The sequence below is a fragment of the Ptychodera flava genome, chromosome 9 (genome assembly GCF_041260155.1).
Source record: "Ptychodera flava strain L36383 chromosome 9, AS_Pfla_20210202, whole genome shotgun sequence".
Lineage (NCBI taxonomy): Eukaryota > Metazoa > Hemichordata > Enteropneusta > Ptychoderidae > Ptychodera > Ptychodera flava.
In genome coordinates this window covers 40,000,665-40,072,753 of record NC_091936.1, presented here as the reverse complement: position 1 = coordinate 40,072,753, position 72,089 = coordinate 40,000,665, and the positions used below count along the sequence as shown (strand labels likewise).

General features: G+C 38.5%; 3 protein-coding genes across 5 annotated transcripts; 1 reads left to right on the top strand and 2 right to left on the bottom strand.

Moving 5' to 3' along the window:
* Positions 1–16,464: 16,464 nt before the first annotated feature.
* LOC139140969 (RNA-binding protein 45-like) lies at positions 16,465–33,872 on the bottom strand. Its single transcript, XM_070710488.1, has 10 exons — positions 33,502–33,872; positions 26,792–26,918; positions 26,248–26,373; positions 24,815–24,994; positions 24,276–24,443; positions 23,440–23,632; positions 22,281–22,406; positions 21,857–21,999; positions 20,422–20,596; positions 16,465–18,475 (listed from the first exon to the last, which is right to left on the bottom strand). Exons 1-9 carry the CDS (start codon positions 33,793–33,795, stop codon positions 20,442–20,444), a joined length of 1,512 nt encoding a protein of 503 aa, XP_070566589.1. The 5' UTR covers positions 33,796–33,872; the 3' UTR covers positions 16,465–18,475; positions 20,422–20,441.
* A 1,677-nt stretch (positions 33,873–35,549) lies between these two features.
* On the top strand, positions 35,550–56,628 carry LOC139140967 (uncharacterized protein C10orf67, mitochondrial-like). Of its 3 annotated transcripts, XM_070710484.1 has the most exons (18): positions 35,550–35,708; positions 36,561–36,681; positions 37,730–37,948; positions 38,486–38,647; positions 41,385–41,523; positions 42,359–42,417; positions 43,254–43,319; positions 43,936–44,001; positions 45,084–45,191; positions 46,616–46,707; positions 46,888–46,953; positions 48,267–48,354; positions 49,483–49,584; positions 50,476–50,575; positions 51,601–51,673; positions 52,008–52,025; positions 53,817–53,834; positions 55,386–55,683. In XM_070710484.1, exons 1-18 carry the CDS (start codon positions 35,608–35,610, stop codon positions 55,450–55,452), a joined length of 1,665 nt encoding a protein of 554 aa, XP_070566585.1. In that variant the 5' UTR covers positions 35,550–35,607; the 3' UTR covers positions 55,453–55,683. The 3 variants fall into 3 exon arrangements, with proteins under 3 accessions (XP_070566585.1, XP_070566586.1, XP_070566587.1); XM_070710485.1 differs by lacking the exon at positions 52,008–52,025 and having other exon boundaries at positions 55,386–56,628; XM_070710486.1 differs by lacking the exons at positions 52,008–52,025; positions 53,817–53,834 and having other exon boundaries at positions 55,386–56,628.
* A 1,240-nt stretch (positions 56,629–57,868) lies between these two features.
* Positions 57,869–64,206, bottom strand: LOC139140968 (pancreas transcription factor 1 subunit alpha-like). Its single transcript, XM_070710487.1, has 2 exons — positions 63,219–64,206; positions 57,869–58,041 (listed from the first exon to the last, which is right to left on the bottom strand). The coding sequence occupies exons 1-2, from the start codon at positions 64,054–64,056 to the stop codon at positions 58,010–58,012; spliced, it is 870 nt and encodes a 289-aa protein (XP_070566588.1). The 5' UTR covers positions 64,057–64,206; the 3' UTR covers positions 57,869–58,009.
* Positions 64,207–72,089: the final 7,883 nt, after the last annotated feature.

The window sequence follows — 72,089 nt, the reverse complement described above, 5'->3', positions numbered from 1 at the left end:
GACCAATCAATTTCCGATAATTAATTGTCTGGCGTGCAGAAACGGACAATATCGAAGTGGGCAATGATTGATCATCTGGGGGTCGACGATTTTCTTTCCTTACAAAACGAAATCTGGAACTTTGTAAATCGCGTAATAAAAGCAGGCGATTAACTACTTCTCTCACCTTAGATTGTTCGCATAGATTCGTAACTCAACACTGCCGAGCTACCCAGTTCAATTTTAGTCTGTCGCGCGCGCGCACCCTCGTTCGAAGATCGGGTTACCATGGCAGTGCGAACAGCCGGGCAAGGGTTCCCTTCGTCACTCTGATGTATAAGTGAAGGGTTATTTTCTTGGCCACAACAGAACGAGCTGTCATGTACTCCGGGGACGGACAGCCCGGCGCTGCATGGTCACTATAACACCTGTTCGGGAAGTCACATCAAAGTTGGTGCGATGTGATGAAGACAGCACCGTAGCTTGAAAATACCAGAATGAACAACGCTAGCAAATGATAGATAATTATTTTGAACACAGAAAGTCTGATTGAAAATATTCACTTTATGTGCCGTGTTAGCTGCTTTTAAAATAATTTGACTGACATCATTTCCGTACTCATGACGTTAAAATAAAATTCTCTTTCGTTGAATTATTCATTATTTTAAAATTTCAACATCGTTACCACACCGAGGGTACAATTCCCACAAATATTCATCTAAAACAACACGGATTTCCTAAAATGCCGAGTGTTTAATCAAATGCGGTTCGGTAACAAAAGCGTCAATGGAGAACAGTAAAATAAATCTCTCCAGTAAGTGTGGCCAAGCATTCTGTTTTAGACTTGTACATTTTCCCCATAGACAATAGCGTTCATGCTCACACAGGAATCGAAGAAACGTGCCTGCTTATATAACAGCCAATACATCACCTCCGGACCAGAACTAACCCTAGGTTTGATTACCTCAAGCTGTATGTTAAAACTATAAATTGCTAATCGTATTCTTCAAGTCTGCGGCTTTAATCTGACCGAGGCACGCGCAAGCCACAGAGCGCCGTGCCCCCCTTGAAGAGACTGCGCTTGTCAGAGTCTTGACGAGGCGCTACGTGTTATACGTGTGTACGTACTTGGCCCATATCTGCCTGGCCACTTAATGCCTGACTGCGCAGATTATGCAAATTTCATGAGTCTACGACAGAATGTAAAAAGTCCGCCCTTCCACATGAGCTTATATTTTTTAGTTTTCTGGGATTTATGTGCAGAAAGGGCGTTGAAAAACAACATACGACAGTTTGAAATTTTGACCGAAACAATTAACCGAAAACAGTACTATAGCCACCAGGGCAAAATGAAAATGTTAGATGTATAATGGTAATTCTAATAGGAGACTTCGGCGCTTAAACACATCATTAGAAGACAGCGTTTACCGTAGAAGAAAATGTATCAGCGCAGCTCTAGGCAGATGAAGTTCACCTGAAATCAACCACTGGCATGGAAATTCTGCCAGTATCAACCATATGCCTTCGCTAGTATACTCAAAGTTCAGCAGTTGAGTTCTCTCTCTCTCTCTCTCTCTCTCTCTCTCTCTCTCTCTCTCTCTCTCTCTCTCTCTCTCTCTCTCTCCTCTCTCTCTCTCTCTCTCTCCCCTCCCTCCCTCCCTCCCTCCCTCTCTCTCTCTCTCTCTCTCTCTCTCTCTCTCTCTCTCTCTCTCTCTCTCTCTCTCTCTCTCTCTCTCTCTCTCTCTCTCTCTCTCTCTCTCTCTATTTGTATGGTGAAAGACAATTGTGTCACACGTGCCTGAGTATGGAAAACTGCCCGAGATGGGTTCTATAGTAAAACTCGGTGATCAAAGGAAGCATGGATGGGCATGTTCCCGGCCATAAAAATGGTAATTGATGCAATACGATATTTACCTTCCAGTTGTCGGTGTATCTTTAACCGTGTCATTTGAAGTTTGTTTCGCTTCTGTCGTTTGTCAATTACCCTTGAAATCGAGTACCTCGTAGCCATGGATATAGAAACATGAAAAGGAAAGCCAACCAGAAAAAAACACTCTGTCTTTTTATGAGTGGTTTATTTGACAAAGCCTAACACCTAAAATATTAATATTTCTACTCAAACAAAGCTTGCCCTGATGGATTTAGAGCGAACTTCGCTGTTTTATTGGCTTATTGAGCAAACAAACCGCGCTGGTGCCCGTTTTAACTGCTTCCCCCTCTTTCTCAACTCATACGCCGAGGAAAAAACCTATCAAACTGATAAAACCAAAATTCGTTCTTTTAAAAGGATGCGACTTGCCTTTATACATGTGTTTCAATTTTTAAAGATAACTCAAATTGTTGCTCAATATCCAAATCAGCTACGACGCGCTGTTGCTCGGGGAGTCGGAGGGCATCACGGCGCACGCGCGGCACTGCACTGGAACAAGTCATCGAGTTAAAATATTGATCGGCGTATTGTGAGTGTGGGAATTTTTGCCGACGGTTGTATTGTAATTCCATCTGTCAGTCTCTTTTTACAACCTCTCTCTCTAGCTCCAACTTCATCCCGTTAATTTACTGTACGAGGTCGATGTCGGTAGCAACGAAATCGTCGACAACAGTCAAGTGCTACTTGCCGTGCATGGATAACGACTCGCCTACTTAAATACAGAGAGCGAGGAGAGAGAGAGAGAGAGAGAGAGAGAGAGAGAGAGAGAGAGAGAGAGAGAGAGAGAGAGAGAGAGAGAGAGAGAGAGAGAGAGAGAGAGAGAGCGACGGGAGGGAGGCAAAGGGAAGACAGATGAGAGACAGAAAGAGACAGAGCGAGAGAAAGGATGGTGTCTTCATTTCCGTCCTTAAAAATCTCACAGGACATTGATTAAAATCATTCTCTGTATTCACTTGCGATATTAACCCCCACCCCACCCCAAACACAAATCATCAGCAGTGAAGTAATCAGTGTTTGACGTGTTTGACTTCAATTTGCTTTTTACCTCATTTTTATTTAAACGTAGATTTGTTTCGTAGACTTACAGAATTTATTTTCTTCGTTTGCTTTTCGGTGATCTACAAGATATTCACTCATGAACTAGCTAGCAGTCACATGAAAGAATGAAATGAGAGAGAGAGAGAGAGAGAGAGAGAGAGAGAGAGAGAGAGAGAGAGAGAGAGAGAGAGAGAGAGAGAGAGAGAGAGAGAGAGAGATTTACAGGATTGTGGGAGAATGTGGGTCTGCTCAAACAACACGTTTTGATAAAAATTACAAGTATCGGTTGATATCGATGAGTTGAAGTCTCTATCAACAAACGGATCGAAACGTCGGATGTTTGGCCGGAAAACGCTCTCTAAACAGACGGAAAGGTTAGCTTTAATTGAAAATGGCTCGGATCTAATCAATATTTACCAAATGGTTTGTAGAGTCATAGAGACGCTGAAAACATGCTGAGGTCTTTCCTGTTCCTGGAAATCAAGTCATTATTGTCTATCGAGAGTTATGTAGCGAAACTAACAACGCTGTCACTACCACTGTTTGGTTTGTTCATGACGTTTTAGGTAACACATCGGTCCAGTATTGTAGTATTATATTGTCGTTACTGTTAGGCATGTCTTGGTAGTCTAAAGTTATCTTGAACGGAATTGGCCAGTGGCAATGCAGTGCCTACTGCGATATGAATCTGCAAATGCGAAGGGTTCGATCAGTTTGCCAAACAGGTAGATAATATCGGCTTATTTCCTGAAACGTGACTTCTGTGAGGTGTGTCACAATAGAATATTTAAACCATAGACCCTGGGGTCTATGTTTAAACTGATTGGAAACCCACCGTCCCTAACTTTTCTTATTAACACGAAAATCTATCAATGGGCCTGGGAAATTTGAAAATAAGAAACAGCATCGGACTTGAAATCGTTAATATTTTCGGGAGGCGGTATAATTGTTCCTCGTTGTCGCATCTGAAAGGGAACGGGTCTGTAAAGAATGGGCACGCGCGCTCGAGTGGTACGGCTGCCTCTCGCCCTTTCGAAGCGCGGCATACTGCGAGATGATGTTTTACAAGCCGCAAAATAGAGAATTTTATTTTTATGTGCGTGTTCAGGCCGCGATTCGGGAGTAACACTATAACAGACATGCGAGTAAGACAGTTCATGGAAGACCCCGAGAAGATCGTATTTACAAATGGATATTGCGAAATCAACAGTAAGATTCGGAATATCTTTAAACTTTCTTGTGATACGGATCACGTTACCACCGCCACCATCAAAGTAATTTACTGCGTTGAGTATATTTTTTTTTGGATGGGAGACTGGTCAACATCTGAAAATGAAATCACAACTTATTTCTTGCGCCCATCTTCGACTACTTTCTTGTCATAAGTGTATAGATTTTAAAGTGCAGAAAACGGTATGCCATGCCTTGTGGTAGTATGCTGAACAATGAATTATTTTTTCATATTAAGACTGCATTCACAACACCGTGTTGGGGCGGGCGGGGGGGGGGGGGCTGGAGGAATCGCGATTAAAATTTTAATTCGTTTTGCATCCCCCTCAATAACCTCAAATTTCAAATCCTACCGATCTGTATGATAACAAATTTTCAACCCCTATTATATGGCAAACTAAAATTTTGAGAATTTTTCAATAATTTTTCTCTTTGTATGATCAACTCTAATCTCTTTACACCCTATCATTTTTTTTTATCAACAGGCCGCAACATAAATAAGAGGCTACCGGTGTTGCAGCTAGCAAAGGTTGCTGCGATGGATCACCATGGACTCTAATTCAATCATCAACTATATATATATATATATATATATATATATATATATATATATATATATATATATATATATATATATATCATTCACTGGACTCGAGATTTTCTTTCAAATAGACCCCTGAGAGTATGGATGAATGGTACATTTTCAAACAAGCTTATATTGAACACGGGCGCACCACAGGGCTGCGTTTTAGCACCAGTTTTGTTCTCAATTTATACTGATGAAATGAGAATTAATAATCCAGCTGCAAGTTTGTTTAAATATGCCGACGATATGGCACTCGTCGGCCTCCTGGTGATAGAAAAATGCTTGAATGAACGCATGTACTTTGATAATGTTGCAAACTTACAAGACTGGTGTAAACGCAGTTTTCTGGAAATGAATGTTGCCAAAACCAAGGAACTTGTGATAGATAGTTATAGATGTGCCGACACTGTTGAGCCTGTTACACTGAATAGTGAATCTGTTGAAATTGTCAAGTGTTTTAAATATCTAGGTTTGCAGTTAGATCAGAAGCTGAATTTTAATGAAAACACCAATTGTATTGTCAAAAAGGCCATGCAGCGCATGTTTTACTGAGACGGCTTCGAGGTTTTAACGTCAGTCAAGATGTTTTAGAGAAGGTATACAAGAGTCTCATAGAAAGTGTGATAACTTTTAATATTACAGTGTGGTATGGTAACTTGAGTGTTATCAACAGGAATAAGTTGGAAAGAGTAGTGAATATGGCCGGAAAAATAATTGGCAAGAAACAATGCCAGCTCTGTAATTTGTATAGACAATCTGTATATAGGAAAGCCAAGGCTATTGCAGTGACGCCTCACATCCATTGTATTCTCAGTTTGATCTGTTGCCTTCAGAGAGACGCTATCGATTGCCCATAACTCGCAAGAATATTTTAAAGAAATCTTTCATACCAAGTGCAATAGGCATACTAAATTCCAGTCTGTAATTTGTAAGCTTCCACCCTTTTTATATTACACATTACATGATGTCTATATTTTAATAAGCCTGTATCAATTTTTATCAACGTTTACGTTTGTAAGCTTTTATTGTGTTTTCTATGTGATTCTCTTTGTGAGTCTTATTGTATATATGTAGGTGAAGCGAAAGAAAAATTTCCGCTAAAGGACAATAAAGTATATTCTATTCTATTCTATTCTTTTTTATTCTATATATACATATATCTATGCTTTGTTAGCGAGATTAATATTGTTTCAGCATCATCAGTGTAGCGATCTTGTAGCGAGATAACAAGAAACTGTACCTGATGCATTGAGTAGAAATATTAAAAAAATATCAACAGTTGCAGTTTCTCTCCCCCGGTCTCCTTGTCGTTTTCTTGTAAAGATTAAATGGCATTCATACTATTGTAGACTTTTCAAAATAAAAAGCCATAAAATGCTATAAGATGGTTCAAGACCACGTTAAATTATTATTAAGATAGAGTCATTGGATGACAAAACACTGTTATTCATTACTTTACATTCAAATCCTGATAAAGGACCCTTGGAAAAGGGAGGAATGTTGAAACGCTTACGTGCATATACTGTTTAAGATAAACATCCTCGTTCGTCACTGGCAATAACGACAACCCTGCCGTGTCGTGAGCTCAGACACCTAAAAGTCGATATCGATTTGCTAATCTAACAGATCTGCCATTTAGCTGAAGATGGGGTTCTCATTGACCGGTAGGCTGACCCGATGGTAAAGTTTTGGTCTGTTTCAATTAGGGACACGGTGTTTGTCATTTATCCCACACAGGTCTACAGTTGGGATTTTCCTTGACTTTGACTATGAAGACAATGTTATAAGTAATCGATGCCATGCCTATTTTCTCCCATCGAATCCCATCCAGCAGCATGTACTGTACGGCAGGTCTTCCTTGTCGCCGATGACGTAACGAATGAACTATTTTTATCATGGCGAGCTAAATTTATCGCCAAGGGTTATTGGTGACGTCAGCAGTCGAGATGCGATACGCACCGAGTGCCACCGGAAAGATAAAGAAAGCGGACGCCTGTTTGTTTTCGAGTAAACAACACGGTTTTAACATTCACGAGACGCATTACCATAGTAACGTGACGTGTTTGTAAACAGTGCACATCAGAATAATCTCGGAGTCGTGTCCGATACACGAGTTGCACATTCATCAAGTGTATGAAATATCATGTTAACTACACAACATTTCAAAATTATTATGAATAGGAGGATTGATTTATAGCTTGGCCAAATCGGAGAGAAACGTCATGAGACGTACTTCAAGATAATATCTTTTTATGACTCATGAGCACTAACATGTATGATGACATCAATCTACATCTTCTCCCACCAAATCGTTCCTAGAATGACATGCAGGCAGACGGACAGACAAACAGACAGGGTCATAGAAACGAGTGGTGTCGAGTAACTGCCGCGAATAGAGAAGAATGGAATAGACAACATCTGTATGCCAACCGACTTTCTGTGACAACTGTAAAAAAATACGTATTTCAAGAATGATCGACTACTGGTCACAAGGCAAAAATGCAGATATCGCAGGAAACAGACCAATCTAGCTCAGTGTTTTGTGTCCAACCAACGAAATGGTTATATAAAGTGGCTTTTTCAGCGTCCTAATCTTTATCATACGAGGCTTAAACTCGTCTCTATAGTGCAGTTCGTAGAGAGTGTACAAAATAGGGGAAAAAAGAGAAATAACGTTGGAAAGGTGATATTTCTACTAAAAAGGCTGCTCAGCATGTGGACACTCTTTTGTTGCTGATGAGTGTACCAAAATGTATCCTGCATTTTGTCGGGATTATTTTCTAGTGCCGACATACTTTGTAACAGCGATACAAACGATGTGTACGTTATTGCATTAACCATGCACACCACACCAAGACCTCGAATACTTGGCATTGCAGCACGCCCTTGGAAACTGCCGGGGATAACACTCTTGTTTGATGCGCTAAACACAGAAAAATACCAATAATCGATATAGTAAAGATTATATCTACTTTCTCATCGCGGAATATGTTTCTGGTGAGTCTTATATCTGTCTGTGCATCATTTTATTCTCATGGGGATTGATCGGTTTCCTAGTCACGCGTCTTCAAAACTGTTTCAATTTTTCTTGTTCTTATTGACACCAAGGCTGTCTCTCTCTCTCTTTTGAACATTCTTGTATCCCTGATTAACCGTTTTGTAAGTTCCTTTGAAAGCGCAGTGTCATACTGTGTGTAAATGAGCGTTAGTATTTCAACAAACCAGGTACCTATCTTTGTGTCTGCCGGTGATGAGCAGACGCCTGGTCCTACAGGCCCGAGGAGTTAGAGGGACGGTGTTTCAATACACGACGGAGAGCCTATTCTAGGAATTTAAGGCTGCAAAATGGTGACTAGACATGTTGTCCCTTGGTCGCCGTCAAATTGGTCTACCCTAACGTCAATGTTGTGGCTGTGTCGACCGATTTCCTTAGAGTACGGCAGCCTACACGTCTGTTGTTTGCACGTTTACATTGTCCCCTTGTTATCATACGAGTAACAAACCGACCTTCCTTTAGAAAATCAGCTGACTCGGTCAAAGCAGAGAGACGGGGGAAGGGAGGGAGCAGAAAAGAACAATGGAAAGCAGTAATCTGCCCTGCGGGGTAACTGTTTTTGTTCACTTTCGGTATGCCGCGATACCCGTTGTCTTTTAGCGGTGCGTGTGTTTGTCAAATTCCTGAAATCATCGTGGATTAACTCCGTCATGGAAATTCCGTCATTTTTACCGGAATCCTGGGTCCTGGAGTGTTGCATATGTTAAAACCCCGTGAGCGTAAAGTACAGATAATAATAGTACGTAGACAATGACGAACACGACGCTTACAATTAAATTACTTCTTTGCAAAACGAAAACAAGCGAAACATGTGTTGTCGAATGTTGTGAATGCAAACAACACGAAAGCCACATTTTCGGGCAGGGCAATGGAACGTAAGTGACAAACGTATTGGAGTTAATCCCGGGTCATGGAAAGCTCGAAGTGTCTTTCAATTTCCTTTCAACTTCCCTTGAATTTCGAGTAAAAAGCTCGCTAGCTTCAAAACATCTTTGCTGATTCGCGTCGTGCGAATCAAGGTAGCGAGTATTGCTGAAAGATTGCACAAAAATGACTGAAATTCTGTTTGCAAGTCAACGTGATCATGAACATTGACTGAACAGAGAAAACAAGCAAATAAACAAACAAACAAACACACTTTCGATTAGGATTTTTAAGAATAAAAACGGCAATATAATGAATACGTGAGAGGTAAGAGTTCTATTTTCATATTTTATTCCTTATACTTTGTTCACTTGTTTGTTATGGTCTGGTGTGTATACAAATATTAAAAATCCTTTAGTCTTTCTTCCCGTATTGTGCTCGAAATCTTCCGACAGAAACCAGAAGGGAAGCCGAAAGAGCTTCCCAGAAGACACGCCTTGTCAGAAAGACAAAATATTCTCCTGTAAAAGTTGCATAGTTCTCTATAGTTTAAGTTGCTAGATTGATATTTCCACTTTAAACTGGAATGAATGAAAAATACGTATACACAGTCCCCGGTTAGCTCATCTCAATCATCATAGACAAATTAAAAGTCCCCGCACAGAAAAAAATTTCTCCTTGTCTGTGGTTCCCGCATGGGCGAGCATGATATCCTGAAGTGACCTAAAATTATCTTTGAATTGGCTACGAGCGAGCAAACACAGAACCACTTAGTAGTCGACATGTCCCAATCAACACTTGTCATTAGCCTGACGGGCGCGCTGCGAATAACCGAAACCCGTTGAATAGCCGGGAACATGACCTGTAAAGAAAACAGGGGTTCTGGATGTATTAGTGCATTTCATCGTGGCAAAACTGGGCAGATAAGTGTAGTAAACACTGGCATTGTTTTAATTTCTCCCCATCGCTACTTATCTGAAACTGACCACAACAGGTTGTTTATTTCCCAGCCAGTACTGGGCTCTAAATTTACATCGTCTGTTACCCAGTCTTCGTGAAGACAACTAATGCCCAGATGTTAATAAGATTATAACCGTGTCTCGCAGAATATTGTCTTTGTTTATCACTCCGGTGAACAGTTTTTTCTTTTATTTTTCTTCTGTTTTTGTTGAGGGGCAGTATCTCCGTGGGAGAGATCGATGGAACGGTGTATTGCTATGAACGACACTCATAAAAAATTCATCGCTGTGACAGATGGCTTGCCACGGATTACTCATTGCAATCCAACTTCCAACATCTGGGAACGGAGGCCACTTTTCAGAAATCATGGAAAATATTTCCAGTCAATCACTGTACGGGTCTTCAGTGGAATCGATATGGCATTTTCAGGTTAGCTGGAAATTAAAAGAGCGGGGCCTGAGAGGGGACTGGGTCGTCTTGCAACATCTCCCTGCAATCTTTAACGCGCACCTGGGGAAAAAAGCTTTATGTTTTGGAAAGATTACAAAGACAACTTTAAACAATGGTTATATGGCTGTATGATCCCTTGGTGAAAGCGACCCTGGATGGGTCTCTTTCCGCACGCACTTGTTTCTCCACTTGTTGATTGTGTCACTGACCGATTAAAACGGGGATATTGGGAACTCGAAGCCCCCGATTTCTCTCCTGCGTGCCCAATTATGCTCCTAAAGTGCGCTGAACTTTATGCAAAGTTGCTTTTCAACTGGTCACAGATGTTAACCATAACAACTTGGTCTCTGAAATTTCCTTTTTCAACAAACAACACGCATGCACCAAAAAAAGCGACTACACAAAGTTACAAAGACCATGCAGAGGACCATGCAGGTACTTCCAATGCAAAGATTGAGGAAGAGTAACAGCCGACGCCAAAATAACAAACTTGCAGTGACTACATGCTAAACGCTGCACTTCTTCATCACTTTCGTTTTCATTTGTCCGTTGTTTATTAGTCCAGCGTTTAACCAAACGAACATTTTCCCTTTACACCAGAGTACTTATATCAATGAAGATTTTTTTTCCGCTGTAAAATCTGGACCCTGGGAAATTCACCTATTGTTCGTCAAAAAAACATTGAACAACACTGATGTCATTCATAAGCTGAAGATGTGGTATGGACGGATCGGATTACAAAATCGAACTCTGGGGACAATATGTGACTGTACAGGAACATTTTACGGATTATAGAAGTTTTACGCTAATGACACAGCAGGATACTGTATCTGCATAGACACCGTTACCTGGAGTTGTATATTTGGATTGTAGAATAGATTGTCTATTGAGCTATTATATGCTACTAATACTGGTCTTCATGTGTCTATACCTAGGTTTCTTTTATGCGTTCTTTAACAATGTCAAAAAGTTGACCCTTGCATACTATGTAGCTTATATTTACGCTGCCTTTTCTCACATTTGAGTTTACATTGAACTCGGACTTGAATTCGCGTTGAAAACAAATTTGTAAATACTTTGTCTTTTATACAATGCATGCATGACTTTCGTACACCGAAAACCAGTGGCTGGGGAAAGGGGTATAAAATTTGCGATAAGGGAAAGAGAATTGAAAGAAAAAAACACCAATTGATTGCAGACTGTCACAATAGCTCACCTGGAACGCGAATGACCTTCAAAATCAGAAGAGAAGACGCAATGGTTTCCTGAACATCCACAATAAATTGAACAATGTCCAAAAATGCACTTGTGCTATGAAAGCGGAAGTCTGACAAAAATTTAACACCCGTCGCCGGGCCGAAAGGTACATACTCCCGCTATGAAAAGAGTCTAGTCAAGGAATTAGCCAATTCCGACGTGCCTTTGCAATTCGTCATTCCGATGGCAATGACGCGTCTGTAAACAAGATTCCTAGGAAGGATTTAACATTATTTAAATACATGTACCAAGTCTAATTCAAGCTCCAACTTCCCTGTGCGTGATCCATCAAATAATGTTGAAGGGAACTTTTCAGTAACTACAAGAATTACAAGATTTTTTCTCCGAATCGTATGCTTTGCAAACTGCACGAGAAGACGCCAGCAGGAGTATGTGTCATTCCCTTGCATGAACGAGGCGTGATCATTAGCAGGGAGTAGACAACACCCGAAACAGTCGCAATGAAGTATTTCCCGGAAGATGGCAAAAGCACACGTAATCACCGTTAGCGTTCATGTGATCTGTATCTCATCCAATACCAATGTATTGGCCAACCGAGCTCTCTCTCTCGTATCTAACTTCCGAGACAGCGGAGATGTCGAAAAGTCTACACGCACAACAGAAGAATTCTAATTTTCTACACTTCAACGACTCAAAAGATAGGATCCATTAAATTACATATGCGAGCGATCGTTAGCGATATTGATTTCTCACAGAAAGGTCACCCTTAGGTAACGGTTGTCTCTGGCCCTGAGATACATCAACAAAATCGACTGACTAGGGTCGATTCAAATGGACATTTCACAAAATTTTGAGTCTTTTCTTTCTTTGTCACAGGCAGTTAGGGCGAGGGGTTCGTGTGATGTGCAGTGATCATGAATCTTGTTGCCGTTCGGATTGTGTCTTCCGTCTTTGGAAGTGCCTTGATTGTGTCAGAGACAGATATGATACCCATCATATGAACTGTCTGCATGTAGAGCTCCGAAGCTAGGCTTAGCAGTGTGGGCAAAACATCATGCTTTCGAAGGTCGCCAACATTTGACAGTATATTTGGTCATATTTTAACTTGGCAAATGTTCTGCTGTGTGATACTTGTTCGACAGTATCACGGACAAAGAGAATTCCTTGTCTGTGGCTGTAGGAGGTTACAGCTCAACTTTCAGAACTACCGGCAGTTTTAAACGAGAATTTCTTCATGGTGTAATTTCTGATGTGTATACTGTCCCCGAGTTTACGTAGACATTAGTTACACACGTCAACATGGTTTCATCACAATCTCTCGGTGGTGGGACTGTGGTTTATCGTATATATTTGGCAATTCATAATTAAGTAAGAAGAATATTGTGCATATAAAATCTGACAACTCGGAATAAAGAGGGCGACTTCCCTATAATACTAAGAGAGAAAACACGGTTGTCGCGAATCACAGAATATTTACCTAGTTTTTGAGGCCTGCACACGGCTGTGGAAGTGTGCATCGTCACGAGTGCATACGTTGCAAGGGATCGGCTGATGAATATGCGCAACTATGATACTGGAATACATTCATGTCTTACAACTCACTCGCAAATAAGATGCAAGCGAAGATAGGACTCCTTCACTTGTTTTGAGCAAATTTTACAGTCAGACTGTGTTTTGAGATAGGCATGATGGAAGAACGGAAAAGAAAACGGCTGCAAATAAATTGACATATAATCCCCATCCATTGTACTTTTAATATCGAAAGTACCGCCACTCTTCACTGCATTGAGATTGGCTACCAGGTCCAGTTCATCGAAAAATTCATAGACGAGAATAGTTCACTGGCGATACGGAGGAAGTATAGTTGCACGGGCGTGCATTTGCATTACGTCATGTCTTCAAGGGTCTGCCCAAAGAGTCTAATGATCGCTCACATTAGACAATCTCCGAAGTACTTATTTTTTTCAATTAAACTAAAATACGTATGACAGGTTGCTAAAACGAGTCTGGTATCTCGACAATTAACAAACACCCTTGTTGGGAGGCGCACCTTCAAAGTGTCTCGAGCGAAAGCGAAATTAGTTGCTGGACTAGAAGAGCACGCTCGCTGACCAAATTATTTTCTTTGTCTCAGAAAATTAGCCCGATAAGCCCGGTAAATAGGTTTTTAATAGAGATGCGTTGTCAAAGGGTTGTTTAGAGGCGATGACGCAACAGCCACCATGTGATTCACCTTAAAACAAAGAGGCGAAAGCTTCCCACGCCAAAGCACACAAATAAGGTCTTTTCTCCGCTGGCGTAAGCTAAATAAATAAAACGTACTTTCATAGGTGTATCTCATTTGGTGCTTGTATTTCTGTCAACTTTCCTTGGAAGGGGGAACTACAATAGCGCGCAACAACTTAAGCCGATTACGGCGTAAAGGCAAATGAAAGGGGTGGGGGCATAGTCTGTAACACCGTAATGGAATAATCACACATCAAGCTGCTTACACCGGGACGACAAATTAGGTCATTTTTCCGTCCAATTATAGCTATGGTGTTGATTCTTACAATTTGCTTTCTGATGAACCGATTTTACGTTTGTGATCTCCCTTGGGCATAAGGTGTACGCGATGATTATGGTGCCCAATCCATGCTACTTCATGATAAGTGTTACATGGAATTTCGAAAAGCAAGACCTTTTTGTCAAACTGTAAAATGAAATTTTGAAGAATTAAAATGGAGAGTGATAATTTTGAACTGTGAGGTGTAGCGTTGCGGGATTGTGAAACTGTGAGATGATGAAGCAGGTGGTCAAGCAGTGAGATGTAAAATAGAATGTAGAAAGAGACATAGGAAGTAGAGTTGTAAAATTGACTATGGAATAGTAATACAGAAAGTCGAGAGAAATGTTGATTTGTAAAACTGAATTAAGATTTTCAAAATGGAAAGTAGTAAGATTGGTATGGATACGACACTGCACACGACGATATGTCGCGCGTTTACGATGCACGGTCCTGGCACTAAAGAATAATTGCCGTTCGTCCTGGTGCAACATGGTTGCGAAATACCAAGAGGTTTCAGAAAACAAGGGTCTATGTATGAGGCGAGGAAACCAAGACAAGGGGCATGTGCTATGCATACGACACTTGCTATTTCATCCATTCGCATGTACCTTAGAAGAGCTGCTTTCGTTGATTTTCTTCGATTAAGGGAGACTTGTTAATTTTTAAGACGACTGCTTATGCTGGCTGTAACGTTTGATGAGCTCCGGCCATGTTTTTTCCGCCCGTGAAGATTAGTCGACTCGTGTTCCACTTAAAAACCAAAGCGTTAACCTTGTCAATATGGCCTGTATGGACACACGTGTGATATGCAATGAAATTGCTAGCAACTGAACTACAGTAGTACTTTCAAGGGATAACTGCTAGCGGTTACTTTTCCTTACATTTTTGTGAATTTACCCCCCCCCTCCCCCGCCAACTACAACACATTCTTAATCCTCTCAAGGTTTGTTGAAAATACAAGTTATTCGCCAAACTGGCACAATTCAGCGCACCATGAAGAATGCTATCGTTGACGAATGCATTCCTGTCCGGGACTATAAGACAGCCATGCCGCAAATCGTGAAGCGAACACGGCAGTTCAACAGTACGGTAGATGCACATAGATGTGAAGATTCTAAAGGTGCAAGTCATCTCAAACGAAATGATTTGCTATCTACGAACTCAAAGGACTATCTCCGTGTTGGTAGTCTATGTACACAGGAACTCGTGCGAGAATCAGAGATTGATGGGATCGCGGCCCTCGAACTGTGGTACATCATGGCTCAGTCATCAAGAAATAAGAGAGGCTCGGAAACGCTTCGAACCACGGGGCAGTAGTCACGCCTGCACGAAACTGGACAGCGAACGATTTAGTTCGGTACCGTATAAATCATTTTTCTCTCTCGAGCGTCTGTGGTACAGTCAATGCAACAAAAGGGAACGCAACATCCCGAGATTTTTTAGCCGTGGAACAAAGACCGGGAGTCTCTGGTTTCTGTTGCCACTGTGTTACGGAGGACCGAGAAAAGATGTTTGAACGCCAGGACAACCTAGTAAATTGACACAGTAACTTGAAACGTTTGCATGCTAGCCTTTGAATAGCATTAGGCATGGAGTTGCAGAACCAAGCTATTATATCTTTCCGCTCAAACGTTACGAGAAATCGCTAAAACCGTGACAATACATGGAGACCCTCGTGTGTCTTTTCAGTGTTTATTTGTGAAATAAAGTACTGTTCGATGATGACAGAGAGGCATGTTATAAGCATTAAAAGTGACGCGTCAAAATGACTGTAAATACATGGTCAAGAGAAAGTACACCCACAGTAAACTGGTGCGAAGAATTAAGGGTTCACGCATAGAGTGACGGCGGATCTGAGTTTTGTAGGCAGTGTTATCTACACTGCGCCCTCATCAGTCGGGCAATGAAACTTTTTATGCACCTATAGTGGGGGCGCTATTTGAGTGCTTGCAAAACGTGATGTGCAACTTCGAAGGGCTGTTACTTCCTACAATTGACGGTTTAACTGTACCATCAATTGTGTTGAACAACCTTTGAGGGTATTCTTCACGTTCCCTATAGATCTGTGATTTTTTTCTAAATGAAACCTAGATACTTCGTTCTTTTGCGGTTTCATGATTTCTTGAAGAAATTTAAGGATCAGACCATTTGCAATGGCATAATCACAGTTGAAATCTGTTAATGTATGTATTTCAATACCTCAAAAACTTCAATAGCTTTAGAATTGAATTGTCTCTATGAAAAATATTTGGTAAACTATGATCAGCTGAAAAATCAAAGGGAAAGAGGCAGATTCCATGCTTTCTTATCTACTCAGACTGGCACCAGAGACTTGATGCATGATTCTCATATGTCACAGAGATCTTTATTCCCAAAGTTGATTAGACAACCAGAGACATGATTATGGAGAGGCAAATATGGGTGTGTGGACATATGGTTATGTCAGTCTATGGCCATGAAAGTTTAAGTAGTGTTGGGGAGGGCCAGTGGTATGGAGGGGTTTACACAGACGTGACTATGGAGAGGTCTGGGTGTGGAGAAGTATTTTTGGTGTTCAGGTGTTTAGGAGCAGGGGTATTGTAAAAATAAGCATGAGAGACAAGTGCTTAGGTTGCATCAAATAAATGAATGATTTATTGAATATTAATTTTGCAGAAACATTTGATTTGACATACAATTTAGATGAAACAGCTACTGCCTCTTGTCCTCAAACGTAACCTTGACCAACGTTTCCATCCAGACTTACCTGCCTTTGTCCAGGGTCAAAGGTCGTGGGGCAAGAGAAGATAAAGACATGAATGCTTAAACGACAAAAAAAATACCTGTGAAATGTACTGATGTCACAGGAGTCAAATCAAGAATGTTTTTTATTGTGAGTTTCGTTATTTTCACAAAAGTTTCACATAACTGACACTAAAAACACTGAAAATGGAGCCATACGAAGCTCTCTCATTGTTGAGAACAGACACTGAACAACAGGAACTGGCTTCAATAGATAAGCATGAAAAAGTGAAAACCCAACCATAGTCTGATACATGAGTGCTGTCCAGAAAGTGAGATGTCAGTGGAGAGACCACAGGAATCTGTCATTTTCAAAGAGCAAACTGCAAATGGTGAAGTTCAGAGGACTGTCACTGCTCTTCCAGTTTAAAATGATAAGGATAATCTTACTAAAAGTTTTCTTTTTTTCCTTAAAACAATCTAATCAAATTGCTGGATTAATGGCTTTTCAGTTATGTACACTAGCCTTTTACTGTTCCTTGTGGAGGTAGATTTATTCTTGTGAATGGAAAGTGAATGCATGCCCATGTTTAAGAAAAGCAAAACAAAAAAATATATGTACACTTTATTTGTGTAATCCAAGAGGCCTTGTTAAAATAAATTTAATTTTCCAAAATGTCTTTACTCTGTTTTCAAAACAGGACAAAATAGGACTGACAAAAAATGATGTTTCCATGACAGAGAAAGTAAAATTCTATTCGATATTAAAACTTTGTCTTCTCTGATAACTTGCTTACAGATCTATCCTTCATGAACTTCTAGATGGATGTGCTTATTTTTCTCAACACACTTGGAAGAAGATGATTACAGTAAGCAATGACTGGAAGTTTTAAACATCGGGAAAATTAAAACTTTCATACCACAATGAACTTTTCTCAATGCATATCGACAATATCACTTTTGTGGAAAATACAGAAAAAAATGCATTGCATACCTGGTTTTCACAAACAAAGTACTGATTTGAATAACATACATTCTGTGCAATGTACTTTTACTCAAAGCAATGGCTTCAACTGTGGATAAAAGTAACATACACATAGCATGTCAAAAGCCAAAGCTGACCCACTCACTGGCACAGCCAGTGACTATCCTGGTCTTTGGGCATGTAAGCAGTGATGAGGTCATCCAGGTTAGACTCCGCCCTTCATAAAATGTTTTAAAGATTATGTAGATGTGCCATTTACCACGATAGATGTGATTGTACAAAAAATGTTGTGAAAACACAGAAATAATAGTCAATGTGAAAAGGAATGAAGATAAAAAAAAATGGCTCACATGTACCGATGATATCTCACATGATGAAACTTTCAAACTCATGGTATTGCATCATGGGTTACGAAGGTACTTGGTGGTGTGGTATGAAATCCCATTCAATTTATTTCTATTTTTACATAATGAGCTGTCAGTCAGGTATGTTCAAATTTGGAAGTTCAAAATTGTGTCGCTGTCTCATCATTGCACTAATTAAGTTCACGATTTATCCCTTTGTCTTCTGTGAAATCTCTTGTTTGTATAATTTGTTGCGTCATAATGGCTGTCTTGTTGAGTGCGTCGTTTCGTATGCAGTTGCTACGTTTATATTTTCAAAGCCGTCCTGTAGTGGCAGTTGTTGCTTCATGATGCAGTCTCCGTCTGTCGGGTTCACTCTGTCCGTCACCAAAAATACTTTTTTTAATTTAAACAATTTTTTTTTTTGAAGGAGGTTCTCCTGTCGGGGGCAGTCCAGTCTGTAGTAGGTAGGTGTAATGGTAGAAAAAGGTTGGTTGGTCTCTGATCTGCTGCTGTCTTGTCGGTTCGCAAGTTGAAGTTGCAGTTTCAGTCAAGTCATAGTTACGTCTGTTGGAGAGAAAAGCCATTAAACATCTGTTAATGCTGACATTACTCACTGTGCAAGTAACCATGGAGGTGTGGCCCTGCCGATTACACTTCCCTAGTAGAACCAAAGCAAAACAAAAGATCAGTAAGAATCCTTCTATTGAGGGCGCTGTAGCAGTGCATTGGCGCAGGCTTCGAAATATTGACCACACTCCTGTCATGCATGGGCAGGAGATACAATGAACAGGCCATAAGAAGTTTTTTTAGTCATGGTAAAATATTTCACCTTAGTCAAAACTGCAGGAAAAGGGAAATTGCAGAGAGCTAACAAAACACATTTTTTTTCTATTTGAAGCTGTCCATAAAGAAAGCATCTACTGGTGAAAGTTGATTATAACGATACTTTTCTTTGATGAGAACATGAAAAACACATAACATTTGTGATTTGTCAGAAGATGGGAGCACATTGACAATCTGCAAAAGTGTGCCATGAGATAAGGTCATGGACAATAATATCAAAATAAACAGGCCATTGTTGCATATATCCAAAATTATTTGTTTACCGTATGATAATTATTTTACCTACATGCCATGTGTAGTTCTTTTTTCACTGGCAGTAAATGTTTGACCTTAGTGAAAACTGCCTGAGGCTGATCATGCTTACTGTTGATGAGACGCTAGGCAAATTCAGCTCTTGCAACTGTGACAGAATTAGTATCTGTAAATAGAGACATGGCGGATGTCTGTGTCAACAGTTCACGTTGACTTGATCAACTAGTGTCACCAAAAGTGAAACCATTTGTTGTTGCTGGCTGAATTCAAACCGTGAAGTAACTCATTCACATCCCAGACACACTCTGAAAACATCCTTCGCTACGTTTTAAATCATATATCTGATACTTATGTACATGAAACCCTGCTACACATCCCATTCATGCTCCAGTGACAACCTATTCAAGTTGCACTAGTACAGAAATTTGCGAGAAATTAGCGAGAAATGGACACTTTCTCGCATTCTCGCATTTTTGCCCTGGCAATCTGCATATAACCCCTCTCCTTGGAACATATTTTCAAAATCTACTCCAAAGTGTAGACAGTTTGTGTAATCTTGACACCCACAGTGTTTAAACACTGAAGATGAAATTGTTTCCAAAATCTGATTCTGAATCTTCAGAAAAAATTGAAAAGACTGACATGAAACAACTTTTTAAACGGGCATTGTTGTAACGTCTGCTGATCAAGACCAAGAATCTAAGACAACTCAAAGGTCATGGTGTGACGGCTGGCCAGGGTGTTGCGGTCTTGTTCTCAGTTATGACGCGAGCAAAACTAGTGATCCTACTGTGTGCCCTCTACCACACTGGATTTTAAAACTATTTGGGTCAATTTACAAACAACATGAAAACCCCTTTGAGCCAGGCCTGCATGAATGCATGTAGTGACGTGCGAATTTTTTTTCCAAGGGTAGAGCATGTATGGATCATTGACATATCACATTAGCCAAGAGAACGGACTGGGCCAATCACAGACACAGCAATAATTTTGATAATCATAGTTTCTGTCTGATGGTATTAGATCTGGTTGGCAAAGGACAATCACTGGAAAAGAGTTGCTGGGATTTTGGCATTTATATAATGCCAAGGAAAACACTGAATTTTATCATAAAGTCAATCACTAAATTAAGGTGAAGTTGATAAATGAAATGATACTTATTGGTCAAAAAATCTAGGAAATGTCAACATTTATCCTTTCCATACATAAAGTTTGAAAATCTCATTCAAGAGTGCAATAACTGTCAAAAGTAACTCCAAAGGTGGCAAGTTTGTTTTAAAGTGTCAGAAAATATAATTCAAAAGTGGAATAATGTTGAAAAGCTCGTTTGTCCCATAAATCTGATACTTCCCTGTTCCCATCTTGGCAAATGCATTCATATATTCTCCCCACTTCAAACTTACTTGCATACTTACCCTACGTGAAGTTGATGGCATCACGGCCCTGTTCGTTGTCGTTTCCTGGCATCGGAGTCTCTGTCCTGGTCGCCATGGTGACTCGGTGGTGGTTCTGCTGCCAACACTTTTAGCCTCATTCCGCCTACTTCCTGACCATGGAGAGCAGTGATGGCCATCTGAGCACTCTGTTTGTCTGTGTGAAGTCCATGGCAGAGGGAGTACGGTCATGATTAATTTACTTGTGAGGAGGGGACAATTAGTCACTTATTCTACATCAACAATTTTTGTCAGCATTGAATATCATACAAAGATTATAACAATCAGCAACAAATATAAGCTACAGAAAAATTTGTGCATTAAAGGGACAAAGTCAGGCATTTTTCACCAATTTTGTTTGATGCAAGATACTACTTAGCTTGACATGTTGAAAGATACTGAATGAATGGGTGACCATGCATATATTCCACCCCGTTTTAGAGAAATTAAATGAAACTATGGCGAAAATGAATTAATGGTCATGACCATTAATTCATTTTCGCAATGGTTTCATATATCGTGTCTAAAACCGGGGTCGAATATATGTATGGTCACCCATTCATTCAGTATCTTTCAACATGTCAAGTAATATAAGTAGTATCTTGCATCAAACAAAATTCGTGAAAAATGGCCAACTTTGTCCCTTTAAGAACATCTTTAGGAGCACCAAGTATCTTTAATGGATAGATCAATTCAATTTGTTTTGTTTTGTTTGAAAAATCTTTCCTGGATACGGTAGTGCTTGATGGACATGCTTTGTTGTGGTATTATTTTTCACTTGGGCTTTAATAAATATTCATCTTCACATGATTAAGAAGATTTGTGACATGAAAACCAACATGTTACGGAAATGGATTGTAATATTCCCGATATTTATGTCTGCAGAAACTTATATCATAATTTGAAGAGTTAAAGCATAGCTTCACATAGAAACAAGCACATATACACTATTGTGTTCAAATCTTGTGTAAAAAACGTAAACCACAGTCTGATGGCTTTGTTGAGTTTTGTAGGAGGACTCCGAAATCTAGGGTGGATCAATTCTATGAAAAGCACAAACTGTGGATCCAAGCTATCCATTCAGTCTAAAAGACACACCAATGACACAACTATGGAAACTACAAAAATCACCTCGCTCTTATTTTTCACTGCGTCATAAAATATTCCCTGTGTTAGTCACAATTTTTCCTGAAGTACTGGTAGAATATGAAAAAATTTACCCCTGGTGTATCTGAATGACTTCAGGCACAAAAATATTGGAATTTGTTTACACAAGCTCAATACTGGTGATTTGTTTTCAATAATCTGAATGAATATGAAGCACAGAATTCCTAGGAAGTTATAACAGCCTATAGATGTAGTTAATGAATGACAGACTATAGAAGACTACCCATATGTATTGACTGTGACAACTCACCAGCATACTTGGCATAGCCATAGTTCCTGCTACCAAGCATGTACACATCTATCAAATTGCCAAATCGACTGAAGACGTCACGAAGTATATGGGAAGGCGGTGGCTGCGGATTGCATACAACAAACAACCTGTCCACAATTTCACTGTTAAGGACAATTTTAGAAAGGATGTTAGAATGTTACTGTCACATCGTACGAAAAAGGTTGAAGGAAAGAAAATGTTTGACTCAAAATACATCAGAGAATTGGTTGTCTCAATGATGCAACTACTTTCCTGCACAGAAATTTTATCAAGTACACTGAATTACACGAATGCTGACTGACATCAAATGCAACATACACGTCTTTATCCGTCTTAATTGTAAATTGACACAGTCGTACACTTGTGTGTGGACAGAGGAGTTACCTGGAGGGGCTAATCTTACCTGTCAGATGGCGCCAGTGGCTGAGGAGCTGGTAATGACACAGAACACGTTGGTGATCCCATGTCGCCGTAGCCATGCCTCACTAAAACCTGTGAAAAACTGCCTGAACCACCACTCTCAGAAACTCTGAAACACAGGAATAGAGATTAAACTACAACTCTATCAGCAGAAAAATTTCATAAAAATATATATTCACTTCAAAGCACTGCAAAAGATCATTCAAATGTTCAAGGTTTTATGTCTGGAATTGTTTTTTTCCACAGATCAACTTTTTTCTTCTCAACATTAAAAAGAAAATTCATCACATATTCTAACACTGATATAAAATTATTTGATACAAAAATATAAATATACAGTAGATGTATATGAAGATGAGACTCATTGTTTACATGTAAGGCCATGAAAGTGGTTGAATAGAGATACCGGTAGCATTTATTCATAGCCTTGAAAATGCAAATGCTGACAAAAACAAAACATGTCATGTTCAAAGAAATAATAGAACAAAGTATGTGGATGACACTGTACTTGTAAAAATACAGTATTGAGAAAAATCTTTGAAATTCAAATGATCAGTAGTGCTTGCATTCTAAAGAGCCTTACGACACTGGAAATATTTTTTGCGCCTGGTCAGAAATCATGGTTGTCCACAGAATGCATTATTTGCTAATGTTAAGGAATGTTTACGGGTACAGAAATTTGGGAACTAAGGCAATATTGGTGCTGTTGGCTGCCACGACAATAATGGTACATAACAAGGAACCCGGTACAATGAATTTGTAAACACCAGTAACATTTATACACCTTGTTGCGTACAGCTTTCAACAAAACCAGTGATAACTCACTATTATGTACAAACAAACCTCCTAATCATCTCTAGAAACTTGGCTGAGACAAAAAAAATTGGCTGAGCACACATATTTTCTATCAAAGTCTCTTTGCATCCATTGATATCATGTTCTAGCTAGTAAATGCGATGATGTTCGTTGTTACATGCCAGAAAAACAAATTTCAAACTGAACAGGGACAAATCAAGATCAAAGAGGTTACATATCTGTTAAAAGGGTCAAAACTTGACAATGGATTATGTTCAAACCCCTGGGATTATCCCAGGTAGATAAACATTTTCACACTTTACAAAATATTTGTTAGTTTTACATACCCTGAATGAGGACCAGATCCTAAAAGCCCAGAGTTGCTTCCACCAGAAGCACTATTGCCTTCTTTGCTAGCACCTATATCATCATCGATATATTTGACGGTTATCCGAGACCCTGGTGGATACTCAAAGCCATTGAGTTTCTCCTTAGCATACATGGCCGACGCTGTGGTGGTGAACCTCACGTGGGCTATCCCTGATGGTGTAGAGATGGTTAGAAAGTGAGAAAACAAAGCACTGAATCTGTTTTAGTATCAAGTCGTATTGCTCTTTTTCTGGACTATTGTGCTTTCTGAGATATGCAAATTTCTTGTACAAGTCTAGACCCCATATCTCCATCCCATTGTATGACATTTTTTCACAGTCATAAACGTAACTTTTCCATGATAACAGCTGTCTGAATGCATTTGAATGTATCTAACATCAACATTTGTTTCAAACTAGTGACACAGAGATACAGTAACAGTATCCTGCCAAGATCACATCACCATCACATCAAGTTGAGGCCATTAACATATTCACTTTTTAAAACCTTATCCCACCAAGTTCATATTTCACCGCCTTGTCAAGTTGGTTCAGACCAGAGGAGCATACCATGCTCTCTATATTGCATTTTGACAGAGACTTGAACATTTGAAAGCTTTGAAATCACTGATACTGAGTGGACATGATTTTTACTGACTTGATCCACTCTGACAGACATGCAAAGTAAATGAACACATGTATGGGTTTTTCACTCGACACGGCTTCTTAATGAGACTGCAAATGGGGAAGTGATAGGTTAAAAGAAAGATTAGTAGCCATTGAAAGGTAGATGTAAGAAAACAAGGTGATTATACCTCTGACAAGACCAGAGCTGTAGTCCCAGTTCATGTTGCAATATTCCATTCCTGGAATGAGATCAAACAACCTGGAAAGCTGTTCTTGGCTGACGGTACTGTCAACTGTAACCTGTAACTTCTGACTCACACTCATCAGGTCAGGTAGAGCCATTCCAGAACCGAATTCTGAAAGAGACACGGTAACATCCATATTTACCAGTAAATGTATATGCAATATGTTGGTCCTCTTTCTGAGGCTACCGTTCATTACAGCTGTTTGCATCAAAGAAATAACACGAAACACGTATGGTATCTGACCAACAATGATTGTCATCATTAATGATCCAGTTTATGTTGATGCTGCAGATGTGTACCTACTTGTAAACACTCTCAGATCATTGAAGTGTACATAAACCAACAGACTACCACAGCAAGCTAATTTTGGATGTTGGTATGAGTGGCTTTGCATGCATCTATGGCCAATCTGTCTGTTTGTGTCTGTACATGCACATCTGTTTCTGTGCCATTTTCTTATCACCATGGTAACTATGACCTACCTGGTCTAGGAGCTGAAACAGGGCCAGGACCTGGGCCAGGCCCAGGTGCACCATATATCTGGGGTGTGTTGTATGAATTGTAGGGGTTAGAATGGGAATTCATCATGTCACGCTCTCGTTCTTTCTCTTTCTCTCTGGCAATCTTGGCTATCTTGGGCTCGGCAAGTACAGCTTTGAAGGCTACGTTGGTGAAAATCAGGTAAATCTCATCTTAGCATGTTAAATTGGCATGGTATACAACAGACAGAGTTTTGATGGAGGCAAAGCATTAATGCTTTGTATCACATACTGTCACTTTGATTCCTCACATGGCATTCATTCATTTTAATTTAAAGCCACATTCTACTGTTCAAACAAACATACTACTTAATGGATTGCAACAAGCAAAAACTTGTAAAATCAGTATCAAAAGTATGAAGTTATCAAATAATGGAGTTGTTTGTGATATTGTTTGCATTAAAATGAGTCATTTTTTTATTGCATTGAACTGCCAATACCTTGAAATTTCACTCAAGTTTTTTCTCCCTAAATTTCCCTTGGTATGTGGGCTATGTTCCTAACACAATATTGCCACCAGTAAGCCGTGCATTCCAATATTCTGTCATTACAGACAGCTCCCATTAATCCAATTCTCAGTCTTTTGAAAACTGAACCTAGCCTTGGTTTGCATGAATTTTTAATGTGTCCGTTAAAATCAATACAATTTTTTTTCCGGTTAAAAACTCCTTATGTTCTTAATCCCATGTGAACAAGGCACACTGCATCATTTAAAGTGTTTATTGATTATTGAAGAAACAGAATCTTGTAAACTGGAAGTTCCGGTAAATGTGCCTATTACATCAGTGACCACCATGAGAGACTTTTTCTAGGGACTTAAGGAGCCTTTAACATCATTGTGGTGCAATTGTATACATGTATTAATATTTATGTCAAAGTCAATTTGTCATCTAAATTGCCACTTTGAAAAGAACTGAAAACTATCAGATAAATGTTTCACCAAAATTATTCAGTCCAAAGTGCTTATTTTTAACAAAAGTGACATCATTTACTTAAGGTAGTATGCAGTTCGAAAGTGAAAGATTTAAGGTCAGAGGTCACCGTGCAAAGTTTGGAACTAGAGAAACAAGTTACCTAACATTTACCGATATTTGAAATTCATAATGGCCACCATTCCTGTCTTATTCTAGTATATGGGAGGAAAAATTAAATTTTTGATTTTTGGAAAGCTAAGAATGTAAATTTTCCTTACTCCAAAAGCTTCAAAACAAGCCTTCATCAGTGGTAGATCAGAAAAGAATTGTCAAAATTTGACAGTCCCAATATCAGTCTCTGTGTTGCATTTTGCCTTTAAAAACACAACTGATTTCTCAGACCAGGATTTTAACCAGTCTTGGCATTCATTACAGAGAGCAAGTAACAATTGCCTTTCTCACCTCTGTCCACCCTTTCAAGAGCAAGCATAGCATGGGAAGCTTTGTGGAACTTGACATAGGCAAAGCCTTTTGGATCGCCGGTGCTCCTGTCTCGTACAATATTGATGTAGTCCACATCACCGTATTCTGGATGGTGGGCAAAAGGCATAATCAAACATGAAATAGATAACACATTCTTAAAAAGATTTCTTTTTTTTCCGAATGTACCATGGGGGCACAAAATAGCAGCACTGAGTATGTCCATAATTTTCAGTGACTTAACAGCATAACTTTAAACATGCCTATATTTTTTCTCAGGTTTGTTCAGAGGAAGTTTGGTAAAATTATTGTACCATGTAAACTTGACTTTGGTCCTGCTCTTTATCCAAATATCACAGCTTGCTTATTTCTCTCTAATGAGAGTCAATCTATGAAAAGGGGTATGGGGTCAAAGGTTGTATTGGTACGTATCATGTATGCCATTCCTAGCCTACAAAAGTAAAGTCACCCTCCGAAAAAAGACATACAGATAATATGAAAATATTCCAATACGTTGGAAATTTACCTTCAAACTTTTGTTTGATGTCGTCCTCCGTCATCGTCTTTGGAATGATGATAAACAACCTCATCAGTTCTTCGCTTTGATCAATGTCACGTGAGCTGCCCGATGATCTGGAGTTGGCCATCATAACCTGGGGGAGAAGATGAAAATCAATTTGACCGGTAAAAAGGAAATAAACAAAGATGGGAAAACAGTTTGCACTGTTCATAAGTCAGTGGACATCCACTGTGACAAGACCCTGCAATTGCAAGTATTTCATCATTCGTCATACTTGTCTTCAAAAAATTTCTTGCTTACCATATGAAACAAACTGAAAAACAATATTTTGGGTTTGTTAATTCAGCTGAAATTACAGCCACTGTTATTCATGGGAGTGACCAATGACCATGATGTGATTTCATGCAATACAATGTGGTACACTGAAAATATGTATGAAGCCTGCATACTCTGATTTATCAAAACTTTGATTTATTTAACAACTCATCTATTGTGCCTGTGACACTAGATAATCTGGCAATATACTGATTCTAGTTTGGATTATGCTTATACAGACCTGCCCTCTCAGATTATTACTAAATTAAAAGAACCTGCACATAGTTGCACGACTAGGCAGTCCCCCTCATTCATGAAAGGTCATGGGGTCTTGTCTCCCAGTAAGAAAAAAGGCGTGGGAAACTGACCCACTCTGTGTAAACCTTGCCTGAACTAATGATTTTTCACATTCCTAGTGACCCTGAGACTGTTGTTTACTCTTGTGTTACCATGGTTGTTTATGTATTGTCTCAAGACTGAGGAATAGTAACAACCCATAAGATTTTTCAATCTTTTGTCCAGTGTTCCTGTTATTTCTGAAGACCATTCAGAGTCAGCACGGTGTGAAGAAGCAATTTCACCTGTGGTGAAATCTACCAATGCAGGCACATACAGAAAAAAAAATTGGTTGCCACGTCAATGTTGAATTTTTGCAAAATAATCTGACAAATATGCAAATTAATTTTCAGAGTGACTTCATATGAAAATATACCTCGGGCTCCAATGACATTTTATGGATATGCACAACATTGAAATGAATGAACACGACACATGACTTCAGTAAAAACTTAAAATCGCTTTAATATTCTTGCACTGGATCATAGACAGTGGAGCATCTATGATTGGATATTCACATCGTGCTAAAGTGACATTTCAGACAATGGAGACAACAGTGCAACATCTGTCTAGACTTACTTAACGAGATGCAAATGAAGAGTGAACAATTAATACCTCGTTGCTAGGAAACCATGCTTTGTTTCTAATGATGAAAAGACGCTGATGTCTTTGTCACTACACAGGGTGACTACGATGACAACATTTTCGGGACAAGAAGTATGCATTGCGCTGCTGTGCACATGAACTGAAATGTCAATCATGGTTATGCATGGCGTTAGTTGATGTCCCACTCATGCAATCAACTGGGTGTTATTTGTGTGCGATATACTCAAAAGCATCTTGAAATATTTCATACATTCTTCAAATCTTATCATCGTTCATGTTAGCAAATTCAGTTTTGTGGGGAAAAAAGTAGTAAAACTAGCACTTTTATACTGTTACTGCTAATAAAACCCGGCAGTCAATTACAATAGTCGATTTCTCAGGTGAACTCTCTCTCAGGTTGTGCATTTACAAAGCACAATACATGTATGGCAACAATCTGTAAACACCAAATAGTTTACTGTGCATTCCTGGCTTCATTCCTCGCTATGGTAATTATCACCCAAAACGTTATCCATGTATACCAAAATGTTTTCTGTGTTTGCACGTTTCATTTAGACCATTTACTATGATCCCAAATTTCACATCATGTGTTATAGAAACAGATCATTACAGATATCAATTTTACCCGTATAAAGAATAGAAGCCACTGCATACTGTTAATGTTATACCCAGTCCATGCACAGAGTATAAATAAGATGTATGTTTTTGGTTGTTTTAGGTTGTTGAAATTTGTGTCTCTTTTTCTCTTGGTGAACACGGAGTACTGCGTGACCACGTTCCCTCTATGGCGTGACGTATCATACATTTAGTTGATTCCACACCTTTAAAGCTGCACATGAATACGTGTAGCAAATCAGTATATTGACATTCTTTCTCACCTATTTAGTTTCTCTCTTCCATTCTGCTTTCATATATTTCACTTAAACTCTTGTGTTTGTTATGGTTTTACTGTCTGAATTTTTTTTAATTTTTAGAATCCTTAGGGGCCGTCGATAATAAAAGCTGACGCACGACAAACGTAATTCTTTCGTTTAGGGGGGGAGGGGGTAAAAGCTCATTTCGTTTTTTGGGTGCGCCAAAATCGCATAAGGATTTCAACTATCGTTTTCGAAGTGGGACTTTGCGGCGAGAACGCAAAACTGCCTTCGCCTTCATCAAGAACAGAATGACCATAAAATACGCAGACAGAAAAGACAAAGAAAAAACATGAATGTGAAATAAAAACTTATATACTTTTTCAACTTGAAACATGTGTGTGAAACCTTTTCCTGCGTGCGAAATACATTAAAATGTTTTGTCTTAAAAAGTGAAACGCGTAAAGTGGAGGTTTATTAATTAATGTGCCGTTCCGGTATTTTTTCATAGGCGTGCGGAACGGAGAGGTGCGTGTGGGTTTGTCAGAAACGGCATCATAATACGAAATTGATTTCGCATAAGAACTTTCATTTTGAGGGGGGAGGGAGGGGGTTTCAAGTAAAACGAAGGAATTACGTTTCTTGTGCGTCAGCTTTTATTATCGACTGTCCCTTATTGCAATTTGACATGAATGGTGGTCTGACCCCCCTACCACCACCACCACCATTTTATGGAATTACTTTCCTTGTGTGTCAGCTTTTATGATTAATGGTCCTTAATTCAGTCAATGGATATGATACAAGTCATTCTAATATATAATCATCTCTTGGAAAACATTGCAATGCAGATTAATTGATGCCAAGGAAACCAATATTTCTTGTAATGACGAGGCAATCAAAATCATTGTTTTACACAACAATGTATGAATTTCCTCCAAACACTATTAAAGAACAAGCTATATGAATGTGTAGCTCTGTTCACTGATGAAATTGACACCCTTTTAGAGAGAGTTCTGTAACATCTGCTGGAGCAAATTTCATGCTCATTTAAATATTTTAATTAGGACTCCAAGGAACACTTATGACACGTATCATACCAATTGAGACTCTGACTGCAGTTTCTGAGTTTTTGATTACTGACCGATCACAAAAAATCTCATCTGTGTAATTTTGGGACTTTCGCACCAAATACTGATATAACATACTGTGGTTGTACACCTTTTGTACACAGTATGCAAATGAGGAATTCAGCGTGCACAGTACTGCACCAGCAAAGCTCCAAAGTTGGAGTGATAATGAAGTAGCACATAAGTACATACATGAACACATAAACGATGGCGTCGATACAGGTGATCGACACCAACCGATACCCAAAGCTCTCCGTGCTGTACCTACCTATAGCAAATCGAAGCCAACAACTTCATCTGCATTGTCAGTTTTACAATAGCAATTTCAATTTCCTCTTGATGGGTAATTTTATTTGATGAGTTCCATTCTATCACAATCTCTCGAACAGGCCCACAAATCATAAACTTCAATACAGCCAGGTTTAACAACATCATAAAATTGCCTAACTATGAAATAAAATGATCCACTGTTGAATGAGAAGTGGAGCAAAGTTGGCAGGCAAGTGAGACTGAGCAGTCAAGAGGGTCAGCCACTGTGAAAATGGCGAAAAGATACAGTAAAAGAGATACTAAATACTTAGCCATCCCACTTTCACTTACAAAGAAAGGTCACTCCTTAACAACAGTGTCACACTGTTGGATCACTTGAAAACATATCCCATTTGGCCTTTATAAGTTTAGGAGTTCCCTTGCATACATGTACAATGTGAAGTCATTATTGATTATCTTGCAACGTTCAGTTAAAAAGTTTCAAACATCAATAAAGGGCCAGATATACTAGCAAATCATTTCCATATTTCCATTCAAGAACAAACTTACCCCAAACATCCCCTACCAACCATCACCGCCATAGGAAGGTGTTTGCACACATGCACCCTGACTTCGACAGCCCCCTCCCCCATCTGTCTCTACTTGACAAATTTGTACACAGTCCCATAAGGATCACAATCAATATATATATATATATATATATATATATATATATATATATATATATATATATATATATATATATATATATATATATATATATATATATATATATATATATATATATATATGAATGACGTCCTATATAAGGAGGAAGAAAGACATGCAAATCCCAATGAAACTAGAAGCAAAATATAATCATGTAAAAAAAATAATGAAAATAGCACAAAAGATGAAATCGGACAAATATGCTAGGAGGTTAAGAGAACAGTGTATGACCAAGGAGACTATTGATACTGAAATGCTAACAATAGGCAGCAATAGTTATACTGTAGCAGGTTCTAAATCTTCTTTAAAAGTTTAAATTTGTTAAAATTTTCTTTGAAACCAATGACATCTTCACAACTATGAGAAATTCAAGTTCAAAAGAGCGACCACTGGTTTGTTTAATATTGATATTTCAAAACTAAATGTCAATATTTCAGACTGTTGATGAGTATCAAACAGATGACATATCACATCAAATGGAACTTTTGGAAGATAGATCGGCAAGTTCTCAATAAATTGAGCATAGTTGTCAACTAAACTTGAAGCATGGATATTGTGACCTGTTAAAGCCCAACCCAACCCAGGGGGAAACACAGTAAGTGTGAATATGTTACAGCAATGGAGTGTTCTCCACTTCAGTGCAATGATACAGCAAATGCAACTCATTTGTACCAATCAGTTTGATGATCAGTTGGAATGAGTATTACCCTATCAGCAAATGTGAAACATGTGCATGCATGCTCCCAGTTCACACGTTAAATATTTCAATGTTTAGGATTATCATGATTGTAAAATATTAAGTAGATGGACGCTGCCGATTGATTTATCTTTCAGGGACATAAGACAAACTGTGCCACTTGAATAATAAAGCTAGGGTTTTAAATTAACAAACATTTGAGACCAGAAGCCATAGGTTTTTCATTTTTTAATCACAGTGATGGCAACCCTTGTGATTGCCAGTTTTATGCCTTGGAATATTTGGAAACTGTCACACAAATATTGATGACCAAGCATACAGATTGAGTTGAAGTCCTTCCATCAGTGTCATTGAGCTTAAAACCTTCTTATGAGGTTTTACCAACAGCAGTTTTCCAATTCTGTACCTGTCACTTCATGCAATTTATTCCTAACTGTAACCTCACAATGAAAGATAATTGTTGCTCATCACCGACAGTGAAGGTAAAAGGCAAACTTCAGCTCAAACTTTTCCGCAAACAAACTTTCCACTGTTGTCTTCCAAAATCATGAGCAAAAATCGGAGGTCACTATGCAAATTTAGGTGCTAGAGAAACAAATTACCAAGTGAAACATTTCAGATTTCAATTTGAAAATCAAAATGGCTTCATCCCTGCGGGCAGAAAATAAAATTCCTGATTTTCATAAATTAAACTGATGAAAACTTCATTTAATCTGAGCTTCAAAATGAGCACCCACAAGTGGTAGGTAAAAAAAATATTGTAAAAGTTTGAGTCGAAATATCTGTCCCTGAGGTGGACTCTGCCTAGAGGCTGGTACATAGGTAAATTTTACCATGTTCCATGGTCATGTTATTTGGGTTCCCCTGGGAATATCAAAGAAATCTTAAGGGACAACAGAAATGTTACAAGGGTTCCTAAACCATTTAATGCAGTGCCTAAACCTTGGCAAAAACACTGACTGAGTTACATGAAATTGTTTGAACACAGTTCAATCACTTTGTAATAAATCAGCTGTTTCAACTTAGACCCTAGGTTGATTTCCGCAACAAGTTGAAAAGGAGAATTTTACTAATTACAGCATATGTCCGTGATGTTTATTGTGTAATGGCCATCCCTTTTTTTTTTACATTTGGAAACCAACAGTATGCCCCAATGGTCTACACGGAACGCAACAGAACAGGCTGTTTATTTTTAACATCAAACCCAAGGGCTCCCATAGAGAGCTAAGACGAGCATGTGAACACCCTACATCATACATGAGTAAAAAAAACATTGGGCTGAGCATGAACCCTGCACAACCGTCAACTAACTACATGTTTAGTTTTATAATCTATTCATTGATTTGTTTTTTATCAAAATCATACACACATGATATATATATATATATATAATATATATATATATATATATATATATGTATATATAATATATATATATATATACATATATATATATATATATATATATATATATATATATATATATATATATATATATATATATGAAACAATAAACACACATACACTTTGAATACACATAACTGAAATTTCATCAAAATACCCTAGATTAATGCAATATTGTTCACACTAGATCGTTTGTACAAATTTTCAAATGCCATGACAATATTATTAACCATTTCCCTCTAGGATTGTGCAGAAAATGCACATATTAATTTATTTTGCTGTACACGTAGTCTTTTGTTCACCGATATTGTTACATTAAAAAAAGCATAATTCGTTACCATATCCTCATGCAATAATTACATACATGTACAGTCGAGTTAAGAGTTGCCTTCAACCTACCTTAATTGGTTTGGTTTCGCTCCCCAGTGCTTTACCGTTCATCTGTTCCATGGCAAGCGTCGCCTGAGACGCTTTTGCAAATTTGATGTAGGCCACTCCGCGACTCTCTTTCGAGCCCCTATCCCGAACGACCCATACATCTTCGATTACGCCATAACGATCAAAATAACGCCTAAGATCCTCCTCTGTGTGATGCCTCGCGCAGACTATGAAGAGGCGGCTGTACGGTGGACGGTCGCAATTTATAGTACCACGTCTAGAGGCGCCTCGGTCGTCGTCGAAGTCAGCCATCATTACTCCCTCTCAGCGCAGACGGTAAAGGTCAGACAGACAGTGGAGCACGCCAGCATGAAGGACCCTGCATGAAATGAGACCCCCTAACTTACCACCGTATTATTTACTGTTGGAAATACATATGTATCTCATTTCAGTTGTATGTATCTAGTGGATGCCTGCGTTTGACCAGTTATTGTCTACTTTCAGTGGGTCAAAGGTCTAAATTTCGTGCGTATTTTAAAATGTCCATCAAATTCACTGTTAAATGAACCGATAAATATATTTCTCAGTAAATCTCGCCCGGTTATCTCGCAAATTGCGAGATTTAATACATTCAAGCCAAGATATGCAAACTTGAGAATTAGTATAAAAGTAGTCTGTTTCAATTAAGTTCAGATTACATTTGCTTTTAACAACGGAGAACTTGACTATCTACTTCACCAAAAGTGCAGTCTCACCTGCAAATATTGAGCCTACATCATGCATCACTGCACTTTTTAATAGCAGGTCAAAACATCAACTCAACAGAGTCTGATCAATCAACCATATTAGCAGTTGTCATTTGCATAAAAAATCAACCATATTAGCAGTTGTCATTTGCATAAAAAATCTACATAAATTAATATTGAAAACGCCACTGGATCTACGCGTCAATCGACTAATTTCTCGCCCTTTGTTATGAAAATCATGACCTTTCTTTTCAAATATAAATTTCGGGTTTCAAAATCTCTGTTTGGGGATACCCAGCCACATGAACACATTATGACGTTACCAACTTACATCCTCGACGAGAAGAAAAGACTTCACCGATGAAAGGAAGATGTTATTCCCACCGCAGCGGTGCGGATAAAGAATTTAAATTTCTTATTCGTACCGCAGCGATGCGGAAAAGGAATCCACAGTCCCCTGTGTCCTATTCCGCTCTGCGTCTATGCGCCCATAGACGTGTGTACATATGCCTGAGAAAAAGAAAGTCAGGAAACCAAATGGCTATTTAGTATAGGGATTATGCCACCATGTCATCTTCGACGTTCGATTTTACTGTGAAAAGTAGCAAGCTATCTATCATGTATAAACCTGGTACTTAATTTGCCTCAAAAAACGCCCGTTTCGTGTGATATTCGGCCGAATCCGACGGATACATCGCTAAAACATATAAATCATACTATCATAGTACCACTTTGCACTGTCGATGTCGAGTAAACGCTACAAGTCTGGTCATATTCGCATATCTTTATGTCACTCGCCACTTGCCATAGTCAGCAGTATATCTTTATATCGTCAAGATGCAATGCTGACGCGAAAATCGAAATTTAATATTTCAAAAAAGCATCGGTGAAATTTTTTGTTCTCGCGCTGGAAGTAAGTTTTGACCTTGATGTAATGTTTTCATATGGCTGGGTATCCCCAAATAGAGATTTTGACCGCAAAATCTACACTTGAAAAGAAAAGGTCATAATTTTCATAACAAAGGCCAGAAATTGGTCGATTGACTGGTAAATCCAGTGGCATGATTGGCTGGAGTACGTTCTGAATAATCGCAATCATACCAATCCATAATCCAATAACACTAGGTCAAAATTTGTAAGACAATAGTTGTAAACATAGACACAAAGCAGCACAGAACAGACAGTAAATAGACGGTACAAACAAAGTCAAATTCATGAAAGAAAGATATGGACCTCTGGCCAAAAGACCAAGAAGTGAATACTACTTTATGTGGATTTGTTATGCAAATATACAACTCCTAATATGGTTGATCGATCAGACTGCACCATCACTTTGCAACTTTGCATTGTGGGAAAACCACGGTTAGCAACAACAACCAACATGGCGGCGGACATGATGACCTCTCAAGAGCTAGCAGCGCTAGCTCTTGAAGACGCAATGTTGGCAGGGGCTGAGAGTAGTACATCTGAAGAAGATTTCAGGTAAATTTTTAATCCATATCGTTCATTTCTCAAGTATTGCCGGCGTTTCTAAAGCCACTATATTTTTCACAACCCCAAAGTGCGTGTTGTTTATATGTTGATATAGTGCAAATTTTGATCATCCACCACACGTCACCGCTGCTGAACTTTAATTAAACGGTTCTCGCTAAATTAATCTTACCGTGGAGGTAAAAGCGAGACTAACTTGTTAAACGAACGGCAACAATAAAATATAATTATCATGTTAAACAGCATATAGGATCTTATCAAATCATAGTCTATGATTTGCAGTCGCTACTTGATGGCACAAGACCACTAATTAATTTCCCATAGGCCACCATAGTAGCAATGAGCTCAATTTTTCTATTTTAAAACATTCAGCGGCACGAATCCTCTTAACAGGTGTTAGGTCAATATCAGCTTGACTACTGATAAATTTTTCGTGTGGGAAATCCACGGAAATTTTGAGATAGCGATGAAAATAGCGCCCTCAGTGGTGTTTTTGACAAAATTCAGGCTTTAATATTGTTATGATTTTTATGGGCCCTAGAACTCCTCATATTACCACCGAATGCTTCAGCCATTATTCACAACAGTCTGCATTTTGATTCAAGTAGAAAATATCTTTACAAAAATACTTGACATTAAAGTTCAAACTAAACAAGCATCCATGCAGGTATCAAAACTTTAAGGTCTGCACTGTTTTTCTTCCAAACTATCTATGAACCCGGAAGTGAATTAGTGGTCTTGTGCCTGATGAGAAGAATTTGAACATGGATCTCTGTAACATGTCCTTGATATTTGTTAGCTAGTATTTGTATACTGATTGTCATTGCTTTATTTTTCTGCCAGGCCCTCCATAGCCGACCAACAAAAAGTTGGATTTTTCAGCCAAGACAGAGCGTCACAGACGGAAGTATCAGAAATAGTGTCGCTGAAGGAAATGACAGAAGTGCTAAACGCACTAATAGCCGTTAGTATTATTATCTGTACATCTGTGACAAGAGGCTAAGGACCACAGGCATTTGACTCGTGCAAGCAAACCCTCACTGATGCAACCAGTAAGAATGTTCTTACTGGTTACATCAGTGAATGCCTGTGCGTCTGTGAATGCCTGTGCTAAGGACCATCGCAGGATAAATGCTTACTTTTTGTTTTATCGCAGAACTTTGTATCTAACGTTAGCCTAGTCCATAGACGAAGTGTTTTTGCCTTCAGAGATTTTTGGCCTTCCAAGTGTGGTCGAAAGCCAAAAATCTCCAAAGACAAAATACTTCATCTTGGGACTAGGTTAATCTAACGTAATCTAGTAAAACAACAGTCCTAATTCATATGTTTTTTTTCCCTTTATGTCACAAGAAATGTAAATTATGATGTTACATTTGTAAAAAGTGCTGTGTTACAAGCTTCTGTCAAGTTCAGTTCATTTGCAAAATTTTAAACTATACACCAGCACGGTTTCTTACTCCCACAGTGATTAAGAAATGACATGCTTACGATTAGTATTATCATTACTTATCTTCAATACTTGTGCCCTCCTGAACATTTCACATAATCAAAGTATAACAGCAGGGACAATAGGCCATGGGAGATCAACCTATCCTAATCTGTTAAGGTAGTTTGCACATTGAAAGTGAAAGACATATACTTTTGCTGAAATTTTCCTCAAGCATGCTTTGTATCATGTTTTATCAAAGTCAAGAATAAAAATCAGGGGTCACTGTGCAAATTTTGGTACTTAAAAACAAATTACCAAATACTTTACCAATGTTTGAAATATAAAATGGCTACCATCCCTGTTATTTCTCTTCGGGGGGGGGGGGGGGGGGGGGGGGGGGGAAGATAAAATTCCGCAACGTTCACAAACCTAAGCCAGTTATAAGTTTATTTACTGCGTTAGCTTCATAATGAGACCCCGCAAGTGGTAGGTCAAAAGAACATTGTGAAAGTTTAAGAGTCTTCATGTCTGTTCCCGAGGCACATACTGCAGTACCTTCAGCTCAAATTGTTCTCTCTTGCAGGATGCCAAAACTTTGAAGAGAGAACTTGCCCTCGCCAAACAAGTCATGCAAGCTGACTATGAGAACAGACTACAGGAGAAAGCATTAGATTTGTACTGCCGTGTCAACGACCGCATTGATGAAATAGAAAAGATGCATGATGACAGAGTTGGAGTCGTCAGAAGAAGTTTCAAACAGCAACTTGCAGATGCACTTGTCAAACTCAACAATGACTGGAAGGTAAAGCAGCTGTAGAGTAGATACTGTATAGAAGCTAAAAGCTCCATAAGCTGTATCTTTTGGCTATATTTTCGGAACTTTTGTTTTGCGGTTTCCCTACACTTTCTGCATTGAATCCCTAAACTGTAATTTATTTCCAAGTATTTAGCATATCAACACAACCTATATGAGTATAATCTACATTGTTATTGTTGAAAATTGTATTCAAGTCCGGACTAGAATTCATTTGTAAAAAATAAACAATGATCACTACACACACATACAAGCTGTGTTGACAAAAAGAATACTCGAAATTTCAGCATGACAAACAGATTAGGGTCAGACACAGTAGATGATATACAGAAGCAGAATACTGAAAAACTTGCCACAAGTTACAGCTTATGTCCCTTTAAGCTTTAGAATTAACTTTCTTTTTCTGTGCTGCAGTACTGACAGATGTACAGGCATGTCACTTCCTATATCACAGTCCATCCCTTTCCAAAGGGATGACACCAGTATCAGTGTTGTTGATTGAATGTTGGATATGCTTTATCCCAGAAACACTATGGAATGAAAATGAATGAAGAGAAGAAAAAAGATGCTGGCAAGAAAGACATAATAGCTGAAGAAATAAAAGAACTACAGGCTCAGATACAGCAGCAAGATTCTGTCATCCACTTGCTGAAAATGCAATTACAGCAATACACTGGCCAAGCACAGGTAAGATCATGGTGTCACTGTGATCATAAATTGATTCTAATTGCATTTTGATTATATGCCACCATTAATTTAGCCTTTCACAGCAGTTACTAAATCCTTCAGTCTAGTTTACAATTCACCATCATTACTGTCAGTATAAATCACACATTGATTGCATGATAAATATTCACCAGGGCTCGAAAATTCTCGCCGCCCGACGCCCGTGACAAGTGAATTTTGAGTCCCGGCAAGTGAAAACAGCATTCTCCCAGCCCGACGGACAAGTGAATTTCAATGAGGCCACTGTACGTACGCGCTGGCACTCTCTAGTTCTTTGAATGTACCGCTTTTGATATGGCCGGCCGATAAAATAGCTCTGTTCTGCTTGGTTACAAAATGGCAAAATATTGACGTCTTTGCACGATCTTATGTTTTTTTCTTCTCATAAAATCATGTCACGATGCCTTCTCAACAGAAAACTACAGCTTTTACAATAAAATGTTTACGGTGTTGAAACAATTTACCCTCCTTCCTACAAAGTTACAATGTATTGAAACACTTTACTCTCCTTTCTACAAAGTTACAAATTCCCTGGTACGTGAAGCAAACATTGTTGCTGTTCGATACAGCAATCACGGTCCCGCTCAGTCCCTCGTGGACGGACCGTGCTACAATACATCATGGACGACCATGGATACACTGAGGCCTGGCTTTGCCTCTGTGAGTCCCGCGTACCGGTCGTCCTTTTTAGTCCAAGTTTTACCTACTTTACTTAAATCAAAATTTGGCCTGCAATTACTCAGTTTGATAGTAAAAACCATTATTTCAAAGGAAACTTTCACAAACAGAGTCAGAATAAAAGGGGAAAGGAGAAAAACTTGAGGTTTTTTGAAAGGTCAAATCTGGGTCATCTTGTGTGATGTCATGAATGAAACCCCTTAAGTACACAATTATGGTTCAAAAGAAACCACCTAGGGAGGTCTAATAGGTACAATCTTATGATAAAAGTAATTTCTTGGTGCTTTCCAATTTAATGGCATTTAGCTTGACTGTCAGTTTTAAATTAAATTTTATTAACAGTTATGGCAAAGGGAAATTGTCAACAGTAGTTGCAGTAAGCATATCCATTTCAAATCATCACATTAATATTTCTGCAGATTCCTCCAGTTTAATGATGTAATAGTGAACATCACCAGACATTTCTTGATGATATCAAAATATCAAATGAAAATGTTCCTGGGCTACAATGTTATCATTATCATTAAAACTATTATTACTCTTTAAAACATTGGGAAATGAATTGAACAATATCATTGTGTCTTGTTTTAAAGGATTTTGACCTGACCCTTTTTGTCTCAAGAAAAATACTTATGCTGAAGATGCTATTAGCCTGCTTGATCACAACTACAGTATGACACAACACCGCAATACTTGTATCTACACTGCCACTATGCTACCGAATGCTTTCTTCTGCATGGAAAATTGTATTTGTGTGGCTAACAAAACCACATAAGGAGCTTGTAGTGTATATGTATGATAAGTTGTCATACTGTGAACACTGACTCAATGCTGCAGAAGAGTATTCTGTATCTGTGGTAATATACACTTCACATTGCTACCTGATTTTTAGAATTGCCACCTAATTATTTCTTGTGGCAAAAGTTTACCACTAGAAATGAAAAAGTATTTCAATCCTTCAATGTCATAAAAACACAGATAATTAATGTAATAAAAACTAAACAAATATTTCTTTAATGTTAAAACTATCATGAACAACATACAAAACATCTTGATTTGTAAAATTAGGAACTCCTGAATGCCGAGAAAGCTGTTGCTACACTTGAGATCATAAACTGTTTAAAAGTTGCTCAAAGTGGCTACAAGATTTTTGATTTGACTAATGAGTTGGCTAATCATTTTGGTGACTTTAACAGGGGAACCCTGCAGTTTATGCACATACCACGTGGTAGCAGTAAACTAAATGATACTGAAAGTTTTACATGGGCACAATTTGACACAACACCGGTGGCCTATTATATACTTACCCTTAGTGCACCTACCTGACTTGCCTATTTAACACAGGTACCAGGTCATGATGACACACAATGACAATGTACCGGTGTTGTTTTATTGAAATACACTACATGTCCCCCAAAAATTTAATTTGTCCCCATTAAGACCTACTATGGGTCACTGTGTCCCCATGCTAGCAAAAGCTGGCTGAAACACTGTGCATGTATACATTACATAAGATATTATTTTTGATACACAGAATAAGGACACAAATTTATCAGTAAGTTACAGCTACGGTTTCTTTACAATGACATGAATAAAACCATACACATTTACTCCCTAAATCATATGAAATTCAGGGCAAGTGAATTTTTCTTCCGGACAAGTGAAATTGAAAATTCACTTGCCCTATGGCAAGTGAATTTTTAAAACAATTTTCGAGCCCTGTTCACAGATGGAATTTTTCCTTTTGGTATCTCTATCAATCAGTAATCTAGCTGCCCCATTTCCCTGTGAACAGGTCCACAATCACTGTTGATTACAATGGGTTTAGGGTCAAACCATGGCAGTGAAAGGGTGATGAAGACCACATAGAATCTGCTACTTTACAAGACTGTGCAACACCAGGGGGTTTGAAATTGAATAAAGCGCAGATAAAAAAGAGAATACCGTAAAGTTAAAAATCGGAAAATTCATTTTGTTTTACCCTGTGTCTCTCGACTGAAAGCATTGACTTTCTTCATAGGATGATGCTTCATCGACAAGGTCACCAAGTGTCAACCCTGAAATTCAGGAACTTAAAACAGAGATTGACAAATTACATAATAAAATCAATAATCTGGAAGACGCACTGGATACCAAGGATGAAACAACAGATCAGCTGAGTGAGTGACATCATTTCATTCTCAGATACATCCTAGCTGTTGGCCACTAGTACAAAGTTGCACAGGCAACAACAGTGTGTAATCATGGAAGCTTCGCATCACATCAGTGTAAAACTGAATTTTTCAAAGAAACTGAAGTTAGAATAAAAGTGACCACCAGTGCTTTAAGGGCAAATTGGTATTTTTGGATTTTTTCATTATTTTTGTTTTTAATGGCAGCAGCTGTTTGTTGTTCTACCCCCCAAAACATATTGAGATACACAGTATTCAACTTGTCAACTCAGCCTGTACATGTGTAAGCTGCATTGTTATTGTTGACAAGTGAATTTTGGTCTGGACTAGAATTCAAAATATCTCTCTCTCTCTCTCTCTCTCTCTCTCTCTCTCTCTCTCTCTCACTCTCTCTCTCTCTATGTATGTTGTATATATATATATATATATATATATATATATATATATATATATATATATATATATATATATATATATATATATATATATATATATATATATATACACATATATATATACACACTTACATATATGCTGTTGGAATTTGCTAATTAATGTTTCAACATGCTTTGGGGAGTAGGACAAGAACTTGCAATCAACCTACAAGACAGAAATAGAGACAAAAATTAAGCAAAAGTCACAGCCACTGGCCCCTTTCAATGCTATTTGCCAGTGCCTATATATGCCAGTTTTTGATATCAAAGTCGTTCACAAAAATTATCAGTGTAGAGTACTGTAGAGCTCCTCTTTTGCTCTACTCATCAGCTGTTACACATTCTTCCTCTTATATTTTAGTCATTTTTATTCTGTTTTATCATTGTAGATAAAGAAATAGACCAACTAAACAAAGAACTAGAGAAAGAGAGAGTTACTATACAACAGGTGGGTGACAATTCTACACTTTCCCACGATCATGTTCCTTGTTACGTATTGAAACAAAGCAGATTGTACTCACCAACAGCATAGAAAGATTCAATGCATGCACAGTTGTTGGCAAAATTTGAAACATGTGCCATACTATGTAAAAATTGCGAAAGTTTAATACAATTTTCCCACTGGTCCATTTTTAAATAATGTACCTGCATAGGAATGCATTTGCAGAAACTCAATAGTGTATTATAATCATCACTCAGCAGATTGAATCCTTAGGTATAATCGTTCAAATTCTATCCTCCATGTTTTCTGATTTACCTTTGTTATGCTTTGTCTGGATAACGCTATTACCAGAGCATGGTGGAAGAAAGCAATAAAACATTTCTGTTGTTATAGATATTCCGATTAATTTTGGGAGTAAACAATGAATAAGAACCAAGATTCATGTTTTTACACAAGTACTACCTTGGAGTGATTGAATGTCAAATCCCTCTTGACAGTTTCTTCTTAAATTTTTTTTTGTTCCATGTTCAAATCATCCAGTACAATGTAAACATCATGGTGCTGTGACAAAACAAGCTACATTTACCTTGTCAACATTTCCTAAAGACAATGTGATCAAAAGGTTTTCTAGTTTCGTATATATCCTTCACCACTCACATATTTTTTGTTAGATCCATAAGGATAGATGGTTATCTTTACCATCACTGTCAGGGAAAAAAGTTCAATATATAAATCATAAATTTGAAATCTTGAATGTCCAAGGTATGTCAAACTTGCCATGGATTCTTCCACACACATTTTCTATTACCAGTATCAACCATTTTTCCAACTCTGTCTTGCAGTTGTTGGTGGAGAAAGATGAGTTAGTTTCCAGAGCAGAGCAAGACAAGGCTTCCATCAAGAGACAGGTGAGCAACAAAACATTCTTTAATGACACAGAATAAAAGAATATAACACATCATGTTTGGCAAAATTTAGAGGTGCTTTATCAATAACAAAAACACCACTTTGATGAGCAAAGCACCCAATCAGGGAAACTAAAAAGGCAGGATGAAAAGAAGAAAGAGAAAAAAAATACTGAGGTAAGGAAGAGAAGAATTAAAAGAGAAGAGGAAATAATTATACAGGTGGTTGTAGCACAAAGTACTTCATGTTAAACCTGCAAACATTTATTTTGTGTTGATGTCTCTTTTTTGAGACCTGGCCTGCATGATGTGCTTTTTGGAGATGTGAGTGCTCCAGTTATTCTCAATCATCACATACTTATAGCAAAATACTTTATCTATGCAATGAAAATGAATGATACAAAACCATCACACACTCTGTGTTTGCGACATGTTAAACTCAACTGCCACTTTGAGTGTGAATTTGCTCTGGAAAAAAGGCAAGTTATAGAAACGTAGCTGTAAGTTGATTAAACTGCTTTCAACAATATATGATAATTGAGAACTGCACTTGTTACACCTTCCTGACAAACACTGTTAAATACAGTAAACAGCATTTATAATGTGTTTCCTCTCGCAGCTTGAGAAACAAAAACTTGAGACTGAGAGAGAAATGCAAGACAAGTTGTCTAAAGCCAGAGATGAGGTAAGTTATTATTATTGCTCTACACTGTAATATCACAACCCTACATTACGGCAGTTTATATATCTGAACCCACATTAAGAGTTTTACACAAGTTTAGTCTTATTTTATATTGTCAGGACATTTTACAGTCAATCGTCTTTTTAGCTCATATTTTGTTTTATATATAAATACCAAAAAGAGCTTATATGATGAGTCTAAGTGTCTGTATATTTGTGGGTATGTGTGGATGTATGTCCGTCACACACAAAGGCTCCCATACCGCCAAAGCTACTGTCTTAGTATTTGGTGTACAGGTAGATGTAGGGGTTGAGATGTGAATTTGTTCAAATGAACACATCAGTGTCAAAAATGTGCAAATGAGGTAAGAAAAAGCGAAATTCTAAAACAGGCTTGAAACAATCTTACTCCACTGACTTGAGTCATTTCCTGTCATTGTTTATGAACTGTTACATATTAACAGACCTGCTCAAACCATAGACAGTAGAGGGGAGGAAGACCGTCAGTAGAGGGGAGGAAGACCGTCTATGGTCAAACTAAGGGGGGCTAGCTGCCTTTCTGCTATGCATGTTGCTAAAGTTGACCTTCAGTACCTAAAGTTTCAGACCTTAATTACTTTTGTCATTCTTGTTTTTTTCTGGTTTAAATATTTCTTGTTGTTTTTCTGGTTGTACTGTGCAGAAATCATTGTCATAACATCAACGTAGAATTTTCCTGCACTGAACAGATAAACAACATTTATTGTTGATCTTTGGTAGCCATACTGGTATTTACCAATTCTGATCAAATTTGAGCGACACCGTATAATTGTGGTATTTTTTTCAACTCAGAATTTTATTTTATATTTTAGTGAAATAAATGCAAAGTGAATTGTATTAAATTTGTCACATTTCCTGTGACCAATGATAAAAGCATAGCGGCATGACCCAATTTACTGCCAAATTTTTAAAGCAACCATGTCATCTCTCGCGGCCAGATTGGGAGTATAACAATGAGAGGGCCATCACTGATCAGATTATCTGTGACTTAACATTTGCCGTAGCTCTACTCTGTAATGAGTGGTTTGTTTGTTGATTAACCTCAAGGTGCTGAACATGGCAAAGAGACAGGCAGAGGACTTACAGAAACAGGAAGAAGAGAAGAACAAGTTATTGAGTGAACAGAAAAAGGCCACAGAAGCCCTCCTGGCAAAGGTAATCATGCTACAGAACCCATCAGAGTGGATGTGCTTGATTTTTTTTAGACACTCTTGACTGTTTCATCTGTACAAGGTGAGATAGATGTATTCACACACCCTGTAAATGAATCCCCTCAGCAGGTCAAGGTGTCAGACGCTGTGATTGGTGTACACCATTTAATCAGACAGGGGAGGAAGATCCAGTGGTCAGCCAATCACAGCCTTTTGCTTTGCCAGTGTCAATAGTGTTTGTCCAATAGAAAGCATGTCATCAAGGGTGAGCAGGTCAGGTGATCTTACTTACTGGACCACTGAGTTTTACACGCTTGCCATTGAACTTGCTATTCCACTGGTGTACAATGAACCAGCGAGAATACTAATGGGCTTGTATGGAAAGACATGCAGGAATGCATCATTTACCTTGATACGTGTTCAAAGGCTTCTAGATACTGCATGGGTATACTCATCCCGGGTCACATATGACCAATGATGAATGAGATTACTGCGGTGTAAATACTGCTCATGCATGGTGTGTCTGACCACAGAACATGTTTACACTGGAAAAATTGCCAAGATATTCTGAATCACAGCTGTTAGAAAATGCCTTCCCTCACATAAAGGATAACATAAATGTGACATTGGCTTTATGTAAAGACTTGTAACGCCATCTCACATGACTTGTGCTGAAGTTATGATTGTGGAGCATTATCTAACTCTGTGGATTCTTTCAGTGTAAAACTCATTTATTCCATACCATTATGACTCTTTCAGTAGACAACTGTGCAATCTTTTTAGGAGCCATATGGGTTGAACAGTACCATAAAAACAGTGAATTGAATTGCCGTGAAACATGTATCAGTATCAGAAATGTTAGAATCAGTACACAGGGTTCTCAACAAGGGGATTTTTTAGGGTTGGGCCACCTTTTTGTTTGTCAGGCAACCTATTTATATGTTAGTTACAATACAAAGAATCTATTTTCACAACAAAAGAGTACGCAAATTGTGCATTGTTATGTAAATTTAACACCCCTGCAGATGGCCAACAATCACAATTGAAAACAATGGGTGCGTGTAGACCAAACTACGGTGGTGAAAGTGGGAAACCATTCTCTTACAAAATCAAGAATAAAAATCAGGGGTCACCATGCAAATTTTGGTACTATGGAAAAACATTACCTCAAATTTACCAATATTTGAAATTCAAAATGACTGACATCCCTGTGTTAACTCTGTCAGGGAAGATGAAAGTTTCAATTTTCACAAAAATAAGCTGGTGGAAACTAAAGTTATTTCATGAGTTTCAACTGACCCCCAGAAGTTGTAGACTGAAAGAGCTAAAATTTTTGAGATCCAAATTTCTTTCCCCGAGGTGCAGTCTTCTTTAATCTTACCAATATACTGGTACATGACATCCAAAGTTACTTTTTTCTTCCTCCAGGAAAGAGAAGAGGCGCTCAAGGAAAACAAAAGTGATGAAGACCTTGCAAGACTTAAGAAATTGGAAAAACTATTAAAGCAAGAAAATGTCAAGTATGTTCAAATTCCTCGTTAGATACAGTGCAGTGTTTTGTTTTGCATAGCTCATTTACGTTGGAAGCATATTGTAGAAATATGAAATTGCCCTGTGTTTACCCGCTATGATGAATTATTCAGTGAACACCATCAATGAGGTGCCATCAGTAAAACACTTTTTGATTTCTGTGACTTCAGGTTGAAGAGAGAACTTGACAGAACACACAAGACTTGGGAAAAGAAATTTGCAATATTACAGCAGAGGTGAGTCTAGTTCTCAGTGTAAACTGATCATTTATCTGCAATGTCATTTCTCTTGTTGTGGAGGTCGTTGTTGTAAAATGGGTTTTTCAAAGTCAAGTTGTTAGTGCTATGCTCTCTGTAACAGACAAAACTGGATGTTTTCAAGAGCAGATATGATGTTATCTCCAGTGGTCACATGACAAATTTCACTTCACCCCATCAACCACTTCCCATGCTGTACAAGACCTATGAGATCATGTGTTGCTGTGGTCTTTGATGTGTTGAAAGCTTGAAGAAATGGGACAAACAGTACTTGAGATCATCTATAGTGATTTTACAATCAGCTTATCTACAGATTTTGCAATGAGCAGAAAATACCAATGGTCTAATTAATTGTTCACAACAATTGATTAAGGATACCAGCATTTGACAGGGTCTGTATGGTCTATGAAAGTCCCTGAAGTTTAAAGCCTCCCGGAAAATCCTGGAAAATGAAATCGAGTCCTGGAAAATCCTGGAAAATTGATAATCCACCCACAGTTTTCAAAAATGACAAAATCATTAGTCATCATATCATGAAAATGATATGTAAAATGATGCATTAAAATGAATTATTTCATACCAGTATATTAATGGCGCAAAAAAAGCAATCTGATTGGTCGAGACGCAAAAAGAACCCGTGCTATATTGGTGATATACCACGGCTGGCATACGACTGAGCTCTCGGCTTCAGCAAAAATCCATTTTTTGATGTTACATGCAATGATTTCAATATACTGTTATGATATAATAGCAATAAATCACACCCAGTGATGGTATACCACTCGATTTTGACCAGTTCACTTCATATATGCACTCGCTATCGCTCATGCATATATGTCGTGAACTGGTCAAAATCTCATGGTATACCGTCGCTTGGTGTGCTTTATTGCATAAATATAGTACAAATGATATCCGGAAAATAGTATTTTGGACCTAAAAAGTCTTTGACAGTTGCTGAATAATTTTTTGAGAGTCCTGAAATTATGAGTGATTCTGACTGTATGGGCCCTGTTTGAATATTTGAATATAAACCTAATAGGTTTAGAAATTTGGCAGTTGTTTCTCCAAATGTTACTGTAACTGTCACTTGTTATCAGATATGCATTTCAAATTTCAAGTGAAACCTGCTGTTAGACCTGCGAGATAGACACAAAATCAAGGTTAAGCCTTGAAGTGGGGAATTGAGGGTGGAGGGGATGGAGCAAGAGCCTTGAATTCTCTTTTGTAAAATCTCAGAAGGAATCCCCCAGAGTAACGAAGGTTTTTTGCTCTCTGTTTTCCCTGTACAACAGCTTACATGCCATCAAGGATGAAAGCTATCTCAGGCAGACGTTACAGAAACAGGCAGCCACTCTTGCACATGCTTCAGTCACATACTCTGTAAGTATTAGGATGTGAAGGCATTGTTTCAATAGACCATGTTCCGAACCATGCGAGACATTCCGAGATATCGCGAGAATATGTGGTTCGCAGTGGACGTGTTCTCGCAACACAGGACAAACTGCGTAAAACAGGACAAGTCGCTAATTACGTTAAATACTGCATAAAATATATGAAGTTGCAATCTTTGCTCAGTTCTGCACTTTTTCTAGTTCCATACAAAGTTTGACTTGTATTACTAAGCTGGAAACTTGTTTCTACGGGCATGTATTCAAGTCTTGCGAGATCTCCCAATCAGCGGAACATCGTCTATTCAAACTGAACAGTGCATCATCATCTGAGGAGTTCATATGAAATGAAGTGGTCAAACATGTCCTGTAGTTTACATTCTGTGGTACACAAACTCTAGTGGTGTGTTTTTTTGCATTTGATTGGCCTGATCTGTACATCATAATCCTATCTGTCATCCAGTATATGTGTGACTGTTGCTGTAATAGTTTTCTGCAGGAAGGAGAAACCTTGCAAAGATATAAATTGATCTTTGTCACAGAGTGAACAGCCATGATTTCATTTTGGAGATAGAATGGGCCTCGGGGACAGGTATTTTGATTCTCAAACTTTTACAATTCTTTTCTGATCTACCACTTGTGGGGGTTCATTTTAAAGCTCTTGGCGTAAGAAAACGTTTCACCGGCTTAGTTTTTTGAAAATCGAAAATTTTATTTTTCTCCATAGAGTTAACACAGGGATGGTGGCCATTTTGAATTTCAAATATCAGTAAATCTTGGGTATTTTGTTTCTCTAGTACCAAAATTTGCAAGGTGGCACATGATATTTATTCTTGATATTGAAAGAAAATGGTTTAAAGATTCCTTAAGGAAAGTTTGAGCAAAAGTTTAAGTCTTTCACTTTCGAGGTGCATACTACCTTAACATACCTGACATAACTTTGTAGCACGTAGGTTGTTGTTGAAATCATATACAATCAAACCCACTAACTCAGTGGCAGCCTACTGACCATGTCAAAACCATTTCATAGACCCTAGAATCCCTCTAATTTAGGTTCCCCTGCAAATTGGGAGGAAATAAGTTATAATAACCAATCCCTGCATTTCAACCACTTGTACAGGCCGATGCTCCAGTGGGAATTATGCCAACCAATGGCCAATTAATGCCATCAGGACCACCAGCCAACAGTCGGTCAACAAGGAAACAAACACAGCAGCCATTGGTGAGTTAGTTTAGTGGAATTTATGTCCTTTAGATGTTTTGTAAAAGACAACTTGCTGATAGCTCCACCACCATCAGCTGATACAAAATTAATCAACATGTTGTGAATGTACTTAAGGCCAAAGAAAGATAACCATGGAAACCATAAAATCACATGTTGAAAGACATTACAACTTCTGCCATCTTGGTCGATAACCCGACCTACCCTATTTTTTGCCTGCCAACCCTAAACTTTTTAGAGCTATGTAAATACAGAATTTAAAAAAAAAAGAAAGAAAGAAACCATAAAATCACATTTTCATTACCTGGCATTTGATTTTTGCTTGAACGAGGATGTCTTTTCTGTTTTTATTCCTTTTACCCGGTATATGTATGATACGTTTTTCTGGAAATGTGTCTAGTGTTCAATCGCACTGAAACCCTGAAAAGTGCATATTTAGAAATAAAAATATATTTGGGAAAAAAATCCCTGCCGACCTACCTACCCTATTTTTGATAACCATGTTATCGGAACAGCACAATTTATTTTTTTTGGCCTAACTCTGAACAATTTAGCAAAATGTTGGAAGACATTACAACTTCCGCCATCTTGGCAGTACATTCTAGTTGCCAAAATTGTCTGTGTTATTAATTTTTTCTTGTTGGTAGTGAACTAGCCAGGTTTTGGTCCTAAACGTTCACAGTTTTCAAAATAAACTGTGTTGTCATGTTGTCAGACAAACAACCAAACTCAACAGATTTTCTATAACAGATGATACACAAGGCTGTACAGCATTACAGATTGTTTAATTGCATTGTTTTGAGCTGGATATTTCAAAAAGAAAAATAATCTCTAAGGAAGAGACATATACCAATAATATTTTCTCAATTTCTTTTCTATTGCATTGACCAGCCTGCGATAGGAAAAGTTCAGCAACAAGCTAGAGATATCTTGACAGCTTACACGGTGACACCACCGCCAGGAAGGGCTATCGCTACTTTCTCTGCAGGAGGTAAGTCATTTATCAGAGAAAGGCAAAAAAGTTAGACATTGTTTTGTCTCAGTTAATCACAATCCTTTTAATCATAAAGATGTCTTGTTTGTCAAAACTAAGTGTAAATCAAAGAGGAAGCTGTGTATTGAGTCTGTCTTCTTTGTCTGTTGAGTAATGCATATCCAGCCACGTCTAATAATATGTTCTCTAAGACCTATGAAGCGTAGACTAAATGTAGTTGACCCCAGGACATGCTTTTGTCTAGCATGAGGTGAGCTTGGTGGCTGGAGTTTTGAGTAGATGTGTATAAAGAATGCTTAGTGATGCCTACATAAGGTCTGCTAAGGCTCTTGTACAGATCTATTGTTTGTCTAATGTTGATAGACCAGTTCTGTAAGGGCATTCATTTCAGGATATGACAGGATGATTTGCATCGTCAGTAGTTGCAGTGTACAGCATCAAATTCTTAGAGCCAACAGCAGGGAGGTTGTGTTATTATGTGGCATTAACATGTAAAAATGTGAGCAGGCAGAGAATAAGGAGTACCAACAAATGAAGCAATGTATGTTTCAAAGTAACTCACTGATTATTGTAGTTAATTTATCCAAAAACATCCAAAGTTTACACACTGCAACAAGTACCGTACGGTATGAATGTTTCCCTTCAAATAATATGCGCCTCAAAATTGAAATTCTTGAACATTTGTTCCAACTTTGAGAAACAAAACTTTTCAACTGTTCCCTTTCTAAATCAAGAACGAAAATCAGGGGTTACAATTCAAAATTTGGCACTACAGAAGTAAATTACCCAATATTTACTGATATTTAAATTCAAAATGGTGGCCATCCCTGTGTTACCTCTGTGGGGAAAAATGACATTTTTGATTTTCGAAAAACCATGATGGTAAAAAATTTTTCTTACTCCGAGAGCTTCAAAATGATCCCTGACAAGTGGTCGACTAGAAAGTATTGTAATAGTCTGAGAGTCCAAATATCTTTCCATAGTCACATCCTACCTTAAACAATTTTCTATATTCTTTGCAGAATCACAAATCGTTGATCCCAATGAAGAGATTGATATGGATGGTATTCTTCCCTTACCATCACCTCCTCCAAGGTAAAAATGACTTGATTAATATCTTGAACCAATGTTTGTTTTGTTTTTGGTTGGTACCTATCAACAATGTATATTCAAGGTACATCACCTGATGTGGATAGCGTTAACTATGTTCCTGACTGGTCGGGCCACACTTTGATACTTTCAGTGCACTGGGTTGTTTTGCATCACCCATGCATCATCAGTTACTGTTGACATATTGACGTTTTAACAGAGCCATGCATTGACAGTGTCAATGATGTATCATACATCTCTTGGTTGACACTTTGTGTATTTTGCCAGTACGATATAAATAGCTCTTTTTTTCACATATTTGCCTTCTTTAATATGTCAGAATGGACAGTCGTCTGAGGTAATAACTTAATCAGACAAGATGTTGAATATCTCCTATCTCAGTTTGATGTGTATTCTTGAAATCTTACTCTAGATAAGTCTTTCTACATAGTCACATTTGACTTGTAGATCAAAAACTTTGAAGTGAGTTGCTGAGTGATGTAGAGGTCAAATGTCACATCTTGCTGGGCCATGCCTGCATCAATCATCAAAGTCACATTCACTTTAATGTTACTGCTCCCTGATTGTCTGGTGTGACAGATTTTGTATGATTTTTTTTCAAACCAATTATGTCATCGATAAACCTTTCCGATGACTTACCAACATACCAAATCAAGTCATGGTTCTTGTGTCTGTGAACTTTGACCTCATTTGAATTTTAAATTTACTCTTTTGTATACAGTGTGAACAGATCATAAAAATACTCTCTGGAACACAACCCTACAAAGTTGTTATAGTTTGCTCTCTAGTTCTTTCAGAGACATTACTGCTCTAGATAGTAGAGCACTGTTTTCAATCACTGTTGTGATATGTCTGTATATCTGTTTACATTAAGGTGGCATTGCACTTAAGGTAGTATGCACCTTGAAAGTGAAAGACTTAAACTTTTGCTCTAACTTTCCTGAAGGAATCTTTCAATCACTCTCTTGCAAAATCAAGAATAAAAATAGGGGGTCATCGTGCAAATTTTTGTATGAGAGAAACAAATTACCCAAGATTTACCGATATTAGAAATTCAACATGGCCGCCATCCCTGTTAACTCTATGGAGAAAAATAAAAATTTTCGAATTTCGAAAAACTAAGCCAGTGATAAGTTTTCTTTCACTAAGAACTTTAAAATGAACCCCCACATGTGGTATATCAGAAGAGAATTGTAAAAGTTTGAGAGCCCGAATGTCTGTCCCCGAGGTACGTTCTACCTTAATTAATACACTTTTTTCAAAGCAATATTAGTTATCAAAGATGACATAAAAACCCCTCATATTATTTATTTTCAAAAAGCAGAGATTCTAAAGTTCAGTATGGTAGTGATAGTTTACTTGAAGGATGAAGGGGGTGTATATTAGTGATAGAAAACCTCAACTTGATATTAACGATAAAAATCAATCTAAGTCAAAAACTTTAAATGTATGAAATTTAAGATCTCAATTGAAACTAGAGTATATTTAGAAGAAAATAACAATTTTTTTGCATTATCTATTTCCATTCTTAAATGGAAGGGGTTGAAAGACTGACATTCACAAAAAAGGATAAAAATCATAATTAACAAAATTGAAATGACTTCTACATGTAATAACTTTATTTCCAAACAAAATTGTCATTTTGTCACATAGTATTTAAAAAACATAATGTGAAAATTTCATAAATTTGACCCCGCCAGAGCAGAGTTAAAATTATTTGAAATGGTTAAACCAGGTGATTTACATAAATTTACACTTCTTTCACACCCAACCATAGGCAGTACTACAATATGGTTTTCCTTCTACTGTCTATGACCGAACTTATAACTGCTTGTCGTGCAAAAAAGCGAACCCAACCTACATTTTCATCTTGGGTAACAAAATTAATGAAAATTCGATTAATATTTGCAAAAAAAGCAATTCTGAGAAAAATATGCTGTGTTAAGTGCAACGCCATCTTAACTTGATTGTTCCTTCTTCGGTCTTTGCTTTTCATTCCCAATTTTTCAGTGTGCTCAATGCCTGATTGGTGTGAGTGTGGACGTCACCTGCTTACCAGGTGTTGGCTCATTTTCCTTGCTATGAAATTCCTAATTTTGCTTCCCCATTTTTGTTTACCCCGGAACAGTGCCAAAGGTCGAGTGAGGTAAATTCAAGAAGAGTCATTTTAGAAACTCTTTGAAATTCATACTAATGATGTTATATCAAGATAATTAACAATAATTACCTTATAGCATGGTCCTGTAAGGATTTCTTTATATTAACATGGATTAAAATTAAACATTGCATGGATGGAAATAAAAATCATCTTACTGTGATAATAGATGAGAATATCATTTCAGATGTATATACAATTTCCAGAGAGAAAAAGTTTACATGTATTAGTCATTAGTTTAAATATTTTTACATGTATTCAGTTTGTTCTTCAATAGCAGTAGAATTTTGAATCTATTTGCTGATGGCCTCTGACATTTTTGTAATGTGCTGTTGAGAGATTGTCATTCAAGGCAAATCTTCTAACAGTAGACGGCAGGTCAGTCCCATAATGATTCATCACTCTTCTGAAACAGAAGCTACAGCATATGGAAAAAATTGCTTGAAACCACAAAAACAAATAAACCGATATTTACCGACACTTGAATTCAAAATGGCTACCAAACCTGTGTGGGTAACTCTATGAGGAAATATTAATTTTTTTATTTGTCCAAGTACTGTATAAATTTTGAAGATGAGTCCCCACAAGTGGTAGACCAAAACGATACTGTATGAGTTTGAGAGTCCAAATATCTGTCCCCGAGGCGCATTTTACCATAAGATTTAAGTAGGTCATATATGACAGAAGTATACAGCTGCCATAAGTGAAATTTTACATTATAATTTATTTATTAATTACACTGTGCATGCTTTCTTAGAAATTAAGAGAAATTTTCAGAGTTTTTGAAGTTTTTTATACTATCTATATTGAACTTCAATGTTCTGTGATAATTTTTAACAACCATAATTACTGATATAGAGGAAATTTTACACAGTATGGAGTACATGTACAATATACAGTTTCAAATGACACATGTTTGTAAATGACACAGAGGTGGTTACTGTACCTCTTAACTAATTTTCTAGCCCCATAAAAATGTATTTTTCACAGTGTAGTTCATTACTTGTATCTCCAATTTACATGAACACACATGTCACACAGAAGTGTAAAAGAAGTAAACTTTTAATTATAAAGGTTAAAGGGATACAGTCATCCGAACTGTGCTCAAAGGTCATATGGCACCCACATTCGATGTAAACACTGTATCCAAGGTACTATGGTGATTGATGAAAGTATCTACATCGCATAATTTAAATGTTGCAGCTATGATGATGAGGTGTATCTAGATATCGTTCACAAAATACATTGTTTGTGAACAAGAAACTCGCACAGGCGCAGTTCCGACGACAGTTTCCCTTTAATTTGAAGTAAGCTATGAAAACAGTAGACTTTGTGAAATAGGCCATGGGAATTTTAAAAGTTTGTCATGAAACTGTTATCAGTGTAGGTTTCAACTTTTTCATCTCTCCCCATGTTAGTCTGACTACATCAATTGAAGACAATGGGGTGGGGGAGGGGGTGTTTCACAGCAAGCAAGTGACAGGGTTTCTGAAATCCTTCAGAACGTATAGTAATTGAACTCTTGGTATTTTCTCCTGATAGGATCAGAGGAGACTTCCTGGAGGAACGCCCCAACAGTGGTCACATAATCGTTCTACCATCGGCTTGAAATCAACATGGTTCAGGATACCGCAGCAACATGGCCAACAACATTACCTGAGAAATGTACATAGTTGTAAATATCAAATGTATGAAATGTACATGCCCGTTTTTTTCCAGAAGATTTTCATTTGTATAGTGGGTCACTCAGAATTCTTCCTCTTTGATGAGGTCTTTCATAAGGAAGAAGAACACAAAGAAAAGCAAGGTGACATTAAATATCTACTATTGCTTGGATGTATATGGCTTTGTCCCTTGGAGTGTCCCAGAGATTCTCAAGAGCCAATGCTCATCTGGCATTGACTCAGCTTTCATCAGTATTTAGTAGCAAACTGACTCATGACTTGTCTCACTGTGATCACACAGCTGTCTGAAAGGAATGTGTCATCCATGTTTGCACAGCAATGACACATGATTACCTGGTATTAAGTGTGGTTTGTGTCCTGAGATACGTCATTTCTCTTCTGTCAGATTCTGTTGTTATTCCATGGAGTTTTATTCCACTACAACCCAACTCACCTACAGGAGGTTTTCATAGATTTCACTCACTGAGTGTGCTATCATGTGACCATCTGTCACTACGTTCATTATTTCATTTTCCTTGACAAGCCAAATACAGAGACATGCCAATCACGGACTATGATGGTTACTACTTACCCCTGAACAATTATTTTTTCCAATAACTTTAGCAACAGGTTACAGATGTGCCCCTTTTCAACACCAACATTGGTACAACCCCATTGTTTTCCCATGGGAAAGATGGATTTCTGTAAAGGGGACAGGGGTGAAAGCTGTAATGAAACAGGAGCTGCTTTAAGCAATTAGACCCAGTGGTCCTGTATTCAACTCCTGCTTGCTTCATCGAGGTCAACAGAAAAGAATAAATTAATCTTCCCCTTCGACCCTTATCATGACCTTTGCCTTTGTTATTGACCTGTTGAGGGTGGTGTGTTCAGCTGAACAGACAAACTGCACGCCCTCTAACAACTGATATATTCTCAACTCTATCTGCCAAACTCTGACTCCATCTTTGTATCAATTGCCAATGGAAGATTTCAATTTTGAAATTACTATCATCACTGAATTCTCAATGTGCATTATATATTATATAAAAACACCTTTTTATAAGCTTGGAGGTCCGGGTTTATTCTTTGATAATAAATTTCTGTTTACTATACCAATGAAATTTGAATTATGAGTTTTTCATGTCAAATATGGTTACTGATGCATTTTTATATGCATCAATAATGAAAAAATACCGCAATTATACAGTGTCGCTCAAATTTGATCAGAATTGGTATATACCAGTATGGGTACCAAAAATCAACAATAAATGTTGTTTCAATCTGTTCAGTGCAGGAAAATTCTACGTTGATGTTATGACAATGATCTCTGCACAGTACAACCGGAAAAACAACAAGAATATTCAAACCAGAAAAACAAGAATGATAAAAGTAATTAAGGTCTGAAACTTAGGTACTGGAGGTCAACTTCAGCAACATGCATAGCAGAAAGGCAGCTAGCCCCTCTTAGTTTGCCCTTAGACGGTCTTCCTCCCCTCTACTGTCTATGGTTTGAGCAGATCTGTTAATATGTAACAGTTCATAAGCAATGACAGGAAATGACTCAGTGGAGTTAGCCTGTCTTCATCTGGCATGCCACCACTCCTGCACATTTGCAGGATTTCCCTTTTTCTTACCTCATTTGCACATTTTTGACACTGACGTGTTCATTTGAACAAATTCACATCTCAACCCATGCATCTACCTGTACACCAAATACTGAGATGGTAGCTTTGGCGGTGTGGAAGCCTTTGCGTGTGATGGACATACATCTGCACATACATACCCACAAATATACAGACATACAGACGCCACCGACTCATCATATAAGCTCTTTCTGGTATTTATATTCATACCAAATATGAGATAAAAATCGTAAAAGCTACAGCTACTGGCGCTGTAACGTAGTTGCAGGCTAGTCAGATTCAAAAGGCAGAAAAATTCAGCCAGCATTGCCACATACACAAATTAGTTGCAGATGCTTACACATACACACACACACCAGTGACAAAAAACATGACTAAACCACTTTTTTTCTGTAGAAAACTTTCATTCATATGGAACCAACAAAAAAACGTTTAAATACAGGAACAATAATATAATGATTTCATGTGCAAAAGGGAAAAACTGTTGGTGCTAACAAATTATCAACCAAGTGCTTCAACGCAGATTGGCAAAGACCATTTCTTTATAATTTCAAATTTTAAGATATACAATCATTACTTTCAAAAATTTACAGAAAATTTTGCCTCACAAAATTACTTTAAATCATACAAATAAACTCGGTGAAACATTTGCAATACTGTGCTAAGGCGATATAATGATGTCTACTAAAAGTGGAGCACACAACATGCATCTTCAAAAGGATCGTTGAAATGCACCTCCCCTATGGCTAAGACAATAATATCTACCAAGTTCTATCGATAGGCGGCGCTGCACTACGTGAGCTGGAGGTAGATACACGCGTGAGATAGATAGCTGTGGCAAAAGCACAGCCGCACAATCTCAGTAATAGTAGCACTGGTGGTGTTGGTGACCTGCAAGAGATAAGACCACTGTTAAAAATCTGAAAAATACGGTGGCCCTACACGCCACGGAACCTCTACTATTTTGAATATAAACTCTAATTTTTCTTGACAATATCTTTAATATTTGTAAGAGATTTTATTTCTCCACCGCAAACTTTTAATTTTGTACGGGCAACTTTATCTTAACATTATCTTAACTTTAACTTCTCGAAAGTATTTTTAGTTTTAACAATAAAGAAAATATGTTTCTCAAAAGTATTTTTTATTTTGTAAAACAAACGTAAAATTTTTTCAAGATAACAGAACTCCCCTACACGTCATGGAAATTTATTACTTTTGAACATAAACTCATATTTCTTGGCAATATATTTAATATTTGTAAGAAATTTTATTTCTCAACAGCAAACTTTTATTTCTGAACGGGGAAACTTTATTTTTGGGGTAAACTGTTTTTAAAAACTTTTAACAAAAACACTTTAACTTTTAAAAAATAACTTTAACTTTGAACAAAATATTTGTTTCTCAAAATGTTTTTTATTTCGAAAAGAAGTAAAAATTGTTCACAGCAAGAGTTTAAGATTTTTGCTGAGCGCGAACTGAGTTACTTAAATGACATAACCTTATGTTTTTAGAGCAGAAAACTTAAATTCTTAAAGAAAAGTTTTATTTTTCAAGAGTAAAGTTAATTTCTTTATGGAAAAAAGATTTTCTCAGAGCAGCAAATTGAAATATAGTGAATAAAACTTTTTTCTCAATGGAGAGAAATTATTTTCTGAAGACAACAAAACTAATTCCTTCAAGATATATTTTCTACATATGAGTGTGGTTTAAGAATTTGGTAAAACTGAACTGAGAAAGAACGAAAAAGGGATGAAAAAGTCAAACTTACTTTTCTTCAGAGCGGAATTAATTTCTGAGAGGAGAAATATTTCATGTGAGGGCGCAATTACCTATAATGCATAGCAAACTCTTTCTAGCGAGAGTAAACATATTTTTGAGAGGAGTAAACATTTTTCCGACGAGCAAAACTATTTTAACGGCGGCGGAAGTTAAGTATCCCACCATGCAACACCCAAGTTTGATGACCCAGAGTCTCCGAGTTGGTAGCCGGTATCAGACAGTTCGTGTTCGTGTCGGCTACATGGACGATCTGCTCTCCGAGACAACCATGACTGACTTCATCGGCGATACGGGCAGGCCAGCCCGGCCCTACCCTGCCTGCGTACGATGCTGTGTGTTGGGGCCGTATAACGCCGGGAACTCACAACATCGTACACAGGGCTACGGGCACGCGGGTCAGTTGCCACTTGTCTGAGTCCCCGAAGAACGGTTTTATGTTTGAGTGATTCGTCCTGACGGCAGACGGTGTGCGACGGGACCGCATTGGGGTTCTTCACTGCATGGCATAGCCCTGCGTACAGGTCTGTGTGTTCCACAGACCTGTACGCAGGGCTATGCATGGCAGGGCTGTGTGTTACCGGCGTTATACAATGTGTGTGATATTCATCTTTTCTAAGAGGAGAAGCCAGATTCGTAATTTATAGAAACTGAAACTGAACCGAGCCCGCCAGATTTGACCACAGTCGCGGACTGGTTTTGACTTTCACGTGTGGTTGCGGGGTCAAAAACGTGAAAGTCAACCAGCCCGTAAAAGGCATATCCCGTCCGAAAACACCACAGCTGTGGACCCACAACTAATGTATTGAACCACGCTCGACTGTGGTCAAATCTGGCGGGCCAGGTTCAGTTTCAGTCGAAGACTCTATCAATTACGAATCTGGCTTATAGAAAAGATGACTATCACACAACATAACATTAACAACACAGCAACTGATGAAGGAATAGCTCTGCATGGCAGGGCTGTATGTTACCGGCGTTATGTGGTGGGAGGCCGTATAACGCCGGTAACACACAGCCCATGCAGAGCTAATGAAAGAACCCAATGCGGTCCATCGCATCCCGTCGCACAACGTCTGTCTGCAGTCAGGACGAATCACTCAAACACAAAACCGTTCTTCGGGGACTCAGACAAGTGGCAACTGTTGAACTGACTCGTTTGCGTGCCCGTGCCCAGAGCCCTGCGTACGATGCTGTGTATTCCTGGCGTTATACGGCCCCAACACACAGCATCGTACGCAGGCAGGGTAGGGCCGGGCTAGCTGCAGTACAGTACGGCAAACCGTCCGACCCAAAAACCTCGAGGTACTGTCATTACTGCAGCTAGGGCCGGACTAGCGTGCCTGTATCGCCGATGAAGTCAGTCATGGTTGTCTCGGAGACTCTGGGTCATCAAACTTGGGTGTTGCATGGTGGGATACTTTAACTTCCGCCGCCGTTAAAATAAAGTTTTGCTCGTCAGAAAAATGTTTTACTCTTCCCCAAAATATGTTTACTCTCGCTAGAAAGAGTTTGCTATGCATTATAGGTAATTGCGCCCTCACATGAAATATTTCTCCTCTCAGAAATAAATTTCGCTCTGAAGAAAAGTAAGTTTGACTTTTTCATCTTTCCTTTTTCGTTCTTTCTCAGTTCAGTTTTACCAAATTCTTAAACCACACTCATATGTAGAAAATATATCTTGAAAGAATTAGTTTTGTTATCTTCAGAAAATAATTTCTCGCCATTGAGAAAAAAGTTTTATTCTCTGTATTTCAATTTGCTGCTCTGAGAAAATCTTTTTTCCATAAAGAAATTAATTTTACTCTTGGAAAAATAAAACTTTTCTTTAAGAATTTAAGTTTTCTGCTCTAAAGACATAAGGTTATGTCATTTAAGTAACTCAGTTCGCGCTTAGCAAAAATCTTAAACTCTTGCTGTGAACAATTTTACTTCTTTTCGAATAAAAAACGCTTTTGAGAAACAAATATTTTGTTCAAAGTTAAAGTTATTTTTTAAAAGTTAAAGTTTTTTTTGTTAAAAGTTTTTAAAAAGTTTCCCCGTTCAGAAATAAAAGTTTGCTGTGGAGAAATAAAATTTCTTACAAATATTAAATATATTGTCAAGAAATATGAGTTTATGTTCAAAAGTAATAAATTTCCATGACGTGTAGGGGAGTTTGTTATCTTGAAAAAATTTTACTTTTGTTTTACAAAATAAAAAATACCTTTGAGAAACATATTTTGTTTATGGTCAAAACTAAAAATACTTTCGAGAAGTTAAAGTTAAGATAATGTTAAGATAAAGTTGCCCGTACAAAATTAAAAGTTTGCGGTGGAGAAATAAAATCTCTTACAAATATTAAAGATATTGTCAAGAAAAATTAGAGTTTATTTCATAAGTAATAGAGTTCCGTGGCGTGTAGGGGCCACCGTAGAAAAATACTTCACTGGCCTAACATACAAAATTGAAGGAAAACCTTCGGGAAACTCGCGTTCATAGTGGTGTGATTTCAAATTGGCTAGCAAATGCTACCACGTACACCGGGAACATGGATGTCTTTGTTTTAATCAGTCATCCGAGCAAGATGCCAGATGAAACCTCTCGTAGGCTAAGTTACAGGAAAATACCGAGTGACTAGTGGGCCGATCTACACTTCTTGGGAAGCAAAGACAGAGCTCGACAAGATAACATTTAATACAAAGCTAAACTAGAAGCGCCCACATCAGATAAACGTATCATACGTGGATAATATCTATATCTAACTCTCTTTTCATCTGCTCTTCCAGACGGTAATACCGTGTGGAAGAGCAGTTAAAACAAGAGTTACGTATATACATTTTTGAGTCTCGCAACGAAGTTGACTTTGGGCACAGTTGCGAGTGGAGTGATACGTACCGGCCGCCGCGTACTATGCATAGAATAATTGTACGCGGCGGCCGGTACGTATCACTCCACTCGCAACTGTGACTTTGGGCACCATGAACAAGTTGAGAATATCATCATATGGCAGGTGTGGTTACATGGAAGTTACTCCGTCAACTAGAAACAGTAGAAAATCTGTATTGTGACAATGTACAACGGCAAATCACAGGTTTCGCGTGCAGATTGGCAACGAGGCGAGTGTATGGAATTCAATAAATCCACGTGTTTTGCCTAAAATGAGGATGACTGAGTGATATTATAGGTTGCTGTTTGTGTGGACAAAGCTGAAGAGATACACGCCACATGTTAAACACAACTGTAGGTATGTCAAATCCCGAGAACCCATCAATTTGTACTTTTGTGTACAAGTATTGTACAAATATCATTGACGTCTATCTTGGCAGACAAGATAGACTGATTTGATTTGGCGCGTGTCACCTGGACGATTTGTCTGATCTCTGCAGCTGTCTGATAATGCGATGACGTAACAAGTATATGAAGAGATTGAACATCCGGACGAAATCGATAGGTCATGGATACAGAACTTCAACCTCTTCAAGTTGGGTCGGCCACTTTATGGGCTAAAGTTTCTTTAATTTGGCGGGAGGATTTTCGACAAAAAAAATAGTTGTCAGAATGTGACAAATACTTGTCTTTGCAGAACTGCAGGAAGTATGCTTGCTTTAGGAAGATTTGTTAAAATTTGGTACGAAATCGTCGATTCGACCACGGTCCCGCTATCACAAATATTAGCTTCAATTGGCCTTCAAAGTTGCTGCGTACGGCGGCACTTGTTAGCAGATAGGATTTATCTTTCGGAAACCTCGCTTCTCTATACAAACTGTAGGTCGTTTGTTTGTTTATTTATTTTCCATAGAAAATAATCATCGACTTCAATAATGAAATTGCTTCAGCAATATCAGTGAGCTAAAGAACAACCAGCTTTCAGGAACTTTTCCATAATTTATCCTACACAGTGTGGCCCGAAAGGTTTACTTGAAACATGATGAACCGAAAACCGTTCTGAGTATTATCCGATAGCATTTACGGGTTACAAATGCGATATTGCAACATTTATAATGCCAACTTGAACTGACATAAGTGTATGAGATGATACTGTACTCAAACCACAAAAATTACGTATGGTATATACGCACAATTGATTTTATCGCAAACCCTGCAACCTTTTCTTTTGACTACAGGTCTGTCTCTCGTTTGCAGATGTCTATTGTGATAGTAACAGACCGGTGCTAAGAAAATAGCATCTTTCAAGCCTCTCTGCATGTTTTTAGCTTCTTGGCTTCTTGGTGTACAGTAAAGAAAACGATATCCGTTGAAATTTGCCTGGATGCAAAGGACTAGCAATATTAAGGACTATTACTCACCGTAAAAGATGGTTTCAGGAGAGCACTGCATTTGGTCTATTTGCTGACAGAAGTTGTCGTGAGCTAGCTTGTGACTGCAACAAGTCTCTTGAATGGGAGGATTCTGCCGGGGAGGTGCGATGCAGGGCCGCATAGCCATTGGCTCCGTGTAAGGAGTGGGCCAAGGGTTATACAGCTGCTGACATTGACGTTGTTCGCCGTCATCAACACTACACTTCTCTTCGAGATGCTTCTTGTACTTTCGGAGTAGCGTGTAATTGCATTGGTCGGGACCTTTCTGAAGAACGTCCGTGAGAAAATTAATATACTCGATAGCTGATCGCAGTGTCCGTATCTTTGAAAGTCTCTTACCGGTCGGAGCACAGGCTTTCGGCAGAGTGTTTCTCAAGGTATTTAACCCGGTGATAATCTCCCTCATGCGACACCTCTCTCTGACATTGGCAATCTTTCGTTCGGTATCCTCGTCCTGCTTCTTGCGCTTACGTTTAGCCGTTTTAGTGTTCCCGGTGACGACGGATACCTCTTTGTAGCACAGCGCAGCCTCGTCTGCATCTTGATCGCCGAGGCGGGGAAGCTTGCCATGAGCGGTGCTGTCATCGATACCTAGCGAGTTGGTGATTTCGTTGCCAATGAGAGGTTGGTCGGGGTACCGCCCGGCAACAAACGCAACGCTGGACGGCGAGGAAAATTTGACCATCGCTGAAGTTGTAGGAAAGTCAACCGGAGCGCTATCATCTCTGCACCATTCTGGATACAACGTTTCGTCAACCCCATCATCGCCCCTGTGGTCACCATAGTAATCGCTGCTGAGGCCACTCTCCGGAACTCTTCGGTCCATCTCTACAATGTGATCGAGCTAGTCAATACTCTGCTGGTCGTACAGTTTGGCACAGGGGAGACTGTCAGCAAGACGAGATCTAGCGATGCAGTGACTTCGTCCGCAGAAGCAACTTACAAAAGTAGTCGCGGTGACGCGATGCCTTTTATCAGATATGTAATCTGCGCGTGGTGAACAAACAGACAGACGTTAATCTGACAGCTAAATAATGCAATAATTAGCGGCAAAATTTACATAATTAACAATAGAGAACTCATGGAAACTAAAACTACAAGTGCAGCAAGAACTGCTCCCCTTCCTGGTGATTTTACGAAAACAAGTGGCCAAAGTGAAAGTGGTTAAAGAACTTTTCGAGCAGATTGGAATTCAGTGACGTTTAAGCATGATATCTCTTTCATACTTTGCGTTTTCAAATTTGCTATCACCATGTAAACGAGGTGTAACATAAAGATCTAATATCAGCGGAGCGGCAGTCTCTTTTTTACAAGATTTGGATTTAATTACCGCCGATACCAATCTGTCTTTCTCCGCCTGTTTCTTACAGTTCGGAAGATACCTACCGGTGAATACTAAAAGCCGACATATCAATATCTTTTTTTATTGAATTGAAAAGAGCATGATTGGCGGAGCTATCTTGTACATGTATTAATTTTATCTAAACATCATCTGCTACTTCAAATTTTATAACTTCTTTCCGTTTCATCTCAAATATACGCCGACATCACTGTTTGTCAGTGTCCGGAGAAACTGCTCTGCTTTGTGAGAGTAACAGCCGTCACTTGGTGCTCTGTTCTATGGATTCAAATTCTATGCAGCGGGGTGACATTTGTCTCCGATGTCGTTTAGCCTAGAATCCTATTCCGTCCGCTTGCCTCCGTACCTCGTGGGTCGGAGGTACGGAGGCAAGCGGACGGAATAGGATTCTAGGCTAATGTCGTTATGCCAATAGATATCGTGAATGCACGATTTCCCATTGTGTGACGACCAGTCTTGCCAATATCTAGAACTTACTATAGTGTTACAAAATATTTTTTTTGTATATTACTTCATAAGTCTGGATGTCTCCTTATTCTTCAACGATAACATTTACTGGTGATGAACCTGTTTGTCTACTGCGGCAGTCTTTCGGTAACCCGCGGGACTTGATATCACCGTATAACCATGCCGAAATCGTTGGAATTGTGACTAAGTTAAAGCGCTGTCAGTGTGTAAAGTTGACAAATGAAGTCTAAGATATAATTACAATGGATGAAATCACTCAATCGAGTACTTCTTGCTATTTATCAAAGTCACGCACCGTAGCTTCGGAGCAGAGGGCCCATGGTCAAGCTGATCAATCGTAACAGTTACATGTGCGATAGTTCCATTTGAAGATGGCTCAGGTTGATTCCCCTACCAGCATGATAGTTTAACTGTCCTCCGTTGAGTAGTCGCTCGAAAAAAGTGAAGCAAAATGAATAATAACTGATCTCCCTGACCGTGTTTCATATTTTACAATCACAAATTTACCTCTACAATGTTTGTCAGGCTACCCAATGCGGGTGCTCAGATCTTTTTTGGGCTAAGAAGGTGAGGTAAACCCCCATGTTCTGGAAAAATATACAACGCCACAAGACGCACAACACTAACAGCTTGAGCACAGTCGTTTGGAGAGCTATTCAGCGCTGGGTCTATTCCCCCCATAGACGAGTGTATTTCTTGCTTCTGCACACTCGTCTATGGGGCGAATAGTCCCAGCGCTGAATAGCTCTCCAAACGACTGTGGCTTGAGCTGCCCCCCCCCCCCCCCCGGACAGGAAACAAAGTAAAATCTCTTAGAAAAGCAAATTATGTAAATACTTAGTTCCCGCTCCTTTGGCGCGACACATTTATTATTTTAACGGTGTAGATATCGTACGTTTATTTGATTTTAAGTGGAGGATTGTTAAAAGGGATTCTGTTCTGATGCAGAATAGTAAAGATTTCCGTAAATCTCTAAAGTGCTCCTCATGGTCGCTAATACTATCATCGTAATGTTTATTTCCATTCATTGCTACTTTCAACGTCGGCCGCCGGAAACCCAACCGCGATGATTTATTTTTCCAATTCACAGTGACTGTATCTGAGAGCAACACTGAAGGAAGGTGTGCATTGAGGTTAAGAGACATTCAAACGGTGTGAGAACCGAAGAGAGAGAGAGAGAGAGAGAGAGAGAGAGAGAGAGAGAGAGAGAGAGAGAGAGAGAGAGAGAGAGAGAGAGAGAGAGAGAGAGAGAGAGAGAGAGAGGGGGGAGTGCTATCTTTTTAGGAGGAAGTTGCGCCTCGAAAATTGAACTTAAACATTTGCTCAAACTCTTTTCAGTGAAAATTTCAAACATTCTCTTCTGAAATCAAGAATATAAATCAGGGGTCACAGTGCCAAATTTTGGTGCTATGGAAACAAATAAACTTAAATTTTCTTATATTTGAAAATGGCTGCCATCCCTCTTCGGGGAAAACCTAAATTTTCGATTTTCACAATTATAGGAAAATTAAAAACGTAATTTACTCCCCAAGATTTTTAACGGGCCTACACAAAAGGTAGATCGGAAAAGTATTGTAAAAATTTGACTCCGAATATCTGACCCTGCTCCGCATTCTACCTTAAACACAAACGAAATTCTCAGCATAAACCAGTATCACTCAGTATATAATACCAATATTCTTTCTTGGTTCACTTGTGTAACTGAGTAATAAAAGCAAGACGTGGCATAAAGAGAAAGATACTGAAAATCTGATTTCGTGTCACAACATCCGATTGGTCATGGTCAATTTTCAAGGGGGCTGTTTCGTTGGAGGAGGCTGAGGGCGTCACGGGCGTAGCGGAACAAACAAGGTGGACAATTGTGTTTCGGTCAAACGTTACGTCTTCTATTCCAATCGAAAAGTCTCTCATACGGCTCCAGAATCTAACTTTAAGGGGACAAAGTCAGCCATTTTTCATGAATTCTGTTTGATTTGAGATTATACTACTTGTATTAGATTGACATGTTGAAAGATACTGAATGAATGGGTGACCATGCATATATTCGACCCGGTTTTAAACACGATATAAGTGAAACCATCGCGATAATGAATTAATGGTCACGACCATTAATTCATTTTCGCAATGGTTTCATTTATCGTACCTAAAACCGGGGTCAAATGTATGCATGGTCACCCATTCATTCAGTGTCTTTCAACATGTCAAACAATGTGTTAAAGTAGTATCTCGTATCACACAAAACTCATGAAAAATGGCCGACTTTGTCCCTTGCATATATCAAACATATAAATCAGAGATGTCTGGATGTTTGCAAATTGAAAGTTTGTTTTGCGGAGAATCATACCAGTCACAAATTGCATCATTCAGTCACAAATTGCATCATTCAGTCACAAATTGCATCATTCAGTCACAAATTGCATCGTTCAGTCACAAATTGCATCATTCAGTCATCGTTCGACGTGCCCTTCAGGCGCATACCTTTACTAAATCGGAGATAGCTGGATGTTTGCAAATTGAAAGTTTGTTTTGCAAAGTGTACTATGAAATCTGCAATTCCTATGAAAAGCATGACAAAATCCTGATCCTTTTCTCTTTTCTATATGAGAATTCAGTGTGAGAAAGCAACATGCACTAATATTTCACAATACATTGATACAGTGACATATTTTAGAAAGAGAAAAATGACAAGATATTTTTCGTTCTCATTGATGCATCTATTTTCCTTTGTATCACAGGTTTTCAAATAAAAGGTATTTTTTCAAGAGTAAAATGATAGTTAACAAAGGGCAGTTTTTGTCATTACTGGCTGTGCTCTTACAGTTTTAAAATAAAGGTGATCTCAGACACATCAGATTTGGCACATTACATTTGACTACAACTTATAGAAATAGCGCTCTCAGGCTTCTCAGGAGATGTAATCGGATGGTTGACAAAAGTCTAAATACCCACTATAGATTTTGATTTATTGCTGTTCTCTCTTTGATATTAGTGATTGACATCCATTTATCTACATCTGGACATCTGGTTATGCACAGAAAGTGTGAAACATACTTTCACAGCTCATTCAAAATACTGTATTCAAACTTTAGAATCGAAATTCCCTATCACCTTTTTGTTTTACTTTAGTTTCGAGGGAGGGTCACCCTGTTTTCGGAAGTTGGAAAGGGGGGGTCAGTCACTTTTTGATGTCCGGCAAAAATTATCCACCGCTACCCCTCCCCGCAGTGCGAAGAAACTTACAGTCGCTAAATTGTAATTGTCAGAAATTTCTTGATCTATCTCTAGCTCCTGTGAATAACCAAACCGACAGACTACGGTCAATGAGACCGTCACACTCTGACTCTATCATACTCTAACTGCAGTCTAGTCCAGTAGACCTCGTGTCTGTATTTTTCTCCGGAGACTGTTTTTGTCTGACCGCGACGTACTGGAGTTATCGCTCGGAGAAAGTTGCTGCCCGGTCGCGTTTACACCACGCAACCGCAAATGCACCGAAAGATCAGATGCGAAGACAGCTTGAAAACGTGATTCTGATCTAGCTCTGCATGGCAGGGCTGTGTGTTACCGGCGTTATACGGCCTCCCACCGTATAACGCCGGTAACACACAGCCCTGCCATGCAGAGCTAATTCTGATCGTACTTGGATCGTCTCATTAAAAGTGTTTCACAAAATTGTGTCATAATCTGCTGCAATGACTGTACTTCACATAATTGCCAACTTGAACTAAGTCTTGACTGTGCACTAAATGATTGATATTTGTAAGGGGTGGACAAGACTGGCCAAAGTTGCTTGGCTCTTCTTTGCCGCAGTTACTGGCTGGCCTAGCGTTCACCCAAAGTCACCTGTGGTCTATTCCGCTCTGCGTCTATGCGCCCCATAGACGTGAGTACATATGCCTGAGAAGATATGTACAAATACGTCTACGGGGCGCATAGACGCAGAGCGGAATAGACCACAGGTGACTGTGGTTCACCTCAAGATCTACGGAAGCAGCCTGCCAGAGTATGTTGCTTCATTTGCTATGAATTTACTCAGTTTTGAAGTCTTATATGCCAAGGTCTCCTCAACTAACTTTCAGCTGGTTCTTCACTTTCTACTATTTTTTTAGTATTTTTTACAAAGGCACAGACTTATTCTACCTGCAACTTAAAACTGATAGTGATTTTGTAGCTCATTCTTTACTATTTTTCATAGTTTTTGGTAGCCGGTAACACACACTTCGTGTTCGTGTCGGCTACATGGACGATCTGCCCTTATATGCCCACAGACAAGGAGCAATTCCTGGGCATGGAACTACACAGCGTAAATCAAGATGTGAGAGTAGCAGCTCCGCCCTTCAGTGTTCAAAAGCGGTTTACCGCAAAGCATGCATAGTACGGTACACGATACTTTGTGTAAACGACGGCGCCACGCCCATTTGACAAATCACAGTCTCTCCACCCACGAGGTGGAGGGACAGTGGACAATGTATCACCACGGTCCCTCCACAACCGTGGTATCACCGACGTACTAGGCGTGTACTAGACTATGAGGCGTCACTTTAATACTGTCGGATATTGCGAATTTTTGTCAAGAGTCCGAATATAGGCCCTGGAGAAAAACGAGGGTCCATGGTCCGAACAAGTCACGTTACATCATAGACTAAATTAGAAGCGAGACTGCTGTCTATGGTTAAATAATGGATGTGAAAAAGAGAGATCTTTTTTACATCTATGGTTACACCATGGAGGTAGTAGAGGTTACACGTACATCAGAATCTGCAGAATTGTACCATATTCGCCAAGCCGCGTCCACACTCTTTACAACGTCCCAACATGGTCCCTGTTCCGTGTTACTACTGCACGAAGTACGTTTATCGTCAATATTGCCCAATTGGCCTACCTCTCAATCAGTTATGACATTAGGATATGACTCGTAAGAAGCAATCGACTCAGCCCCTTGGTTTGCATGACAGCGTTTTACTGCGGTTTATGAAGGTCAACGCTTGTCTTACTCTATTGATGTTTCTATCAAAAACTCGAATATTAAAAAAAAACTACGATTATAGCTCTTTCTTTCCGGAACCTCCTTCCTCAAGGTGTCTTCATGAAAGCTTTAAGGTCGTAAGCGCCTCGAAATAGAAAGACTTCAACTTTTGCTCAAATTTCCGCAGGGAAACTTCAAACTACCCTCTTTCGAAATCAATAATTAAAATGAGGGGTCACCACACAGAATTAGGTACTAGAGAAACAAATTACCCCATATTTACCGATATTCAAAATTCAAAATAGCCACCATACCTGTGTTAACTCTACTGGGAAAAATTAAGTCTTTGTGTAAGTTTTCAAATGTCACAAAAGAAAGCCAGTCAAAACTTTTAGCTACTCCATGAACTTCAAAACAAGTCCGCACAGCAAGTGAGAGTCCGAATATACCTGAGATGAATACCTTATGCTCACTTTATCTTCAAATTTGATTTGTCATGAACATCACACAGCTATCACAATATGAGCTTCAACGGAAACTTTGCGAGAGTAGCTGATATCGTGATTGCTACTTCCGCCATTTAATATTACATTAAAACAGTTGAGATAATCAAGAAGTGGCAGTTCATAATTCAAGAAATGTGTTTACTACGAGTTTCTGTTTACCAAACGGCGACTTAATCGTAACTTATGGACCAACTTCAATTAAGATTGTTATCGCCCATGGCGGAAATGAACAAGCCGAGTCTCGAAGAACATGACAAATGTTTGGTTTCCTGAGTTGACACGAAGTCGCTATTGTTAGGGGTTTGGAGAGGGTGATAAGGTGCTAGTGGTGCGATCTACGTCAGGTGTGTGGAGGGACTGTGGTCGAAGCACGGTCCGTGGTCGAAGTAATTTATCGTTCCTCTTCGTTCGTGCACGGTCGATAGAGGGGCTGTGGTTCGTGTGCAATACCTTCTCCGATGCAGACTTGGCATACAACATAAGGCCAAACAAAAAAAGTTGTGCTGTTCCGATAACCCGACCTACCCTATTTTTTACCTGCCGACCCTCAACTTTTTTTAGCTACGTAAACACGGAAGTAAAAAAAAAAGAAAGAAAAAACCCGTAAAATCACGCGTTCGTTACTTAGCGTTTGATTTTTGCTTGAACGAGGATGTCTTTTATGTTTTTTCCTTTTATATGTATGATACATTTTTCTGGAAATGTTGCGGCCAGTGTTTGACCACCCTGAACGCCTGAAAAATGCATATTTAAAAATAAAAATATTGTTTTTGTAAAAGAAAATTCCGGCCCACCTATTTTTATACCCTAGTTTTGAAAACCATGTTATCGGAACAACACAATTTATTATTTTTTTGGCCTAAGAAGGCAGTGTCTTCCCACCTCCTCGATATCATCCGACTTGATTCACGAACGAGGTTTTTCAAAGAACTGTCTCATGTTTTATTCCCGTTTTTCGACAAGTTTTGGAAGGTCGGGGATTGACAAATTGCCTAGCAACTCCGGGAGCGCATGACGATTCGGAAGGAGGTGTTTGATACTTATATAGGGGTCCCGACATGCTATCTGTGGATGGCTAGAGCGCCAATATCAAATTTTAAAGAAAAATATATTGTTCGTAGGATTTTCTGGATCAGGACAATAAAGACGATGACAACTATATTCCTATGGCATTTTACTGCGAATCCTGCGATAATATAAGCATAGTATCATAAATTGAAAAGCAAGAAAATACATTGAGCATCGCTGTAGTCGATAGCTGAACAGAGGGATACACTAGGCGCACTGTGCGTGCGTCTGTCCTTTCCATATCTGTAGTTAGAGCGGTAAATCGACTTTTGTAATTTCCATTTGCACTTGTATAGATTATAAATGTTTGAAATTACAAATATCTCATTAATATCATAATTTTGTCATATTGTAGTTAGGCTATAGACTGTGCGCTCGGGTATCTGATAGCGGATAAGATGTCTCAGAGAAAGTGACATCCGGGGTAATACTTCGCTCCTCGCGGTGATGTTTTCCGTAATCATTAGCAAAGACAACAGAATCTTAACCAA

Excerpts from the sequence above, each read along its gene's own strand:
- LOC139140969 (XM_070710488.1), bottom strand. The coding sequence starts at position 33,795 with ATGATGGCTGACTTCGACGACGACCGAGGCGCCTCTAGACGTGGTACT. Across the intron at positions 22,407-23,439 it reads GGATCTGGTCCTCATTCAGG|AGTTTCTGAGAGTGGTGGTT; the intron begins GTATGTAAAACT and ends CCTGTGTTTCAG. Across the intron at positions 22,000-22,280 it reads CCACTGGCGCCATCTGACAG|TGAAATTGTGGACAGGTTGT; the intron begins GTAAGATTAGCC and ends TGTCCTTAACAG.
- LOC139140967 (XM_070710484.1), top strand. The coding sequence starts at position 35,608 with ATGGCGGCGGACATGATGACCTCTCAAGAGCTAGCAGCGCTAGCTCTT. Across the intron at positions 45,192-46,615 it reads CAGAAGCCCTCCTGGCAAAG|GAAAGAGAAGAGGCGCTCAA; the intron begins GTAATCATGCTA and ends TTCTTCCTCCAG. Across the intron at positions 46,954-48,266 it reads TTTGCAATATTACAGCAGAG|CTTACATGCCATCAAGGATG; the intron begins GTGAGTCTAGTT and ends CCTGTACAACAG.
- LOC139140968 (XM_070710487.1), bottom strand. The coding sequence starts at position 64,056 with ATGGACCGAAGAGTTCCGGAGAGTGGCCTCAGCAGCGATTACTATGGT. Across the intron at positions 58,042-63,218 it reads TCCTGAAACCATCTTTTACG|GTCACCAACACCACCAGTGC; the intron begins GTGAGTAATAGT and ends TATCTCTTGCAG.